General features: G+C 36.9%; 2 protein-coding genes across 7 annotated transcripts; one reads left to right on the top strand and one right to left on the bottom strand.

The window, feature by feature from the left end:
* Positions 1-26359: 26359 nt before the first annotated feature.
* LOC140887001 (transmembrane 9 superfamily member 1-like) lies at positions 26360-55649 on the top strand. Of its 6 annotated transcripts, none has more exons than XR_012151745.1 (15): positions 26360-26476; positions 27108-27300; positions 27392-27496; positions 27929-27946; positions 28033-28127; positions 28202-28354; positions 28679-28810; positions 28890-29056; positions 29323-29417; positions 29554-29927; positions 30633-30906; positions 31067-31156; positions 54359-54449; positions 54852-54942; positions 55045-55649. XR_012151745.1 is itself a non-coding variant. In XM_073293984.1 (13 exons), the coding sequence occupies exons 1-12, from the start codon at positions 26402-26404 to the stop codon at positions 31132-31134; spliced, it is 1749 nt and encodes a 582-aa protein (XP_073150085.1). In that variant the 5' UTR covers positions 26360-26401; the 3' UTR covers positions 31135-31156; positions 54359-54817. The 6 variants fall into 6 exon arrangements, 3 of the variants coding, with proteins under 3 accessions (XP_073150085.1, XP_073150084.1, XP_073150086.1); XR_012151744.1 differs by having other exon boundaries at positions 54839-54942; XR_012151743.1 differs by having other exon boundaries at positions 54849-54942; positions 55045-55648.
* LOC140889155 (uncharacterized) lies at positions 50269-53267 on the bottom strand. The gene is made up of 2 exons (XM_073296863.1): positions 51450-53267; positions 50269-50859 (listed from the first exon to the last, which is right to left on the bottom strand). Exons 1-2 carry the CDS (start codon positions 53265-53267, stop codon positions 50269-50271), a joined length of 2409 nt encoding a protein of 802 aa, XP_073152964.1.
* Positions 55650-72089: the final 16440 nt, after the last annotated feature.

The raw sequence follows: 72089 nt of genomic DNA, 5'->3' as shown, positions 1-72089 counted from the left end.
TAGTCAAAATATTTCTATTTTAATTGAGTAATAAGATCAAACATGTACAAATGATTACTATAAAACAACTCGTCTAACAGTTTAGAGCTAACAATATCGATCAAATTGTTTAGAAATTTTTTTATCAATTAATAGCATAACCAATTCATTCAATCTTTTCATATAACATGTTTTATTGAGGAAATGTTTTGAAAAGCTTTAAATTTTAGAAATTTTGTTTTTCACTTACAACTATAAAAAGTATAGTCAACAAGATTTTATAAGCAATATGAGTATTTGAGAATTATACATCAAATTTTTTTCAAGTAATTCACTACATCCATTGTCGATTTTGTTTCTATTGGTAATGAGAACTTCAAGAATGTCAACTCCAAAAATAAATCGTGCTCATTAATATCAAAACAACCCTTATGAGTCAAAAAATATGTTTTTATATTGGTCCAATTACACTAATATATAATAAATTTAGGGAATAAAATTTTTTTTGTTTATATTGGGCACGAGAAAAATAATTTATATTTGAAAAAAATTATCAAGAGACATAGGAATAATAAACTTCATAAATAAATTTATCAAAAAGCCCAGAAATAATAATAAAAAAAGTTTATATTAGGCAGTAGGCAAAAAAAAAAATTTCCTGAGATATAAATGAAAAAAACCCAAGAATAATTAATTTATATTAGATCAATTTACACTTTATATAATAAATTTTAAAAAAAAATTATGGGCCCCGAAAAAAAATTGGCCCGAGTCGGACGACTCTTCGGCCTCCAAATAGGAACGGCCCTGCACAAACCGAAACCTCCATCGATCGTTAGCAGATAAACTTCTACCATGTGTTTCTGCAGAAAACACAAAACCCATAAGCAATAGACCCGAAAACTGATACATATAAACATTCACGCACTATATCACTAATACTGGTCTACAAGTCATAACTAAGCTAATAATAGATACTATCTAATACTAATAGGGATCTGGACTATCCTGCATCCGTCGTCAGCTCAATGATGTCGAAGGTCCAGACTTTGGCACAGCGCTCCTCTACAAGCCCCGTACGTAGCACCTTTGTTACGCCTTAAACGCATACAAATCTCGTGTTATGAGATTAATGTTTTTAATGCATTAACAAATCTCATATTATTATGTTTTGATGATTACAAAACTCGGTTAATTGTTACTAACCATTTAAAGTGAGACTTTGCAGATTAGATCATATTAACAATCAAATTCTTGGAAGTTACTTTGAAGTTGTAAAAGAAATGGACAAGGACAAGCCAATATTATAAAGCAGAAACTTGCAAAATTCACCGGGCACTTTCCGGTCATCCAAATCAGATCTCCAACAATGTAAATCAAGATCAGGATGTTCTCAAGCTTCTCTCCAAATTTCATAGCAATCCAACGGCTGGAGATGGAGATATGAGTTTTTTTAACAAAGCTGCACAGTACTTACTTCTGCAAGGAATGAACTATGAAGACTCAACTTCAGAAAATAACTGGGAATGCTTCGGTTATTAAAATCCGATCTCCACCGATCACATGGATTTCTATGATGTTTTAAAGTTTGTATCCAAATTTCAAATCAATCCAACGGCTGGATATGGAGTTATGATTTTTGCAAATATGTTGAACAGTAGCTATTTCTGCAAGGAGCTAACTGCTGAAGTATCGGATTCAGAAGACTACTGGAATCGATGGAGGCATTCAAATCCAATCTCCACCAATCACGACAATATCAGGATGTTACAAAGATTGTGTGTTAATTTCAGGCCAATCCAACGGATGGATTGTGAGATTCAAATTTTTGAAAAGTAATGCTCAGAACAAAAGCGAGAACGTGGTTTTGCGACTTCCGAGATTTACTGGAAATGTTTGACTCGTTAGAATCAAATCTCCACCGTTCAGATTGAAGATCCAGATGTTTGAAAGCTTCAGTTTAAATTTCAGATCAATCCAACGGTTAGATTGGAAGATATGATTTTTCCACAAAAGCTGCTCAGTGCTGGAAAAAGAAGGCAGCGGCGCCTACACTTTGTCTCTACTCCTTGGCTTCCCAATAAACGCTCCAAGCACACAAATTCAAATTCAAATCTTTGCCAACTATAAATAGAGGCTTGCCAAGACCATTTAGAGACATCCCAACTCATCTCTTCTCTCCTTTGCAAGAAATTTCTCACTATCAAAGTGTTTGTGTGATATATTTGAGAGTGTTTGTAAAAATAGTTTGTGAGTTGGTTGTGCTATTGTTGTAAACACTTGAGTGTGAAGCCAAGTGTGTTGTGCTATCGTTGTAAGCACTTGAGTGTGAAGCCAAGTGTTGTATTGAGGCTATCCTTGGAGCCCTTAAGGCCAAGAGTGTTGAGTTGTATCGGCGCGGTGATCGTGTCAAGTTGTAAGGCTATCCTTGGAGCCATCAAGGCCAAGACGTTCGAAGTGCTAGTGGATCCTTGGTTAATCGACTTAACCAAGAAGGGGAGACGTAGACGATTTATCGTCGAACTTCCATAAACATCTCTTATCCCTTTTACTGCTTTATTTACATTACGTATTTATTTACCGCACTTATTTATTTGATTGCTTAAGTCTTCCGCTTGCGTACTTGCATAATCACTTTAAATTGCTAAAGTTGCCAATAGAACCTAAATCCCCCCCCCCCAATTAGGTTCTAACAAGTGGTATCAGAGCCATTTGAAAATACTTTTCAAATCCTTTTTATGGCAAACCTAGCGAGTGATTATGCTCAAGGGCAATCTACTAATCGTCCTCCTCTTTTTAATGGCATAAACTACGGGTATTGGAAAAATCGTATGTCCCTATATATCCAATCCGTAGACTATGACCTATGGAAAGTGACGGTGAAAGGTCCCTATACACCTATGAAAATAGTTGATGGGGTTGAAATTCCTAAGGGAATGGATGACTTTTCAAAAGAGGACATGAAATTAATTTCGCAAAATGCTAAAGCTATGAATATCTTGCATTGTTCCTTAGATATGAACGAGTACAACCGGATATCGATGTGCTCATCTGCTAAAGAGATATGGGACAAGCTAGAGATATGTCACGAAGGCACCAACCAAGTGAAAGAAACAAAGATCGACTTACTCCAACTCAAATACGAAACATTTGAGATGGAATCCAACGAAGATGTTGACACCATGTTCCGAAGGCTTACTCAAATCATCAATGAGTTAGCACAATTGGGAGAACAATATCCTACCAAGCAAGTTTGGAGGAGAGCTCTTCGTGCCCTACCAAAAGAATGGGATGGAAAGAGAACCGCCATCATCGAATCCAACAAAGGGGACACTGCCGCCTATGATCTTGATCAACTACATGGGACCCTAAAAACCCATGAGTTAGAAGTGTCCACAAGAAAAGAATCAAAGAAAGAAGATGTCAAGCACAAAGGGATAGCCTTGACTACACAAGTCGAAGAAGATGACGATGATGACATGGCTCTCTTCGCAAGAAAATTCAAGAAATTCATGCGAGGAAACAAATTCAAAAAGGACAAGAAACCTGAGAAAGAAGTGACCTGCTACAACTGTCAACAACAAGGTCACTACGCCAATGAATGCCCACTCAAGAAGAAAGTGGACAAAGAAAAGAAGAAAGCCCTACTAGCTACCTGGAGTGATAGCGACGACGACGACGAGGAAGCAAACTTCTGCTTAATGGCTAAAAGTGATGACATCGTCTCTGACGACGATGACGAGGTACCTACTTACGATGAACTCTTACATGCTTATAAAGATATGTTTGATATGGTTAAGGTTCTTAGAAAAGAGAATAGAAATCTTAAAAAGGAATTAGAAACTAAGGAGCATGATAACCTTAGACTTAAGGATGACTTAGATCACTTAGAAAAATCTTTCGATAAATTCAATGTGAGTAGCAATAAATTGAACAACCTACTTAGCATGCAGAAATGTAGCTTTGATAAGGGAGGAATAGGCTATGGTAAAAAGTCTATAGACTTTTCTAGTCTAATAGCTAAAGCTAAAATGAGATCAACCCCTACTTGTTCTTATTGTTGCAAATCTGGTCATGTTAGACATAAATGCAGATCATTGAAATATCAATATGTTCAAAAGAGCTATATGAAATGGAGGCCTAAGAGTACTTAACAACTCATTAGTCGGCATTATGAGATCAAAATCTAAGGGAGTTCAATATAGACCGGCTTAAAAATGCCTTGACTTGCGGCTGGTCTCCCTGTTGAACGTTGCTCTGTCCAAGGAAATAGGTTTTTAAAGTGGCCATATGCCCTACCTACTACTGGGAGCACTCTTGGAAAGTGGCGATGATGTTGCTATGAGAGACTGAACTCTTAGAAGTCTACTTTGTATCTCTCTTTTCTAACATTGTGGACCCAAAAGAACTAAAGGGTACCAAAATCAATTATTTTCAGGGAAACAAGAAAAATGCTCTCCCTAGCATATGGTATCTAGACAGTGGATGTTCTAGACATATGACGGGGAACAAGGATCTTCTTCAATCAATCAAACCAAAGGAGAAGGGGACTGTCACCTTTGGAGACAACAGCAAAGGAGTAATTGAAGGCATCGGCTCAATAGGTATATCTAATTCTTGTCTAATTGATGATGTACTCCTAGTGAAAGGACTTAAGCATAATCTACTAAGCATAAGTCAATTGTGCGATAGAGGTTATGAAGTCAAATTCACTCCCCAACACTGCACTGTATCATTTATTAGTGACAAATCCATAAATTTCAAAGGATATAGAAGTGAGAACGTTTACAAGGTCTCTTTAAATAATTTATCTTTATCAAATATAAAAAGCCTTGTATCCGTGAATGTTGATGACAACATTCTTTGGCATAGACGATTGGGTCATGTTGGTCCTAGTACCATCGAAAAACTTGTAAAACTTGACTTAGTCGTTGGTATGCCAAAACTTGATTTGAAACTTGATTCTGTTTGTGATGCGTGTCAATTTGGCAAACATACAAGGGAATCTTTTAAAAGCAAAAATTTTGTATCCACTTCTATGCCCCTTGAACTTCTCCACCTAGATCTATGTGGTCCCTCGAGGAACGCTAGTTTAGGAGGAAAGCTTTATGCGTTTGTCATTGTAGATGATTTTTCACGTTACACGTGGACATTGTTTTTAGCTCACAAAAATGATGCCTTTGAGTATTTTAAAACTTTTGCTAAAAGAGTTGAGAATGAGAAAAATCTTTCAATAAAACAGATCCGTAGTGACCACGGAACTGAATTTCAAAATGAGAATTTTTCAAACTTTTGTATAGAAAAAGGCATCGGTCACAATTTTTCTTGTCCTAGGACTCCTCAACAAAACGGGGTCGTTGAGAGGAAAAATAGGACACTAGTAGAGATTGCAAGGACCATGTTATGTGAGCATTCTCTACCAAAATATTTTTGGGCTGAAGCAATGAACACTGCCTGTTACATCATCAATCGCGTATCAATAAGGCCAATTCTCAAGAAAACTCCATACGAGTTATGGAGGGAGAGAAAGCCTAACATTTCATTCTTTCGGGCTTTTGGTTCTAAGTGCTTCATTCACAACAATGGTAAGGACAACCTTGGCAAATTTGATGCCAAATCCGATAAAGGTATTTTTCTTGGGTATTCTACTACAAGTAAGGCTTATAGAGTATTCAATAAGCGCACCTTACTTGTTGAAGAATCAATGCATGTTATATTTGATGAATCTTTGTTAAATATTTCTCGCACTAACAATGATGATATAGAAATACTTGAAGAAGAGATGGTTTCCTCAAGCTTAAATGATATAGATGCTACAGTTGAGGAAACACCACTTCCTAAGGAATGGACACATCACAAAGATCATCCTAAAGATCTGATAATTGGAAGTCCATCAAAGGGAGTATCTACTCGCTCTTCTCTCAATAATATTTCTAATCATCTTGCTTTTGTTTCTCATGTTGAGCCAAAATGTGTTGATGATGCTTTACTTGATGATTCCTGGATTATTGCTATGCAAGATGAGTTAAATGAATTTAAACGCAATAATGTTTGGGATCTTGTTTCTAGGCCGCATGATAGACCTGTGATAGGTACTAAATGGGTGTTTAGAAATAAACTTGATGAGCATGGCACCATCACTAGAAACAAGGCTAGGCTCGTAGCTAAAGGATATAGTCAAGAAGAAGGCATTGATTATGATGAGACTTATGCTCCTGTTGCCCGTCTTGAATCCATTCGTATGTTACTTGCTTTTGCATGCTCTAGAAATTTTAAATTATTTCAGATGGATGTTAAAAGTGCTTTCTTGAATGGTGATTTGAAAGAAGAGGTCTATATTGAACAACCTGATGGCTTTGTTGATAATTTGTTATCTGATCACGTATATAGACTCAACAAAGCTTTGTATGGATTGAAACAAGCTCCTCGAGCTTGGTATGAAAAACTCTCTTCTTTCCTTATTACCAATGGCTTTACTAGAGGAATTGTTGATATTACTTTGTTTACCAAACATGACAAAGATGATTTATTAATTGTGCAAATTTATGTTGATGACATAATTTTTGGTTCTACTAATGAAACTCTTTGTCAAGAATTCTCTAAGTTGATGCAGGAACACTTCGAGATGAGTATGATGGGGGAACTTAACTATTTCCTCGGATTACAAATCAAACAGTGCAAGGATGGGTTCTTTGTGAACCAAAGCAAATACATCAAGGAGATTCTAAAGAAGTTTGGAATGGAGAACACAAAATCATCATCCACACCGATGAGCACAGCAATCAGACTCGACAAGGATGAAAATGGTAAAACTGTAGATCAATCTTCCTTTCGTAGTATGATTGGCTCCTTATTATATGCTACTGCTAGTAGACCGGACATTATGTTTAGTGTTTGCTTGTGTGCACGATTTCAATCATGTCCAAAGGAATCACATTTGTTCGCCTTAAAACGCATTTTCAAATATCTTTCAAATACTCCAAATCTCGGCTTGTGGTATTCGAAAAATTCTTTCTTTGATTTAAAATCTTATTGCGATGCCGACTTTGGTGGATATAAGGTGGACCGGAAATGTAACACCCGGTATTTTTAATTACATAAATCCGCCTGCATAATTAGGATTTTTAATTATTTAAATTTATGATTTATGGGTTAAATAATTATGTGAATTATTTATGCATGATTTAATTTATTTTTAAGCATTTAACCCATAATTAGTGATTTATATGATTTTTTAGTATTTTTATTATTTAATCGCGTAGACGGGACCGTGGACGGACGAGATGACAACTTTCTAGCCAAATTATTTTATGAGCCTTTTTGGAGCCTTAAAATATTATTTTGAGTTTTATTATCCCAAAATTTTAAGTATTTAATTTTATTTAATTTTAGGGAGTCATTTTTATCCAAAATTAGTCAAAATATTGACTTTTTAATATTTTTAAAATTCCCCTAAATTAATATTTCGAGATTTTATTTATGTTATCAGTTTTTTTAAAAGTTTAATTAGGAGTTAAGTTATATTTTTAATATTTAAGACCTTTTTATATTTAATTATTTAACCTATATTCTAATTAACCTAAAAATAAAACCTATTCTACCTAAAACAACTAGCCGATCTCTTCTTCCTCCCATCAGCCGTCACCTCCATCTCCTTATTCACCAAACCAACCTCCAAGAACACCATAGCCATTATTTCGAAGGTTCCAAGCAGGCTAAGGCATCCCGTCGTCGCCCCGTCGTCCCGAAGCCCGTCGTACACGCTTCTAGCTCTATAAATCGGTGTTAAGGCATGTTTTTCTCCACTTTTCAAACCTATATCAGTATATGTATGCGTGTGGGTGTGTAACATCAGAATCGATATATTTGACAACAAGCTTTTCGATTTTTCCTCCTAAATTGCTCTTGGTTTGGACTTTGGTGTTTGCATGCTCACGTTTTCATGTCCATGGCTAGGTGGGCTGCTGGTCCACGGTTAGAGGGGTCCCTTGAGGTCCCTTGGGTCGAGTCAGGTCGGGGCTGGAGGCTAAGGAAGAAGGGAAACGAAGCCTTTCCTTTCTGAAGCTTCTGTCGAGCAGTTTAGGGTTCTGGGGAAGAAGGCTGAGATCTTTTTCCTCAGGCCACTATTTAGGGTAAGGTCGGTTGGGTTAGAACCCCATTTGAGTTTTCTAAGTTTTTGCAGAAGGTTGCATGGGCTTTCGTGGTCGGAGCTTCGAGGACGAAGGGTTTTCCCGCAGCTGCTCGGGTCTGCGCGACAGTGCAGAAGGGCCGGGTTGCAGGGCTTCGTTCTCACTCCATAGTCGACGGTTTGGGCTGATTCTTGGCTTGTTAGAAAGGTCTAGATGTGGGCTAGGTCCTAGGGGTGGTTCTCCGGCCGGTGGGTGGCCGGAGCATGGCGGCCGCCGGCGTTCTTTGCAACTGCTCGTGGCCGCAGCAGTGCAGGGAAGAGGGTGATCGAGTTGGGGCTTTGGGGGCTGATCCGGGTCGGGTCAAGGGCCTGGGTCGGGTTTAGGAAGTAGTGGGTCAAGTCGGGTGGGTTCGGGTCCGGGTTTGGTGGGCCGGGCTCGAGTCTTTTTATTTTTAAAATATTTTATGAATTAATGGGTTTTTGAGGCAATTTAATTGAAATAAAATTATTTGGACTCCAAAATAATTTTATTTGGACTTTTAAAATTTTAATTAAGTTAGTCCATAAATTTTATGGGCTTTTGGGCCCATGAAAGTTATTGGGCCAGTCTTTGGGTTTTTGGGCCCAATGGGCCAGTTTAAGAGTTATTGGGCTTAGTGTAATTTTAATGGGTTTAATTAATTTAATTGGGCTTAGATTAATTAATTGGGCTTAAAGTTTAAGATATTGGGCTTAAGTATGTTAATGAGCCAGATTTAAGTTAATGGGCTTGAGTGTAGGGCCAGCAGTCCAGGACCATCCATGAGAAAATTGCATGTGTCCTGATTATATATTAATTATTTTTATGCATTTAAGTTATTTTAATATTTATATGTTAGTAAGAAAATTAAATTAAATATATATGAAGGACACACAATTTATTTAAGTACATGCATTCATGAAATCAATTTTTATGCTATGATTTAATTTCTATGGTTGAGCAAATAAAATATTTTAGGTGGAAATTGAAGTAGTGTGGCCATTTATGTATGGGCAGTTTCTGCCATTTATGTATGGGCAGTTTTCTGCCATTTATGTATGGGTGGTTCGCCACCAGCCTCGTACGATGGTTCTTAGACTGATCAGTCGCACTATGGGTCACACTTACGGATAGGACCATTCGATGTTTAGAAAATAAATGCTCAACAACTTATGTATGTATGATATTATGTATGTTATGTATGTTTATTTATGTAATTTATGTTATTAATTTTTAAGCATGCTCATTCATGTATATGTATGTATTAGTATTAAATTGATTTAAATTATTTTAAACCCTTGTTAGTATGCATGTTGGGCCTCTAGGCTCACTACACTGATATGGTGCAGGTGAGTACGTAGAGGAACAGGTTACTCCTACCGGTGGTGAGGATGTATGAGCCGTGCTGCAGTAGCCCCGTGACCGTGACAGCTTCTGAGTCACCGTGCTGATTTCTTATGATACATTTTATTATTTTATTTGGGTTGAGGTGTTTGAAATATTTTATTAAATATTTTAGTGCATGCACATTTTTATTTATTTTATTTATGCAGTATATTTTTAATTCTAGGGTTGATTCAGTTGTTTAATTATTTTTAAGAATGCATTTTATTTAAGTATTCAAATTGTTTATTTATTTAGTCATGAATTTATTTTTAGTATTTTTATTTGGTGCATATATGTATGGGCATATATGTACTTATATTTATTTAGTAGTATAAAAAAAAAAAAAATTTCCGCATATTTATTTATTAGAGAGTTAGGGTCGTTTCAGTTGGTATCAAAGCACGGTCCTTGGAGGGGTCACTACTGCTATGCGAGCTCAGAAATCCACGCTACCGGTCTGTAAGTTTTAATGTTTATAGTATGATTTAAATTTCTAGAATTTAAGTTAGCATTAATTTTAAACTACTTAGTTATGCATGGCGATTTACGTAAAGAAATATGGGGTGATGCAATATGCCTCGGAGACGAGTAGTCCTTAGGGGTGAAATTGGGTAAATTAAGATTTTGGTGCAGCTACTTGGAAATATTTTCTGCGTGCAGGGAGAATTCTAGTAGGAGGAAATTCCACGTGTGCGTTGCTGGATTCAGGAGCCACGCATTCGTTTATCTCCCGGGATTTTATCAGACGGATAGGCATTTCACCGGAGGTTGTAGACAGTGGTTACGATGTTACCATGCCATCCGGACAGATTATCACTACCACTAGTGTCATCAGGATCTGGAATTGGAGTTGCAGGGACACTCCATTCGAGCAGATCTAGTGGTTCTTCCATTGATTGGGTTTGACTTGATTTTGGGTATGGACTGGCTATCAGTTAATGGAGCTTCGATTGATTTCCGACGTAGGACAGTGTCAGTGAAGCCAACAGGAGGTGAGATGTTTACTTTCTTTGCATCTCAGTCTAGCAGTATTCCTCAGATGATATCACTGGTTCGTGCGAGGAAACTGTTGCGCCATGGATGTCAGGGTTTTCTTGCTAGTGTGGTCACTACCTCAGATATTTCTAGCAGATCTTTATCAGATATAGAGGTGGTACGTGACTATCCAGATGTTTTTCCTGACGATGTTGCAGGAGTTCCACCCGTGAGAGAGGTGGAGTTCAGTATTGAGTTGTTGCCGGATACTGTGCCTATCTCTAAGGCACCGTATCGACTTGCTCCTACAGAGATGAGAGAGTTGAAGGAGCAGATTCAGGAGCTGTTGGAGAAGGGCTTTGTTCGCCCTAGCTTTTCTCCATGGGGAGCTCCAGTGTTGTTTGTGAAGAAGAAGGACGGCAGCATGAGATTGTGCATTGACTACCGAGAGCTCAACAGAGTCACAGTGAAGAATAAGTATCCACTACCGAGGATAGAGGATTTATTCGATCAGTTGCAGGGAGCTTCGGTATTCTCCGAGATCGATCTGCGATCTGGTTACCATCAGCTGAGAGTCAGAGGTTCAGACGTGTCTAAGACTGCCTTTAGGACACGATATGGACACTATGAGTTCTTGGTGATGCCCTTTGGGTTGACCAATGCTCCAGCAGTTTTTATGGATCTCATGCATCGTGTCTTCCAGCCGTATCTAGATCAGTTTGTCATTGTATTCATTGATGACATATTGATCTACTCGAGGAGCATTGAGGAGCATACACAGCATTTGCATACAGCCTTGCAGACTTTGAGGGAGCATCGACTGTTTGCAAAGTTCAGTAAGTGTGAGTTTTGGTTGGAGCAGGTGGCGTTTCTAGGCCACATTATTTCTAGAGATGGGATTGCAGTGGATCAGTCCAAGGTGCAGGCAGTGAGGGATTGGGGGATTCCAAAGAATGCTTCGGAGATTCGTAGCTTCTTGGGTTTAGCAGGATACTATAGGAAGTTCATCAAGGGTTTTTCCTCTATTGCAGTACCCTTGACTTCCTTAACCAAGAAGAACGCGAAGTATAGTTGGAGTCCAGATTGTCAGAGGAGCTTTGATCAGCTGAAGGATGCACTTACTACAGCACCTGTGTTAGCTATGACAGTGCCACATGAGGAGTTAGTGGTGTACACCGACGCGTCCAAACTTGGGTTGGGCGCAGTACTTATGCAGTGTGGCAGAGTTATCGCATATGCGTCGCGACAGTTGAAGATTCATGAGCAGAACTATCCGACGCATGATTTGGAGCTTGCAGCAGTGGTATTTGCGTTGAAAATCTGGAGGCACTATCTTTACGGCGAGAAGTGCAAGATTTTCACCGACCACAAGAGCCTCAAATACTTCTTCACCCAGAAGGAGTTGAGCATGAGGCAGCGCAGATGGCTTGAGCTTGTTAAGGACTACGACTGTGACATTAGCTACCATCCGGGTAAGGCTAATGTAGTGGCAGATGCTTTGAGTCGAAAGTCGTCAGTGGTATCATGTTTGACTGCACAGTTACCACTACAGACCGAGATTCAGAGATTTGGTTTGGAGTGCTATCCGAGGGGCCATGCACCGAGTTTGTCAGTGTTGACGGTGCAGCCAGTGTTGAGAGATCGGATTAGAGAGGGACAGTCCACTGATGAGGAGCTACAGCGATGGAGACAGAGAGATGAGGCCAGAGGTAATCTCTTGTATACAGTGGAGGATGGCATCGTTCAGTACCGTGGGAGGATGTGGGTACCGAACGTTGATCAGTTGAGAGCCGAGATTCTAGCAGAGGCTCATGCATCTCCGTACTCCATTCACCCCGGAAGTACGAAGATGTACCGAGGCTTACAGTTATCGTATTGGTGGCCCGGGATGAAGAGTGACATCGGGAGAGTGGTGTCAGAGTGCTTGACTTGTCAGCAAGTCAAAGCAGAGCATCAGCGTCCAGCAGGACTTCTTAGACCTCTCCCTATTCCGGAATGGAAGTGGGAGAATATTACGATGGACTTTGTGGTTGGCTTACCGAGGAGTACCAGAGGGTGTACAGCGATTTGGGTGATTGTGGATAGACTCACCAAGTCAGCTCATTTCTTGCCGGTAAGGACTACTTACACTTTGACACAGTATGCAGAGCTTTACATCAGAGAGATTGTTAGACTGCATGGCATACCAGTGTCTATCGTGTCAGACAGAGATCCGAGGTTCACCTCAACGTTTTGGAAGAGTCTGCACACAGCTTTGGGGACTAGACTCTTGTTCAGTACAGCTTTTCATCCCCAGACAGATGGACAGTCCGAGAGAGTGATCCAGGTTCTCGAGGATCTTCTGAGAGCTTGTGTCATCGATTTTCGAGGATCTTGGGAGACTAGACTGCCATTAGTGGAGTTTACCTATAACAACAGCTTTCAGTCGTCTATAGGTATGGCTCCATATGCAGCACTTTATGGGAGGAGATGCAGATCTCCGGTGCATTGGGATGAGGTTGGTGAGCGGATTTTGTTGGGTCCGGAGATTGTGCAGCAGACAGCTGACATTGTGACGCAGATTCGAGATAGGATGAGGACTGCGCAGAGTCGGCAGAAAAGTTATGCAGATGCCAGACGACGCGATTTGGAGTTCGCGGTAGGTGATCACGTATTCTTGAAGGTGTCACCTATGAAGGGAGTAGCGCGTTTTGGGCGGAAAGGCAAGCTTAATCCGAGATACATAGGGCCATTCGAGATCTTGGAGCGAGTTGGCACGTTGGCCTATCGTTTAGCTCTACCTCCAGGGCTAGCGGCAGTGCACAACGTTTTCCATGTATCCATGCTTCGGAGATATGTCTCCAATCCGTCGCATGTATTGGATTTCGAGCCCTTACAGTTGCCACCAGATCTTGTATACGAGGAGAGACCAGTGCGGATCTTGGCTAGAGAGGAGCGGAGGCTTAGGACGCGGGTCATACCGATGGTCAGAGTCCAGTGGCTGAATCACTCGGAGGAGGAAGCTACTTGGGAGACCGAGGAGGATATGAGGACTCGCTACCCGGAGTTGTTCGGGTAAGTACTTTAATTTCGAGGACGAAATTCAATTTAAGGGGGGAGAATTGTAACACCCGGTATTTTTAATTACATAAATCCGCCTGCATAATTAGGATTTTTAATTATTTAAATTTATGATTTATGGGTTAAATAATTATGTGAATTATTTATGCATGATTTAATTTATTTTTAAGCATTTAACCCATAATTAGTGATTTATATGATTTTTTAGTATTTTTATTATTTAATCGCGTAGACGGGACCGTGGACGGACGAGATGACAACTTTCTAGCCAAATTATTTTATGAGCCTTTTTGGAGCCTTAAAATATTATTTTGAGTTTTATTATCCCAAAATTTTAAGTATTTAATTTTATTTAATTTTAGGGAGTCATTTTTATCCAAAATTAGTCAAAATATTGACTTTTTAATATTTTTAAAATTCCCCTAAATTAATATTTCGAGATTTTATTTATGTTATCAGTTTTTTTAAAAGTTTAATTAGGAGTTAAGTTATATTTTTAATATTTAAGACCTTTTTATATTTAATTATTTAACCTATATTCTAATTAACCTAAAAATAAAACCTATTCTACCTAAAACAACTAGCCGATCTCTTCTTCCTCCCATCAGCCGTCACCTCCATCTCCTTATTCACCAAACCAACCTCCAAGAACACCATAGCCATTATTTCGAAGGTTCCAAGCAGGCTAAGGCATCCCGTCGTCGCCCCGTCGTCCCGAAGCCCGTCGTACACGCTTCTAGCTCTATAAATCGGTGTTAAGGCATGTTTTTCTCCACTTTTCAAACCTATATCAGTATATGTATGTGTGTGGGTGTGTAACATCAGAATCGATATATTTGACAACAAGCTTTTCGATTTTTCCTCCTAAATTGCTCTTGGTTTGGACTTTGGTGTTTGCATGCTCACGTTTTCATGTCCATGGCTAGGTGGGCTGCTGGTCCACGGTTAGAGGGGTCCCTTGAGGTCCCTTGGGTCGAGTCAGGTCGGGGCTGGAGGCTAAGGAAGAAGGGAAACGAAGCCTTTCCTTTCTGAAGCTTCTGTCGAGCAGTTTAGGGTTCTGGGGAAGAAGGCTGAGATCTTTTTCCTCAGGCCACTATTTAGGGTAAGGTCGGTTGGGTTAGAACCCCATTTGAGTTTTCTAAGTTTTTGCAGAAGGTTGCATGGGCTTTCGTGGTCGGAGCTTCGAGGACGAAGGGTTTTCCCGCAGCTGCTCGGGTCTGCGCGACAGTGCAGAAGGGCCGGGTTGCAGGGCTTCGTTCTCACTCCATAGTCGACGGTTTGGGCTGATTCTTGGCTTGTTAGAAAGGTCTAGATGTGGGCTAGGTCCTAGGGGTGGTTCTCCGGCCGGTGGGTGGCCGGAGCATGGCGGCCGCCGGCGTTCTTTGCAACTGCTCGTGGCCGCAGCAGTGCAGGGAAGAGGGTGATCGAGTTGGGGCTTTGGGGGCTGATCCGGGTCGGGTCAAAGGGCCTGGGTCGGGTTTAGGAAGTAGTGGGTCAAGTCGGGTGGGTTCGGGTCCGGGTTTGGTGGGCCGGGCTCGAGTCTTTTTATTTTTAAAATATTTTATGAATTAATGGGTTTTTGAGGCAATTTAATTGAAATAAAATTATTTGGACTCCCAAATAATTTTATTTGGACTTTTAAAATTTTAATTAAGTTAGTCCATAAATTTTATGGGCTTTTGGGCCCATGAAAGTTATTGGGCCAGTCTTTGGGTTTTTGGGCCCAATGGGCCAGTTTAAGAGTTATTGGGCTTAGTGTAATTTTAATGGGTTTAATTAATTTAATTGGGCTTATATTAATTAATTGGGCTTAAAGTTTAAGATATTGGGCTTAAGTATGTTAATGAGCCAGATTTAAGTTAATGGGCTTGAGTGTAGGGCCAGCAGTCCAGGACCATCCATGAGAAAATTGCATGTGTCCTGATTATATATTTAATTATTTTTATGCATTTAAGTTATTTTAATATTTATATGTTAGTAAGAAAATTAAATTAAATATATATGAAGGACACACAATTTATTTAAGTACATGCATTCATGAAATCAATTTTTATGCTATGATTTAATTTCTATGGTTGAGCAAATAAAATATTTTAGGTGGAAATTGAAGTAGTGTGGCCATTTATGTATGGGCAGTTTCTGTCATTTATGTATGGGCAGTTTTCTGCCATTTATGTATGGGTGGTTCGCCACCAGCCTCGTACGATGGTTCTTAGACTGATCAGTCGCACTATGGGTCACACTTACGGATAGGACCATTCGATGTTTAGAAAATAAATGCTCAACAACTTATGTATGTATGATATTATGTATGTTATGTATGTTTATTTATGTAATTTATGTTATTAATTTTTAAGCATGCTCATTCATGTATATGTATGTATTAGTATTAAATTGATTTAAATTATTTTAAACCCTTGTTAGTATGCATGTTGGGCCTCTAGGCTCACTACACTGATATGGTGCAGGTGAGTACGTAGAGGAACAGGTTACTCCTACCGGTGGTGAGGATGTATGAGCCGTGCTGCAGTAGCCCCGTGACCGTGACAGCTTCTGAGTCACCGTGCTGATGTCTTATGATACATTTTATTATTTTATTTGGGTTGAGGTGTTTGAAATATTTTATTAAATATTTTAGTGCATGCACATTTTTATTTATTTTATTTATGCAGTATATTTTTAATTCTAGGGTTGATTCAGTTGTTTAATTATTTTTAAGAATGCATTTTATTTAAGTATTCAAATTGTTTATTTATTTAGTCATGAATTTATTTTTAGTATTTTTATTTGGTGCATATATGTATGGGCATATATGTACTTATATTTATTTAGTAGTATAAAAAAAAAAAAAATTTCCGCATATTTATTTATTAGAGAGTTAGGGTCGTTTCAGGAAAAGCACTAGTGGAACCTGTTTCTTTTTAGGAAACTGTTTGGTTTCTTGGTTTTCCAAAAAGCAAAACTGTGTTGCGTTATCAACGACCGAAGCCGAATATGTGGCTGCCGGTAGTTGTTGTGCGCAAATTCTTTGGATGAAGCATCAATTGCTCGACTATGGCGTCTCTTTTTCAAAAATCCCGATTTTCTGTGACAACACTAGCGCCATATGTCTTACAAAGAATCCGATTCAACATTCGCGCACCAAACATATTGACATTCGTCATCATTTTATTCGTGACCACATCGAACGAAATGAAGTTGAACTTCAATATGTTGACACTAAAAATCAAATTGCCGATATTTTTACAAAACCACTAGATGAAAATACTTTTATTCGTTTGCGTGGTGAACTTGGCATGATTGAGTTGTAATCACTTGTGGACATAAATAAATTTAATGTCATATTAAGGGGGAGCTTAATATAAAATTTGAGCAACTTAATTTTGGATAATACAAATTAATTGTATTTATTCAAAGTTATAAAGCTCACATTTTATGTGAAATTTATGTGTTGCTTTTTAGAAATCATATTTAATTATCATGTTTTGTATTTATTTTTCCAGTCTTTTTGATTATCACAAAAAGGAGAAGAATTAGTTTGGTTAAATACTTTAACTAAGGGGGAGAGTTAGTTTGCTTAAATGCATAGAGAATAAAAAAATTGGTTATTTGATAAACAAACTCTTCTTAACTAATTGTTTAATTTAGGAGGAGTTTTATTCATGCAATTATATTGTGCAAATTTAAATTATTTATTTAATATTGTACATTTATTTCTCCTATTTAACCAAGTTTTGTGATCATCAAAAAGGGGGAGATTGTTACGCCTTAAACGCATACAAATCTCGTGTTATGAGATTAATGTTTTTAATGCATTAACAAATCTCATATTATTATGTTTTGATGATTATAAAACTCGGTTAATTGTTACTAACCATTTAAAGTGAGACTTTGCAGATTAGATCATATTAACAATCAAATTCTTGGAAGTTACTTTGAAGTTGTAAAAGAAATGGACAAGGACAAGCCAATATTATAAAGCAGAAACTTGCAAAATTCACCGGGCACTTTCCGGTCATCCAAATCAGATCTCCAACAATGAAAATCAAGATCAGGATGTTCTCAAGCTTCTCTCCAAATTTCATAGCAATCCAACGGCTGGATATGGAGATATGAGTTTTTTTAACAAAGCTGCACAGTACTTACTTCTGCAAGGAATGAACTATGAAGACTCAACTTCAGAAAATAACTGGGAATGCTTCGGTTATTAAAATCCGATCTCCACCGATCACATGGATTTCTATGATGTTTTAAAGTTTGTATCCAAATTTCAAATCAATCCAACGGCTGGATATGGAGTTATGATTTTTGCAAATATGTTGAACAGTAGCTATTTCTGCAAGGAGCTAACTGCTGAAGTATCGGATTCAGAAGACTACTGGAATCGATGGAGGCATCTAAATCCAATCTCCACCAATCACGATCAATATCAGGATGTTACAAAGATTGTGTGTTAATTTCAGGCCAATCCAACGGATGGATTGTGAGATTCGAATTTTTGAAAAGTAATGGTCAGAACAAAAGCGAGAACGTGATTTTGCGACTTCCGAGATTTACTGGAAATGTTTGACTCGTTAGAATCAAATCTTCACCGTTCATATTGAAGATCCAGATGTTTGAAAGCTTCAGTTTAAATTTCAGATCAATCCAACGGTTAGATTGGAAGATATGATTTTTCCACAAAAGCTGCTCAGTGCTGGAAAAAGAAGGCAGCGGCGCCTACACTTTGTCTCTACTCCTTGGCTTCCCAATAAACGCTCCAAGCACACAAATTCAAATTCAAATCTTTGCCAACTATAAATAGAGGCTTGCCAAGACCATTTAGAGACATCCCAACTCATATCTTCTCTCCTTTGCAAGCTATTTCTCACTATCAAAGTGTTTGTGTGATATATTTGAGAGTGTTTGTAAAAATAGTTTGTGAGTTGGTTGTGCTATTGTTGTAAACACTTGAGTGTGAAGCCAAGTGTGTTGTGCTATCGTTGTAAGCACTTGAGTGTGAAGCCAAGTGTTGTATTGAGGCTATCATTGGAGCCCTTAAGGCCAAGAGTGTTGAGTTGTATCGGCGCGGTGATCGTGTCAAGTTGTAAGGCTATCCTTGGAGCCATCAAGGCCAAGACGTTCGAAGTGCTAGTGGATCCTTGGTTAATCGACTTAACCAAGAAGGGGAGACGTAGACGATTTATCGTCGAACTTCCATAAACATCTCTTATCCCTTTTACTGCTTTATTTACATTACGTATTTATTTACCGCACTTATTTATTTGATTGCTTAAGTCTTCCGCTTGCGTACTTGCATAATCACTTTAAATTGCTAAAGTTGCCAATAGAACCTAAATCCCCCCCCCCCCCATTAGGTTCTAACAACCTTGTTATCGCCCGTCCCTCGAGTAAAAGGCTAAAACCCTAAGAATATATGATTTGATGCACAATCAAGCACATCCAAACACACACTACTTGTGAGTATTTTGGCCCATATTTATAGACCTCGATCAGAAGCTCAGATCCCCAGTTCGGAAGCTCCGATCTATCCATGCATGCCACATTCCGAACCGTCCAGATCGGAAGCTCCGATCTCACCTTTGTACATTCCGATCTCATGATGCATGCGATTTCATGTCAAAACATTGGCGACACGTCACTAGTGCGCATGACCTAACCTTTGAAATCTCCGATCTACCATTCGGTAGTTCCGATCTACACCCTCAACTTCTGAACTGCATCGGTTGATCCGAACTCTTAAGACCTTCCGATCTTCCTTTGGTCCATGTTTGGACCTTCTGAACTGCCCCAGTTAATTTTGTGTCTTGGACCATTTTCGGACATCTTGGAGTCGATTTCTTGGAATTCGATTGATCATATTAAAATCTCTAAATCATGTTTTACTAAACCAAATATGATTAACCAACTTAATCACGTAAAAAGGATATTGGGTTACTACATTTATATATATTTCATCTAGGATAACCACCAAGTCTTCAAGTAACTTGATCTCGAGGATGCTCTAACTTCCTTTGTGTGTCTTTGGCTCTAATTAACAACGGTGTTCTCCATATCCACATTTTCTGTCTACAGAATATAGCAAGAAAATTTTAGTCAAGAAATTAGAGTAGCGTATGTCATTAAGAATAAAAGAACAAATAGTTCATGTCCCATTTATCAGTTATCACTATGAACTTATATATGAATTATGATGTCGTGATTTCTTGGCTTATATATTCTTTAGAGACGAGATTTCTATGATGTCCACGCAGGGGCGGCTCCATTAAAGGGCAAGGTTGATTTTCTTTATTAATACTTTTACATGTAAATAAATTTATAATTTATGAGTATAGATTATGAACCAAATACGAAAATACAAGAGAGGGGAAAAAAAACCTTAGTTATTTTTCATTATTTAATGTGTGCAAAGTGATTCGAAAATTTGTGGCTCATAATTTTTAAAAAATTAAAACCCAAACACTAAGTTTTTAAACCTAAACACAAATGAGTTTAAGTTTTTTTAAACCTAAAAAAAAAAATTGTTGAAGCAAAAATTGTTAGCTTACAAGCTTGTGAGTTTGAATTTGATTTTAACAATCGTAACAACCGCAATGAAGAAAAAAAAATTTGCTGTGAAAATTAACGCGAATATTATATATACTGAAAAATATATATTCTGTAGTTTTTCGATTGAAGTTATTAATAATTTTCAAAAAATTTCAAGTTGTAGAAGTTTATTGTAAGTTAAATTTGAAATCTAATAATATTATTTACATTATTGGAGTACTATATTTAAATTTTGTTATGTGTAATATATATTTGTGATCTTTGATCTTTGGTTATCTATCTGCCATCTCTTGGTAATATTCTTGGATCCGCCTCTGTGTCCACGTAAGAGTTTTCCTAATGATATTTAAATGTACCTCTAGTAAAGTTATTTTGTATTGTAATACTTTTAATATTATTTTTATCATTTTCTCTTGGATTTTTTTATTGGAATATTGGCTTCAATTTGTTGGTTTTTAATATTTGTTATAATTCCTTGTAACGGAGGATGATTTGAATATATTTTACGAGCATTAGAAATAGTTTTTCATTATGTTATTTTAGTAAGAGGATTTATATTTTTAGAAAAGAGATAATTTAAGGAATTTTGAGAAGCATATATTTCAAACCAATCAAAGAAAAGGATGTGTATTTTGTTGGAATTAAAAAATTCATAGAATTGCTCTTGGATAATTTTTTTAGAGACTAATAATTTTTAAAAAACCATAATCTTTAATTTTTATGTTATGTTTAGCATAAAAATCATCATGTAAATTTTTTGTGTTTAATTCAAAATATTTTTTTAACATTTAATTCATTAAACATATTTTCTGTGATCGCACAAAATATTTTTTTAACATTTAATTCATTAAACATATTTTCTGTGATCGAGGAGAAGGTAGGATCGGTTGGTTTCTTAGTCTTGATTATTAAATTGGGCCGAAGAGCTTTCTATCCTAGTGTTGTTATAAACCGGTCTCGGAATTTTTGAAGTATAATCAACATTTCTTAAAATTAAACTTGGTATATCTGAAGTGGAAAATCTAGGTTGGTTTTTACGATGAGTATTTATAACTAAAGTAATTTGTGAAATTCTTCCTAACTAGATCTATAGTATCTGAGGTAGAGAAATCATCGGATTTACTACAACTATTTTTTCTGTCAAATGAAAGTTTTACTCTTCCATCTAAATATTGAGTTATATCTCTTTTATTTGAGTATTTGGTTCAAGATCCTCTATATGTTCTGGTTTAAGAACTTCTTCTAAAACTCACTCTTCTGGTAGCTAGAGTTATATCTCTCCATTGAATTGGTTTAGGAATCACAGTATTAGATCTAGTTAAATATGTTTGTAATAAAAGATTTTCACCTTTTTACTATGATATTTTTACTTTTGTCGCAAAAGCAGAAATCATTATTTTGTAATGAATTCTAAAAATTATTGATCCTTTAAGAATGTTGTAGTTATGAGTTTTTATTTGTAAAAATAAATATTTTAAAATATTTTTATCACTTAAAGATACTATTGTTTATTTACGTTATTTAGGCTTTGAATTTAAAGTTTTACTAAGAAATCATGTAAAAAGATAACATATTATATTTTAAAATATATTTATAATATTAATTAAAATAATAGTATCAAAACCGAAATATCCGAACCGTTTTAGTAGAAAACCACGAACCGTATCGAATGAAAACGATTCGCATATAGGATTATATATTTTTAAAACCAAAAACAGAAATAATAGTAATAAAAAATCGAAAATCGAAACGAACCGGCTGATGAATACCTTTAGAACTTATTAATGAATCTTCGAAATTTGTAAATCTGGCATCTCTTAGAATAGCAAGAAACGAAGTATTCAACCTTTCTTCAAGGGTGTAGCCAGAAAATTTACCAACCTTGGACTGATTAATAATAAATTAAATATTTAAAAGTTAAAATATAATAAAATATTAGTTTATAATCAAAGAGCACTTACTCATTTAATTTTAACTACAAAATATAACATAATATCACCGAACAAGATAAAACTATTGAAGATGTGCCCTTACGATTTTTCATGGAATAAAACTCATCAAGTATTGAATCAGTGTCGATTTTTACAGTAAATTCTCTTTTAATGTAGATAATAGTAGAATCTGTCAAAAACTTTTCTTCCATCGTATTTCGAAGAAGTTTCATAGCTAATATTACAAAAACCCAAATAAATACAAAAAAAAAAAATACATAATCCCAATAAAGTCCAAGAATTAAAAAATATATATATCACCACAAATAAAGTATTGAATTGATTTACTCAAACAAATAATTAAACATAAATGTACACTTTACTAGCACAAACATTTTGAATATTCCTTCTCCGTCTCTCCAAATAATATGGCATGAAAGACATATACAAAATTGATCCATTTTAATTTCCATAATACATTGTAATTTTTTCTACTGTCTCAATTTTTAAATTCAGGATCAAGAAGATTGATGTGTATAGAGAATATGAATTAACGTTTAATTTAAAGGATGTGTTCGGTCATGGGTTTGTCAGAAACTTTAATAACTTGGAAAAATCGATACAAATTAACCTTGAAAAATTCGATACAAATTAAAAGAATCAATACAAATTAAAATTATTAGATGCATGGATACAAATTAACACAAATCGGCATAAACAATAAATACCTTGGAAAAATCGAAAAACAACTCGGGTAAAAATAGTCAAATAGAGACGCGAGCTTATCGATCGTTTGTATTTTATTGGGCTAAAAATCAAATGGGCTAAAAAACAATTGGCCCAAAACTAAATTTATGTAGAGCTAAAGCCCAATTCTTTTTTTTTTTTAAAAAAAACACCCATATATATTAACATACTCTTACCTTGTAAACTAAAAACAAGCTCTGGCCAGAGCCCACCCCATTTTTTGGGGTGGATCCATCCCTGCATTCTTTAGTTAAAGGTTTTATACTCACTTGAACTAATCCTATGTGAATATATTAATAATTTTTATCTTTATGTTTTTGTAAGGAATCTTGATATAACAAATTTATTGTTTCAAAAGTTTTTTAAGTTGTAAATCTCTTTCTTCGGTTTTGATTGTAAAATCAGTTTTAAAAAAAACTTAGAAAACCAAACAACAAACCATACAAGTGTTTTTTTTTTCAAATTAGAAAAGTTAGTTACTGAAAATAATGATTTATTGTTAATTATGGGCAAAATCTCGGTTCAATCCTAAATATTTGGACACATTCTCGGTTCAGTCCTAAATATTTTTACATTCTTGATTTCATCCCAAATATTTCCCAAAAGTTTTCGGTTCAGTTCTAAATGTTTTTACGTTCTCGATTTCATCCCAAATATTTCCCAAAAGTTCCCGGTTTAGTACTAAATATTTTTACGTTCCAAGTTTCGTCCCAAATGTTTCCAGTTTGATCCTTTCGTCTACTTGTGAGTTAAAACTAGCATAATACATCACGTGTAATTCACAAGTTTAAAAGCTTAAAAACCCCAGATTGAAGTCCCCCACTTTCGTTTCACTTGTTCCATAAATTGTTTATTTCTCAAAGAAGTCAAAAAATCCTCGGTTACTGATGGCATTTGGCATTCCGTCAAGCGTCATGTTGTACCTCGGAGACAACATTCAAGGACTGCGAGATGAAATTCGTTATTTGGAGAGGGAAAGACACGATATTGGATCAAAGGCTTGAAGAGGCTCGGCTTCGTGCGGAGAGAGCTACGAATGTTGTCGTCAATTGGTCAAATGAAGGAACTCAAAAGCTCGAGGAGGCCACGAGGATCTTGCAAGTGTACAATAATCTTAAGGTTTGGAGTATAATTGTGTGGTACTTGGTGGGCAAGAATGCCAAGAGGATTGCACAAGACATTGAAAAACTTCGAAAAGATGGGAATTACATCGTTTATGCTTGTCCCGCCCCTCCACCATCCATGGTGTCCATCTATGAAAACCATAGCACAGAGAATTGTGAACAGGGTGAGAAACAAAACTATGGAACAAGTGAAACGAAATTAAGGGAATTCAATGTGGGGTTTTGAGGCTTTTACAACGTGTGAATGACATGTGATGTATTATGTTAGTTTTTTAACCCACGAGTAGATGGAAGGACAAAACTGAAAACTTTTGGGAAACATAAACCAAAAACATTTGGGAAACATTTGGGTTGAAACTGAAAACGTAAAAACATTTAGGACTGAACCGAAAACTTGTGAAAAACATTTGAGATGAAACCGAGAACATAAACATATTTAGGACTGAACCGAGAATGTGTCCAAATATTTAGGACTAAACCGGGATTTTCCCCGTTAATTGTGGTAGAAAATGTGAGAACCCAAAATTTCAGTGGGCTGAACTAAGGTAGATTGAAGTTAAGAAGACTGGAACTGAAACTGATCATGCAAATTCAGTTATGTTTTCAGTTGCCGGTCCAAAAAAGTAACTGACAATCCAGTTCAGTTGGACAATGCAGTTCAGTTGGAGCGTCTAGCTGCATATCCATAATAGACAACATAAAATCTGGGATTTTGTAACCGAAGTAATCACTCCAAATCAAGCCAAATCAAAGGAAATATTCGGGGATCCTAATAGTCAGATTTCTTCCTATAAATAACGCTCAGATTTTTGAGTAAAAGTTACACAACATTCTGAGCAAAATCACAAGCAAAATTGAGTGTGAGCGTTCAGTTGAGCAGTTCAGTCGAGAACCCGGTCGAGGGTCAGTTGAGCAGTCAAGAACAACCGAAAATTCTTTTTAGCAATCTACGGTAAGTGGGTTTACCATTTTAAAATATATATTAATCTTTAAACGATTCCAGCATATATGCTTTGCATTTAAAGTATTAATTTTGAAATACGATCTCTGATGGATTGATTCTTGTGAACTAGTAGTAAAAATATATATTCTGATTACTATGTTATGATTTTGTTCTGATTTTTTACCCTTTAGAGGATAAACATATAAGAGACTTATATCAGTTAGCCACGAAAATCATGAGTAAACTGGTGCATAATTTGATTCTGTAGTTATGTGAATATACATATGGTTTCAGTTCTGATATGATATTGTATATGCATAAGATTTTTGTTAAAAATTGATGTTAAAAGCTGAGATATTTCTCCCATTTATTGAGTGACACCCTTATCAGTCATCCACCCAAAACCATGAGATTGAAGAAGATGAGCAAATTCAGTTTTGGGGCTGATGAAAAAGAAGACGACTGATTAGATTCATTTTCTGTCCTTTGCTTTAAGACTCTGTTATTGATCAGTCATGTATCGAAAGTATGTTATTCGTTTATGCATTGTAAAAATATTATAAATTCAGTTTATGAATGACAATACATATCAGTTTCATGAATGAATATACTGGAATTTGAGTTTCTGAAAGCTGAGGCTTGTTGTTTAATGTGACAACGTTAAATAATGTCGATGTCAACTAGACCCAGTTTTGGGGCATGACAAAAAATGTGAGAAAATCGAGTGATTTTTCATAAAAACCAAGGGAAAAAATGGAAGAAGACCCCAAGCTTGGCTCAAATAAATAAAACAATCATATCCCAATTAAAAAACATGTAAATATCGAAGAGAGTAATCAACATTAAATCCAATAATGACAAAAAACATGGAAATTAGAGCTGATGATAAGATTGGTGAATTTAATTGAAAATAAAGCAGAAAAATAAAAATAAAGTTAAAAAACATTGAATGATTCGAAAATCAAACAAGAAAATTATTGAAGAAACCATGGTTGTTTAAAATGATAGATAAACTGCGGAATAATATTTGATATGGAATAAGTGGTGAAAAAAATTGCGTACCAACTTCATTTGCGAAATTTTAGGACAATTAATTCAAGTTTGATACCCACGTGCAACACACGTACTTGCTTCTAAGTACTAACGTATAGAAATGGATAACTTCGAGGTTGCTCACGATGATAAATTTATTGATCGATATATGTAATATCAAGCATGTAACTAGAGTTAAAAGATTGAAGGTTATAAAAATCAAGTGAATATATTTTTTTATTATTTTCCTTCAACTCTTCTCCAACTCCCGAAAAAAAAAAACTCTTCTCCAACTCTCAAAAAAAAAATTATTTCTTTTCTTTTCTTTTCTTTTATTTTCTTCATGCTCCCAAACTAATTTTTTTTTTTTCACTTCTAAAATATTGAAAATATTTTTAAAATTTCGTCCAAGTGAGCTTTGAACTTTTGGGTAGTATTAATTTTCCAGCAACTTGAAAGAAACTTCCTTAATTCAATTCACTTAGACTCGGTCATCTCATATTCTCAACGAACCTCAAGAATTCAACGATGCAGTCCTCTTCTTTTCTAGCGGCCATCCTCTTCTTCATATCTGCGGCGTTCGCCTCCGACTCTGTTCACAAGGTACACTTTGCATTTCTCCATTCTCACTTGACCCGCCAAGCACGGTTTTTCAGCTTCATTTTCATCTTTACATTCATAGTGAATATTAAACTTGAGCTAGGTAAGTTACTGGTTTACTTTGCCAATTAACGATTTGGATGCATTTCTGGACATATAATGGTTTATTGTTGTAAATTTGTACTTAACAATTAGTTGGTTTCATAATATGTATTGATAATTTTATTTTCCATTGAAAAATACATATCAGGAGTTTATGGGTTCGTTTTGGGGGTATTGTGGAGCCCCTTATTCATAATAATCACTGGATCATTGGTCAGCATGAGTGTCCTGTAGTTTCCAACCAATAATTTGAGGAAAGTACATTGAGAACGACTGTACAGTATTCATAATTTTTGGGTTTCCACAGTGCACTCTAGTTCCTCCTATAACCAATTCTGCATATTCACAATTTGTCCATTGATTGACATTTTCACAGCATCATAATGTCATTGCTTATGTAATACATACTACTAAAAACATAACGTAATTTGTGTGCTGCCATCAGTTTTTAGCTATGCCGTTTGAGCAAATGGACCGGTTTAAGTACTTTGTGGACTGCATGTGTTTTCTCTAACTCCTTTTTTTCTTGCAGTATCAACCAGATGACGCCGTAGATCTTTGGGTAAATAAAGTAGGTCCATTCAGGAATCCTCAAGAAACATATAATTATTACAGCCTTCCATTTTGTCACCCATCAGGCGATGCTGCACACAAACGTCGTGGGCTTGGAGAAGTATTGGGTGGAAATGAGCTTATTGATAGCCAGATTGATATAAAGTTTCAAAGTATGTATGTCGATATCCTGAATCCATCGCAAATTCGGGTATTCAGATGTTGTTTAGATGGGCAATGAAGTTTTTTATTTTCATTTGGCAGAGCCTGTGGGTAAGACTACTATTTGTGAAATTGAACTTGATGAAGCACAAGTCATGCAATTCAAGGAAGCTATTGACAGGGATTACTTGTTTGAATTTTTCATGGGTAATTTGCTATCACTCATACTAGTGGCATCTTCAAGTGATTGGTGGTACTTGGATGATTTACAGATAATGTAGACTATGTAGTTGTGGCATGCTTTGAAACTTCTCTGCTTTCTGGTTGTCGATCAAAATGAATTGAAACTTTAACTTAGTACCAACACTGAACTAATCTCAGATGGACTCACGCTGTTTATGAAACATGGCCTGTGATTGACATTCCTTTTGGCTTGAGTACCTTCTCAGTTGCTCAGTGTTTTTAAGCTGTTATTGTCCCAAGTTGTGGATTGTGTTATGATGCGGTTAATGTGCGATGGGGTGTTCTTGGGCCATAATGCCCCTAACATAAGTGTGTGTTTTCTAACAAGAGTTCAATACCAACTGTTTAATCCCTTCTTGTATTCTGTTTTGGCTGATGTGCTGACCACAAGTTCAGATGATTTGCCTTTATGGGGTAAGATTTCAGTAGACTCTGTGCTCAATAAATTGTTTTCTGAACCATGCTAGTCCAATATTTCATCAACTCTTTTTATTTTACAGGATATGTCGGTGATTTCCATTCCAAAAGAAAAGGTGATAATCAGCACATGCTCTTCACGCATAAGAGCATAACTGTGAAGTACAACAAAAATCATGTCTGTGGCTGCTTAAAATTTGTCTTGATCATTAGCATATGTTTAGTGCTTCTCTAATTTTCTTTATCTTGTAGATTATTGAAGTCAGACTTACTCAGCAGAACCCAAAACCTTTGGAAGTGGGAAGGAAATTGGATATGACATATTCTGTGCGATGGATTCCAACGAATATCACTTTTGCTCGGCGTTTTGATGTCTACCTGGATTATCCCTTTTTTGAGAGTCAGGTAGCATTGACATTCTGACTTGAATATTATCTGAAATAAATAATTTAGTGGACATTCATTTGCAAGAAAAAATGTAAATGCTCTGATCTAGGTAGTATTGACATTATAACTTAATATTATTTTCAGTTTATGATTTAGAGGCCATTTTATTTGGAAAATAATGTAAATTGTGGTTTGTTAACTTGTAGAATTTGCCACTTTTGGTAGTTCAGCCCATTCGTTTTTTCTATGTTCTTCAAATCTAAACTATTTAGGTCCTAAAGGTTACACCACAAGTATTAGGCTATTAGCATTTTCTTTTAATATCGACAAATTTTCTCGCAGATACATTGGTTCTCCATCTACAACTCCTTAATGATGATGTTTCTTGCTGGTCTAGTATCAACGATATTGATGCGAACTTTGCGAAATGATTATGCTAAATATGCCCGTGAGGATGATGATTTAGAAACTCTGGTAATAATCTTAGTGCTTCATCCCATTTATTTCTTCATTTTTATGGGACTGTTGATGTCCTAGAACTCAACATCTTCAGGAAAGAGATGCCAGTGAAGAATCTGGTTGGAAACTTGTTCATGGAGATGTTTTTCGTACCCCTTTCAGTATAGCTTTACTGTCCGCTCTTGTTGGCACTGGTGCACAACTAGCAATGCTTATTTTACTTGTCATCTTATTTGCTCCTGTGGGAATGCTATACATTGGGTATGTGTCAATATTTCCATTCTTGAATCTTACTCTGTCCCCTTCTCAAAAAAGTTGATTTTAATTGATAAAGTAATGTAGTTTACTTGTTTCTGGTTCCTCAATTTTATACAAGAACCTCTCTCCTGAAAGTTCTGATGAACTCAGGACTGATGTTTCAGTCGGCAGCCTAAATACTTTATTGATTCTTTGTTTCTCACTATGTGGAAACTTATGTCAGCATTTGATTGTTTTCTTTGACATTTCTTTTTGTATGCTTCGTTCAGGAGAGGAGCTATTGTGACTACTTTTATAGTATGTTATGCTTTCACATCATTCATTTCAGGCTATGTCAGCGGTGGAATGTACTCACAGCATGGTGGTATTTACAGCTTCCCCTTTTCTTTTGACTTTTTTTTCACTTTCATGCTCTTTTTTGTCTTATTTTTTTTGTTTTCAGAATGTTGTTTCCTAGTATGACTCGTTAATGTATACTTATTTCTCTTCTAATATTGCAGGTAAAAACTGGATCAAATCAATGATTCTTACAGCTTCACTTTTCCCTTTCATGTGCTTTGGGATAGGTTTCATTTTGAACACTGTTGCCATATTTTATGGGTCCCTAGCGGCCATTCCCTTTGGCACAATGGTTGTTGTCTTTGTCATATGGGCTTTTGTTTCTTTTCCCTTGGCACTTCTGGGTTCAGTTGTAGGAAGAAACTGGAGTGGTGCTCCTAACAATCCCTGCCGCATAAAGACCATTCCCCGACCAATTCCAGAGAAAAATTGGTATCTGAAACCTTCTGTAGTATCTATAGTGGGAGGATTGCTTCCTTTTGGTAGCGTTTCCATCGAGATGTATTTTGTTTTCACTTCCTTTTGGAATTACAGGGTAATACGAGTCATTCTTATTTTTAATTGAAACTTTTATGTTTACTCCTTTGACTCTATCGCGATCAGCTGAAGAATATTGTGTTGTAAAACAATCACACTGGGTGATCTCTATTAGATGTGAAGCTATAAAGAATTGGCATTTCTTAGATGTTTCTTGCACCTCATGGTTTAATATCTTCCATGACTTGCACCTATAGTTTTCATTGGCTTCTAGGCCTCATTTGTTGGTGTGCATTCTACTTCTCTACTACTCTGGGCTGGTAGAGTAGGCAGTCTGGAATAAATCTTAGCAAAATTGATTAGCTGTCTCCATCCAACCACTAAGATGCTATGGAGTTCTAAATCTTGTAAACCAAATCTGTGCAAGAGTGATATCTATTTCTATCCGCTGTTCAGATTATTGAAGTGGCAGTCATCCTTTTGAGCAAAGGGATTTGGTATCGAAGGATTGAAAAAATATATATATTCACGCGTGAAGTTAAGGGGAACGGAAGAAAAACACTTGGATCAACTCAAGTAAATTAGATAGTGACGTGATTCTTGCCTGCTGTGTTGTAAAAATACTGATAGTTCGTCTAATTTTCAGAGGTTCATTATCACAAACTTTATCATTAGTAGTTAATATTTCTCATGCTTATTGCAATCTGTCATATTACACTATTCCTTCCTACTGAATTATCTCCCTGTTGCTTCTTGTTCACAGGTGTACTATACCTACGGTTTTATGCTTCTGATTTTCCTGATTCTCTTGATTGTAACTGTCTGTGTGACTATTATTGGAACGTATTTCCTGCTAAATGTCGAAAATTATCATTGGCAATGGACCTCCTTCTGCTCCGCAGCTTCAACATCAGTTTATGTGTTCTTGTACTCTATATATTACTACTGCATGAAGACAACGATGTCTGGGTTCTTCCAGACGAGTTTCTATTTTGGCCACACACTGATGTTTTGCCTTGGCTTGGGAATTCTTTGCGGTAAGTTATGAGCATTCAACATTCATATATCATATTTCCGTTCTTAACTCCTCTCCACTTTCCAGTTCAGTTCATAAATTCATATGCATTTGGAGCTTATGTACATTTGATTCCTTTGCTTTATATTTAATCATCATGGGTGTCAATTACGCACTTGCAGGCGCCACCGGTTATTTAGGCTCAAACTTGTTTGTGAGGAGGATTTACCGAAACATCAAATGTGACTAGGAAAGATCCTTGTGCTTCTCGGGTTAGTTTCTTGGCAAATGATTGAATTGCGTGTACAATGAGTTCATGCCAATTTTAAGAGGGATTTTGGTTGTTTTTCCTTCTCCTCCATCATCCAAGCTCCATTCGGATTCGGGTATAGTTTTTGCGTTCTACTAAGATAATGTTTGGGAAGGCTTCTAGAAAGCACTTCTCAGCTTTTAGTTAACAAAACTAAAAATTTTGTTAACGAAAAGCTGAAAAATGCTTCTAAGAAGCTCTCTCAAACACTACGTAAGTAAATGAGTCAATGATTTTCATATAGTAGTGCTTGGAATGCAAGGAAGGGGGGGTAAGAACTTCAGACAATGAAGTGCAGCCATGAAGTGCAGCCGTACATTGCGGATAAAACCAAGCAGCTAAACTAAATAGCTAATATTTTAAAGGGAAAATAAGTTTTTTGGTCTAATAGCTTTACCTACTTTGGGTTTTGGTCCCTTAACTTTTTCAATGTGTGTTTTGGTACACTAACTTTACATTTTAAGTGTTTTTTTGTCCAACTGCATACGTGTCACCTTTTGATTGGTCCACGTCATCATTTTGGACCAATAAAAAATTGACACGTATGCAGTTGGACCAAAAAACACTAAAAATGCAAAGTTAGTATACCAAAATCCATATCGAAAGAGTTAATGGATCAAAACCAAAACCAAAACATGGACAAGGTAATAAATCAAAAAACTTATTTCCCTATTTAAATGTAAGATTGAATAATCGATTTCGACTAAGGGTGCATACAAGTCGAGTCGTATCATACTACATGAGCTCAACTCGATTTTAATTTTATAGGTTCGAGCTCGAATTGTACTCAATCGAGTATTATATTTCAAACTCTACTCGTGGAAATACATGTCACTCGAGCTCTACAGGAAATTTGTGAGCGACCACTAAAATCCGGTATCGGGTTATAGTGGTTTTTTTTTTAATTTTTTTGCATAACTAAAACCCGGTTTAGTAGTCGTTAACAGATTCCCTGCACTCTAGGGTGCAGAGAATCAAAATTATATATATATATATATATATAACTACTAAAACTCACCATTGAGTTTTAATTGTCGGGCATTAAATAAGAAAACATTCTTTGACAGCTGAAAATTTAATATATATATATATATATATATATATATATATATATATATATATATTACAGTATAAACAATTAAAACTCGACTTGCTGAAGAATCGAGCTACTTGAGCTCTGTCAAAGCATATGCTCAAGTTGAGTTTCGGCCATGTAGTTCACAAGCTATTCTCATGTGTAGTTTTACTCACCACCATTCTAGACAAAATTGGGGGATCATATTGTGAAATTTATTTTACTTTGAATTTTAAATGTTGGATTGAACCATCAATTTAGAAACAATTTCTTTCGGTTAATATCTAATTCAAATAGTTTACATTATTTACATGTATACGAGATGTGTCATATTTGATGCATGAATTTTGTATATGAATAGATATAGATATAATCATTGTCATTCATATACAAAATTCATGTATATATATATATAAAGCTCACTTTCATTGTAAATTACATTTTCACCTCACTTTATTTTAATTTTCATAATTTATTTTTTTGTTTTTGAGGTTAAATCCGTAATTTTATAGTTCTTCATGGCTACCATAAATAAATTCTGACGTGTATTCCTATGTCGACCTTAATTAATTGCATTGTTGGAATTTGAATTTATTTAACCTCATTAGTACTTCAATTAATAATTAATACTTTTGTCATTTTCAAGATTTTTTAAAGTTTTTATGTCATTTTATAGATTAATCAAAAATAATTAATGTGTCCATTTGTTTATTCAAGATAGAGTAATTGTTAAATTTAATTTTTGTCCTAAAGTAAAAAAAAAAGTTACAATTGAAAGCTATCTTAATATTTGGTATTTTTGTCATTTTCAAGATATTTTAAGGTTTTTCATGTAGATTTATGTATTAATAAAAAAATAATTAATTTGTGTCTATTTACTTATTTAAGATAGAGTAATTGTTAAATTTAATTTATGTCCTAAAGTAAAAAATATATATTATTAATTAAAAGCTACCTTAATTTTTGGTCTATGTATTTAAAAAAATTATTAATTTTTTAGACTTATTTCAACTTTATCGTTATAGTTAAACTTTTAGTTTACTAAACTTTTTAATGTAGATTATTGAACTTTCAACAATTTTTTTTTTTTTTTTTTAAATTGAACCATTAAATTTCATCATGTGATTGAAGGCAAGTGAAATCATGTCATAATTTGAGCTTTTATTTCACTTATATAGGAAATGTATTCCCATCCTTTATTAAATCATTTTCATTGTGAATTTACATTTTCACCTCACTTTATTTTAATTTTCATAATTTATTTCTTTGTTTTTGAGGTTAAATCCGTAATTTTATAGTTCTTCATGGCTGCCATAAATAAATTCCGACATGTATTCCTATGTTGACCTTAATTAATTGCAATGTTGGAATTTGAATTTATTTAACCTCATTAGTATTTCAATTAATAATTAATATTTTTATCATTTTCAAGATTTTTTAAAGATTTTTCATGTCATTTTATATATTAATAAAAAATAATTAATTTGTGTCCATTTGTTTATTCAAGATAGAGTAATTATTAAATTAAAAAAAATACTAATTGAAAGCTACCTTAATATTTGGTATTTTGTCATTTTCAAGATTTTTTAAGGTTTTTCATGTAATTTTATATATTAATAAAAAATAATTAATTTGTGTCTAATTACTTATTCAAGATAGAATAATTGTTAAATTTAATTTGTGTCCTAAATTAAAAAAAATATTATTAATTGAAAGCTATCTTAATTTTTGGTCTATAAATTTAAAAAAAAATATTAATTTTATAGACTTATTTCAATTTTATCTTTATAGTTAAACTTTTAGTTTACTAAACTTTTTAATGTAGATTATTAAACTTTCAACAAAAACAAAAAATTAAATCGAACCATTAAATTTCACCATCTGATTCAAGACAAGTGAAATCATGTCATAATTTGAGCTTTTATTTCACTTATATAGGAAATGTATTCTCCTCCTTTATTAAATCAATTTCATTGTGAATTTATATTTTCATCTCACTTTATTTTAATTTTCATAATTTATATTTCTTTGTTTTTGAGGTTAAATCCGTAATTTTATAGTTCTTCATGGCTGCCATAAATAAATTCCGACATGTATTCCTATGTTGAGCTTAATTAATTGCATTGTTGAAATTTGAATTTATTTAACCTCATTAATATTTCAATTAATAATTAATATTTTTGTCATTTTCAAGATTTTTTAAAGGTTTTTCATGTCATTTTATATATTAATAAAAAATAATTAATTTGTGTCCATTTATTTATTCAAGATAGAATAATTGTTAAATTGTATTTTATTTATGTCCTAAAAAAAAACTAATTGAAAGCAACCTTAATATTTGGTATTTTTGTCATTTCCAAGATTTTTTAAGGTTTTTCATGTAATTTTATTTATTAATAAAAAAATAATTAATTTGTGTTCATTTACTTATTCAAGATAGAGTAATTGTTAAATTTAATTTATGTCCTAAAGTAAAAAAAATATTATTAATTAAAAGCTACCTTAATTTTTGGTCTATACATTTAAAAAAATATTAATTTTTTAGACTTATTTCAACTTTATCGTTATAGTTAAATTTTTAGTTTACTAAACTTTTTAATGTAATATTTTGATTTTTAAACTTTCAACAAAAACAAAAAATTAAGAAGAACCATTAAATTTCACCATCTGATTCAAGACAAGTGAAATCAAGTCATAATTTGAGCTTTTATTTCACTTATATAGGAAATGTATTCTGTTGAATCCTAACTTTAGTTGATAACAAAACAATACTTCATTGTTTTAGTTTGACTGATGTTTACATGTAAAAAAAGGTGTTCAAGAGAAGTCTACCGATTCCAGTATATCAGCTGACCAAGATATATCGACTGAAATGAACAGTATCAGCTGATCTTAGCACGTCAACCGTTATCTGTCAACCGAGCTAAGAATATCAACCGACGTATGCTCAACTGATCTGGACCATCAAAGCAAGAATATCTACTGAACTCATAAGTTGACAAGATATCTGTCGTATTCAAGAAGTCACGAATTCTCAGTTTTCAGAAAGTTGACAAGACAACTTAAATGCAAAGGACGAAGCATTTAAGGAGTCGTCTGTTTAAGTATAAAAAACCATAAATAACATTTAATGTGAAGACATATTGAATAGACAATTTTAGGCGCTCTTAGTACAGATATCCAGAAGATATTATCACATCTCACAGATCAAGGACTGATATCTAACATAAAAAACGTTTCATACCGTTGACAGAAGGAAAAAGACGTTGGAGAAGCTGATATAAATATCAGAGTGCATACTTGAGCACTTGAAATCACTTCTCGAATACTCGACTGCTCACTCAACCCTTCGCTCAAAAGCATATTCGATCTATAAAGAGATTTTTTCAAGGGTTACTCAAATCCAGCTGTTGTTTAAAGAACACTATCTGCTACAAGGATTTGAGATTCTAAGCCTTCAAGAAGCTTAGAGATTTATCATCATCAATTGAAGAAAGTTTGATAAGAACTTGAAATCTTATCAGAGTGAATCTAGGAGTTCCATCTTGGGCATTTGATAAGTCCTAAATTGGATCGGGTGTATTGCAAGACGTTGTAATAACCAAAGTCTTCTAGTGTATCCTTCCCGTGAGAAAGAAGGGGTGACGTAAGAGATTGAGCTCCGAACATCCATAAACATATATGTGCTTATTTACACTACTGCATTACACTATTTCTTCATTATCATCTAGTTTAGTAAGAGCTTTTTTGGCACTACTCTAAGTAGCTCTTATATATCTAGAAATTTAAAAAAAAATGGTTGAGTGAACTAACATTTACTCAACTATATTGCATTAAAGTTAAAGATTTTATTAGTGTGTATTCAACCCCCCCTACACACACATTCGATCCCCAACAAGTGGTATCAGAGAGGGTTTTTCTTTTAGCTGTTGATATTCATCATGACTTCGCTAAATAAAATCCCTATGTTCTCTAAAGAAGATTATGATGACTGAAAAATTCGTATGCAGACACATCTTTCTGCTCGAGATGTTTATATGTGGTACGTCATCACTGACAGACCCATGAAGATTCTCAAATTCAACACTGTTGTAGCCATATTAGGAGGCGAACCACAGATGGTTGAGAAACCCAGAGCAGAATGGAGTAATGAGGACAAGAATAAAGTAAATCTTGACAACGTAGCTAAAGATATACTGTACAAAACGCTGGACAAAAACATGTTTAGCAAGATCAAGATGTGCTCAACTGCCAAATAAATTTGGGAGAAACTTACTCAACTGTGCGAAGGAAACGATCAAACTAAAGAAAACAAATTCACCGTAGCCATTCCAATGTTTGACAATGCCAAGATGAAACCAGGAGAAACTATGACTGAGTTTGATGAAAGATTTAGCAATATTATTTGTGAATTGATTGTTGTCGGAAAAATATACATTAATCGTAAAATTTCTTTGAAGATTATGCGAGCATTGCCTAGATAATGGGATGTCAAGACTATAACTATGAGATAATCAAAGGATCTGAACTAACTAGAGCTTCATGACTTATTTTCAGATCGCAAGGCATAAGAGTTTGAACTAGGAATCAGAACAGAGGAAGATCCAACTATCTCGAACCCCACCAAGGCACTAACATCAACTATCTCACCTCAACCGACTGAGGAAACATCAACAAAGAAGACAGCTGAGCAGATAAGTGGAGAAGCAATGTCCCTTTTCATTAAAAGGTTTGGTAAATTCATGCGTAAGAATAAAAAAAAGTTTAACAAACCTTATTATAAACAAGACCACACAGAGGATGGTCTTGTATGTTTTAACTGTGGCAAGCAAAGCCACTTCATTGCAGATTGCACTAGGCCTAAGAATGATGAGATAAAGCAGCATATTGAGAAAAATAAAGGCAAAAAAAGGAAGAAGAACATTTCGAAAAAAGAAGGAACAAAGATTGCTAGTTGCAGACGAAGAAAAAAACAAATGGGCAGAAACAAAATCCGAGTCATCCGATACAGATAGCTCATCCGAAGAAAGTGAGGAAGAGCAAGTTCAATGTCTTATGGCTAACTCAGAGTGAAGAAGATGATACTGATGTATTTAACTTTAACTCGTCTGAATTTACACAAGAAGAACTTGTTCAAGCACTTAATGATATGGTCACCAAGTATCAGAAGCTTTCTACATCATTTGAGGAAGTAAAAACAGAAAAGACATGTATTATTGATAAGTCAAGGGAATCTAGTTGTTAACAACAAAAAGAAATTGACGGTCTAAGGACTAAGCTAAATCTGTTGGCAACAGAGAATGATGATATGAAACGAGTATTCCAATCCACTTTATATGAAAATCAAAAGTTGCTTAATACAATCAACTCTTGGAATAAGACTTCTATCTCGTTGGATAAGATACATGAGAAGAAACAAGCAGGTGATAAAACCGGTCTTGGATATGTCTCAAATGAAAGTATTCTTACGAAGGAAAATACTTCGTATTTTAGTGGGAACGATCCTAATGTAATAAGATTTGTTCGATCTAGTACGATATATGAACATGCTGAACCCAAGATCTATATGGACAATCAAGTCGCTATGAGAACAAAGGTAAGCATAAAGGACTGAGATATGTGGAGCCTCAGAATCCAAGGAAAAGAGATACATGGAAGATTTTCTTGGATCGGAGTTTGAAATGATCGTTAATGGTGTGAGCTCCCTTGATTCTCTCCTCTCGGTGGTTACTGAGTGAAGGAGACAATAAAAGCATGCATCCCCACTTAATAATTACTCAATTATTAAGTATTTTAGCATTTTAAAATTTAGTCCCTGAACTTTTCCAATATTGCAATTCAGTCCCCGATCATTTGTAAACTTCAATTTCAGTCCTTCAATTTTTGAAACTTAGAAATTTAATTCCAATTCTCATAAATTATTTAATTGAATATTTTTCGGGGCATTACAACTGGCGGCTCAATCCTATTCGAGACACAGGTTGGAATTTTCCCCGTACGCATAGATCTAGAGTTTATTATATGAAGTCATTATTTATTGTAATTCTTCAATTGTCTGAGTTCATCCAGGAAATGGGGCATTATATATTTTATATGTCTTTAAACAAAGAAATTAGAGCAAAATTATATCATGAGAAGTGTTTATATTTATTCATTCACCATAATTAAATCCAATATCATATATGGTAATCATATTCTTCATCATTGGAAGAAAGAAAATGGATCAATGGTTCCAAGTTTCTTCAGACAAACAAACACACAATGAATAAGGATTTCAATACAGGTAGAATTTAAAATAAACGCTGATTAATTATATATCTACATATAAATCATGTAACAAGAACTATGAGTTTAATATTTTGTTTTATTGTCCCAAGCTAGCCATGCAACGCTAAAGAATTCTTCATGTTTCTTTCTGCACTTTCGTGATCTCTAACAAGTGAAACTTCGAAAAACAAGGAATCAAACTAAGAGTTGAATGTTAGGGATGTCAAAAAATTCAAGATACTAAAGAAATAATTGGATAACAGAAGTTTTTCCACTAAAGGAAACTGGGAATAAAATGCATTGTACAATATGTCATCAAGATGGAAATGTTGTTCTTGTTTTCAAGATGGATTTTGAATCATCACTTGGTGTTTGAATGAGTGGACTGACATTTTATCTCCGAATTTGGCCACTACCATGTGTGTATTTACACTAGAAAATTGATTTGTTTTTTAGTAGAAGAGAATGGCATGGTTCGTGAATTTTATTTAATCAATCAATCTTATGAGAGTTAGTTATATGTTTTGCAGGAAAATTAAAACTATAGACTGCTTTAATTTATTTTAAGCTATTGTATGTATAGTTCTAATATTTTTTATATTCAAGATTACCCTTTCTCTCCAAACCCTTCTCGTCGCCGTCCTCCTCCATCGATCCCCCATCTTCTTCCATCGATCCACTGCCATGTACGCCGGAGAACCATCTGATGAAGCTGGAAAGGTGATATTTGTCCAAAATCATCCAACCAGATTACCCCTCTCTTGGAGAACGCGGCGATCAGATCAATCAGGATTGATACCCGGTGCAGCGGAAGTTTAAAAATTTATATGGAACGATTCCATAATGGGTATCAAAACCTTACGATTAAATTGTGTGTGTAAAAATTAAATAACGATTATAAATTTTTACCTCCAATCTCGAAGCGAGATTATGGACACCAACAGATTGCTATGCTCTTGTTGTATATCCCTGGAACTGATGGACGAACTGTTCTTCAATCAGGTCCACGAACGGATATTTAATCCCTCTGATAGATTGCACTAGAAAATCTATCAGAAGTTTCTACGAAGAGATTAACGAATTTGATCCGTTAAACCAGACTGCAATTCAAAATTCACAGACTGGATTTTCCGAGCAGAGGGGAGAAAGGGGGCGGCCACTACTGAGAGAAAAATAGGGTTTTTTCGAAAATTGTGACCTGTTGTGTGTAATTTCTGTACTGCAATAACTTATTTATAATGTAGACCACTAACAGCTTAGGGCCCATTAGTCATAAGTTCAAGCCCGACAAGCAAAGCCCGCATGTTCAGAAATTAATATAAAATTCATCATGACTCCGATTGATAAAACGATTTCACCAATGTGCACAGAAACCATTTCTGCACCTTTTAAAGTCAAGATAAATTTTTCTGAATCCGAATTCAGTGATTTCCAAAAATGTCCATCCCTATGTCATTTTAGGAAATCTTACTCCTCTACTCATAATTAAGAAGTCCAACTTCTTTGTTCATTAAATTTAACTCTTTAAATTTAACTATCTCAACGGGGATTAAAAATCCATTACTCTATGTGACCCTCAATGGTTCAGGGATACAGCTAGCCGTGGGCTCACAACTCCTTGTGACTCGGAACAACAATTTTCGACTTGCCCATCGAATCATGGTATGAGCGCCTAGCAACATCGCCCCATGATTCCCTAGGTATCACTGATAGTTCCTGCAAGAACCAATAGATTTTGGTTAGCGTACAGTACGGTCCCTTCATCCAAATATCCCGATCGAATCAACAACCATTGGTATATCGAGAGTCGTTCGAGATTCGATAACTATGCAATACATCTTGAAGATCAAATAGTGACATCGCATGTGCTACTAAGAAACCATTTCTTAAATCACATCATGTACTCTGGCCAGAGATTCGTCACACTAATATCTCCTCAGATCGCATAGGATATCCACACTCGCAAGTATGTGGTGAATCCTTGACAACAAAGCATCGACTCCTATATGTGTTGTAACTGTACCCAATGCCGACACCTGATGACCCCAATAGAGTCGGTAAACGAGTCAAAGCATAGTACTAGCATATAGAGTCTCAATGATGTTTCAAGTAGTAAGGACTAATGGTGTACAACCAAAACCGCGGACTTTATCCACTCGATAAGTGATAACCACTTGGAAAGTCCGGATAGGATAGTTCGATCATTCATCGTATGAATATCCATTTGCATGCTTCGAACATCTCTATGTTCCTTACCAATGAAACGTGGTACTCTGCATCGCAAATGCTAGTCTCAAACTCGAGCGATCCTTATCCTTATTATCGGACGGCTCAATCGACTAGGAACAGTTTAGAATATACAGTGACTATAAGATGTGTTTCATGATAGACATCTCCATGTTCTACCACATCTTACATACACTATAGTATATTCAAGGTCTTTATCAAAACAACAATAGTATATCACAATATAACAATATGAAGAAAGATAAAGTCATTGCCATTAATAAAAGTGTAAATTATATTAAACAAAAGATTGTTTATACAAAGAGTCATCAAAGCCCTTAGCCACAAGTTGGCTCACCGGGCACCCACTCTTTCAATCTCCCACTTGCCCTAAAGCCAACTAGTCATACTACGTAGACCCATTGCTTCGCGATGTTTGTCAAATAATGGTCCTGGCAAGGGCTTAGTAAGTGGATCAGCGATATTGTCTGCAGAGGCCACTCTTTCGACAGTGATGTCTCCTCTTTCCACAATCTCCCGGATGATGTGGTATTTCCTCAGTACGTGTTTGGATCTTTGATGAGACCTTGGTTCCTTTGCCTGAGCAACGGCACCCGTGTTGTCACAGTACACCGGGACTGGACCAACAACTTCAGGAATGACGCCCAACTCTTGGACGAAATTCCTCATCCAAACGGCCTTTTTAGCAGCAACTGATGCTGCAATGTATTCTGCCTCAGTGGTGGAATCCGCTGTGGTGTCCTGCTTGGAACTCTTCCAAGAGACAGCACCGCCATTGAGCATGAACACAAATCCAGAGGTTGACTTCGAGTCATCCACGTCACTTTGGAAGCTAGAGTCGGTATAGCCTTCCAATTTTAGTTCTCTCCCTCCATATACCATGAACATATTCTTAGTCCTTCGTAAGTACTTAAGAATGTCCTTCACGGCTTTCCAATGCATTTGACTGGGATTAGCTTGATATCTGCTCGTGACACTCAGAGCAAATGCTACATCCGGTCTGGTAGATATCATCCCATACATGATACTACCTATGGCTGACGCATATGGTACATGTGTCATTTTCTCTATCTCTTCATCCGTCTTGGGACACATAGACTTGGATAGAGAAAATCCATGACACATGGGTAGATGTCCTCTCTTGGACCCATCCATTGAAAACCGTTTCAATATGGTGTCGATGTAGGTTGATTGAGTGAGTCCTATCATTCTCTTAGATCTATCTCTATAGATCTGTATCCCTAGAATATAGGATGACTCACCCAAATCCTTCATCGAGAATCTACCTGATAACCATATCTTTGTTGACTGCAACATCCCTACGTCATTCCCAATGAGTAGGATGTCATCAACATAAAGTACTAAGAATGTCACAGCATCTTTAACTACTTTCTTGTACACGCATGGTTCCTCCGGGTTCTTGATGAAACCAAAATCCTTTATTGTTTCATCAAATTTCTGGTTCCAACTTCTTGATGCTTGTTTTAGACCATAAATTGATCTCTGAAGCTTGCATACCTTATGCTCGCTTCCCATGGATGTGTATCCCTCAGGCTGCGTCATATAGATTTCTTCCTTAATGTCTCCATTAAGAAAAACAGTCTTCACATCCATTTGCCATATCTCATAGTCATACCAAGCAGCTATGGCAATAAGGATTCTTATGGACTTGAACATTGCAACTGGTGAAAAGGTTTCATCATAGTCAACTCCTTGTCTTTGAGTATAACCTTTCGCCACCAATCACGCCTTGTAGGTCAATACCTTACCATCAGGCCCAAGCTTTCTCTTGTAGATCCATTTACACCCTATTGGAACAATTCCATCGGGAGGATCTACTAAAGACCAAACTTGGTTTGTATGCATCGAATCTATTTCCGACTGCATAGCTTCAAGCCATAAATTTGAATCCGCATCAGAAATTGCTTCCTTGAAGTTTCTTGGATCACATCCAACATCGGGTTCATCTTGATCCCCTTCAAGAAGAAGACCATATCGAATAGGAGGTCTAGAAGTCCTCTCGGATCTTCTAGGTACAGGCGTGTCTATCAATGGTTCCTGAGGTGTAGGATCGTTATTTTGTATTTCGGGTTCTTCTCGAATTTCTTCGAGTTCCATCATCTCGCCTTTCTTATCCAATAAGAACTCCTTCTCCAAGAAGGTGGCATTCCTTGAAACAAACACCTTTGTTTTATCAGGATAATAGAAATAATATCCGATTAAATTCTTCGGATACCCTACAAAATAACATAAGCTGGATCGACTATCCAATTTATCTCCCACTGTCCGCTTCACGTAAGCAGGACATCCCCAAATCCTCAAGTACGAATACTTAGGAGCTTTGCCATTCCATAACTCGTATGGTGTTTTGTCCACTGCTTTAGTGTGGACGTTGTTCAACAACAATACCGCCGTTTCAAGCGCATAGCCCCAAAACAAAGGTGGAAGCTCAGTGAAGCTCATCATGGATCGAACCATGTCCAACAAAGTTCGATTACGATGCTCCGATACACCATTAAGCTGTGGTGTCATAGGAGGAGTCCACTGAGAGAGAATCCCATTCTCTTTTAGATAGTCCAAAAACTCGGTACTTAAGTATTCTCCACCTCGATCCGATCGAAGTGCTTTAATATTTTTACCTAGCTTGTTTTCTACTTCAGCCTTGAATTCTTTGAACTTTTCAAATGCTTCAGACTTATATTTCATTAAATATAAATACCCATACCTAGAATAATCATCAGTAAAGGTAATGAAGTAGGTGTGGCCATATTGAGTACCAACTCTAAATGGACCACAAACATCTGTATGGATCAAATCCAACAGATTTTGACTACGCTCAGGTTTCCCCTTAAACGGAGATTTAGTCATTTTTCCTTTCAGGCAGGATTCACAAGTAGGTAGAGAGTTAATATCAGACATATCAAACATGCCCTCTCCCACTAGCTTGTTCATCCTCCTTGAGAAAATATGACCTAGCCTAGCATGCCAAAGGTTTGCCGGGTTTTGGCTATCGATTTTCCTTTTGTTTGTTGTTGCCGGTTTATCAACATAATTTATTGGAACGTCTTTTAGTTTTAAGTTGTATAGATCGTTTTCAAGTTGTCCATTTCCAATCAAACATTCATTCTTGTAAATATTGCAAATCCCATTCACAAAATTGCAAGAATAACCATCTCTATCAAGCATAGAAACAGAAATAATGTTTTTAATCAAATCCGGAACAAATAAAACATCTCTCAAAAGTAACTTAAAACCGTTCTGCAAAAATAAATAAACATCTCCCACAGCTTTAGCTTCAACTCTGGAACCATTTCCGAGCCTCAGCTGGGTCTCACCCATTCTAAGCCTGCGACTTCTTGTCATCACCTGCAAATCATTGCAAATGTGAGATCCACATCCGGTATCCAATACCCAAGAAGTAGTATTAAGTGAAACATTTATTTCAATATAGAACATACCCTTCGCAGTTCGCAACTGCTCTAGATATTCCTTGCAGTTACGCTTCCAATGACCGGGCTTCTTGCAGTAATGGCAAACATCCTTGGACTTTTCCATGTTTGAAGCCTTTGTCTTGTACTTCTTCTCTGGTTCGATTTTCTTGGGTGGGGCAGAACGTTTCTTACCCTTTGTACTTGGCCCCTTCTTAGCAGAAGAAGAGGAGCCCACCAAGAAAGCCGGTTTATCCTTCTTTAATGTGGATTCATATGTCACAAGCATATTGACCATCTCTTCAAGGGAGGCCTCTATCTTGTTCATATTGAAATTCACCACAAATCCGTCAAACAAAGAAGGAAGAGACAGAAGTAGTAAGTCCACGTTGAGTTCATGCTCCAACACCAAATCAAGGGTTACCAACTTCTGTATGAGCCAAATCACTCGTACCCCATGATCACGGACCGAAGTCCCTTCACGCATGCGACACGTCATTAGCTCCTTTACAGTAGCGAACCTTTCAGCCCTCGATTGAGCCCCAAAAGTTCCTTGAGTTGTACGTGAATGTCAGCAGCATTCACGGTGTCCTCAAATCGCCTCTGGAGTTCATCAGACATCGAGGCTTGCATATAGCATTTGGCCTTGATATCATGTTCCCACCATGTATCAAGTTTGGCTAACTCTTCCGGACTTATGTCAGCTGGTGCTTCCTTCGGAGGAGATTTTTCTAACACGTAGAGCATCTTCTCCGAAGTCAAGACAATCTTCAACTTACGGAACCATTCCGTATAGTTTGCGCCAGTCAACTTATTTTGTTCGAGGATCGAGAAAAGTGGATTACGCGAATTCATCTTTATGAAATACTGAAAAGAAACAGACAAATATCAATGATTGTTTAAGCAATTTACTAAGACATAAAATAGGCGAAATTTATTTTATGAATCTCACTCTCACTATTTTAACGATTTCACTACCCTCTAGTGAAAACGGGAAACTGTTTTCCTTATTGAGAACATGGAGTCCAATTGACAAACTATGGTCCCGAATAATATCAGCCAACCATAATTTTCAAAAGGTAGAGCCCAATTGCTTCCAAAGCAACCTCCACGTTTTTACCTCATGTCCAATAAGGGCCCAATAATATGACGCCGTTTATTGTGACATGTCAAGATGACCCATCAATATTAAGTTGTGATGGACGGTCGCCATGTGGATCCCCCAATAATATGAGCCGATCCCATGGGAGTTCCACCCAACTTACAACATGCGTCGATCCAATGTACAGCTTTCCGACGAACGGGCCCCCCCAATAATATGAGCCGGACCGTATCCGCGGGTAGCATCTCATACATTGATCGTTGATGGAAGGTAGGAACATTTAAACAAATTTAAATTTCCTTTATTTATCTTGATATCAATTTTAAATCATATTTAAAATGAGGGATTTTAATTTTGAAAATTTGTCTCATCATTTTTAAAATTTTGTATGCTTGTCGGATTCACACAATTTTGTCTAAAACATGCATACAACTATAATATCACATATTATATAGGATGATCGATTCCATTTCTAATCGACCTGTGGTTGCCAATCACGAGTCTTAGTCCAATCCTAGGTAATATGCAGTATGCAATGCAATCCTATTACATTTTGCTTCCAATTTACATTTCTTCTGTCTTTATTGACTGCTGGGCCCACCACCGTCTTCAAATCTTCATCTCCCACTAAATCTAATGTATTTACAATAAATAACAATGACAAGTAGGGGATACATTTTTAAGGGGTGGGAACGGGCCATAAACCAAGCCCACTTTTATTACATATGACAATTCATATTGGGCCATAAACCAGGCCCATTAATAAATCCAACAACAATAAAAACAAATGTAAATTCCTAACATACACCTACAAAATTGGTCATGGCAATCGATCATCCTTATCCAATAACATTTAATTCAAAATTAATTTATTGGATAACATGCAATGACAATTTAAATTTAAAAGGATAAAATCATATTTCATATATAAAATCTTATTTTACATACAAAATCATATTTTATCTTTTTATCAAATAAAATCATATTTTATCTATAAAATCCAATTTTATTCATAAAATCATATTTTACTCAATATTTCCATAAGATCATATCTTATCATCAATTGTACCAAAAATAATTAATTTCAAAATTCAATTTAACGGATAAAATATTTAAATTTTCCAAAAATTCAAATTTATCCAAAAATCAATTTTAAAATTTTCGGACTCGAACAATTCGATCCGACGCCTCGTGGACCAATCAAAAACAATTTTCGATCGGACCAAAAATAGAATTTTAACATATTAAAATTTAATTTAAAATTAAAAAAAAATAATTTTCCGCGGGCCGCCCGAGACATTCCCGGGCAGCCCGCGCCCTAATGGGGTCGGGCCGGGCAGCCCGGCTGCCCCTAGGGCAGCGACGATCGCTGCCCCCCCCCCCCGGCAGCGATCCAATCGCTGCCCGGGTTTTTGCCCGAATTTTTTTTTTATTTTTAAAATATTTATTTTGTTTCAAAAACCGAGGCTTAAAAATTTTTGTACAATCGATTAATTTAATCGCTTGATCTGAGCAACCTGACTCTGATACCACTGTTGGAGAACGCGGCGATCAGATCAATCAGGATTGATACCCGGTGCAGCGAAAGTTTAAAAATTTATATGGAACGATTCCATAATGGGTATCAAAACCTTACGATTAAATTGTGTGTGTAAAAATTAAATAACGATTATAAATTTTTACCTCCAATCTCGAAGCGAGATTATGGACACCAACAGATTGCTCTGCTCTTGTTGAATATCCCTGGAACTGATGGACGAACTGTTCTTCAATCAGGTCCACGAACGGATATTTAATCCCTCTGATAGATTGCACTAGAAAATCTATCAGAAGTTTCTACGAAGAGATTAACGAATTTGATCCGTTAAACCAGACTGCAATTCAAAATTCACAGACTGGATTTTCCGAGCAGAAGGGAGAAAGGGGGCGGCCACTACTGAGAGAAAAATAGGGTTTTTTCGAAAATTGTGACCTGTTGTGTGTAATTTCTGTACTGCAATAACTTATTTATAATGTAGGCCACTAACAGCTTAGGGCCCATTAGTCATAAGTTCAAGCCCGACAAGCAAAGCCCGTATGTTCAGAAATTAATATAAAATTCATCATGACTCCGATTGATAAAACGATTTCACCAATGTGCACAGAAACCATTTCTGCACCTTTTAAAGTCAAGATAAATTTTTCTGAATCCGAATTCAGTGATTTCCAAAAATGTCCATCCCTATGTCATTTTAGGAAATCTTACTCCTCTACTCATAATTAAGAAGTCCAACTTTTTTGTTCATTAAATTTAACTCTTTAAATTTAACTATCTCAACGGGGATTAAAAATCCATTACTCTGTGTGACCCTCAATGGTTCAGGGATACAGCTAGCCGTGGGCTCACAACTCCTTGTGACTCGGAACAACAATTTCCGACTTGCCCATCGAATCATGGTATGAGCGCCTAGCAACATCGCCCCATGATTCCCTAGGTATCACTGATAGTGCCTGCAAGAACCAATAGATTTTGGTTAGCGTACAGTACGGTCCCTTCATCCAAATATCCCGATCGAATCAACAACCATTGGTATATCGAGAGTCGTTCGAGATTCGATAACTATGCAATACATCTTGAAGATCAAATAGTGACATCGCATGTGCTACTAAGAAACCATTTCTTAAATCACATCATGTACTCTGGCCAGAGATTCGTCACACTAATATCTCCTCAGATCGCATAGGATATCCACACTCGCAAGTATGTGGTGAATCCTTGACAACAAAGCATCGACTCCTATATGTGTTGTAACTGTACCCAATGCCGACACCTGATGACCCCAATAGAGTCGGTAAACGAGTCAAAGCATAGTACTAGCATATAGAGTCTCAATGATGTTTCAAGTAGTAAGGACTAATGGTGTACAACCAAAACCGCGGACTTTATCCACTCGATAAGTGATAACCACTTGGAAAGTCCGGATAGGGTAGTTCGATCATTCATCGTATGAATATCCATTTGCATGCTTCGAACATCTCTATGTTTCTTACCAATGAAACGTGGTACTCTGCATCGCAAATGCTAGTCTCAAACTCGAGCGATCCTTATCCTTATTATCGGACGGCTCAATCGACTAGGAACAGTTTAGAATATACAGTGACTATAAGATGTGTTTCATGATAGACATCTCCATGTTCTACCACATCTTACATATACTATAGTATATTCAAGGTCTTTATCAAAACAACAGTAGTATATCACAATATAACAATATGAAAAAAGATAAAGTCATTGCCATTAATAAAAGTGTAAATTATATTAAACAAAAGATTGTTTATACAAAGAGTCATCAAAGCCCTTAGCCACAAGTTGGCTCACCGGGCACCCACTCTTTCACCCTCTTCTCCCTTCGAGTTTCTCGCCATTATCGTGCGTCATCGAAGAAGGATATCGTCATCCGGCGAAGGTTGATTAGTGCTTGGAGATCTCGATTATAGTTGGAATTGCAAGTGTTAAAACTGAAGAAAGAGGAACAAGTAATTGGCGATGAAAATATTCATCATTTTCTGTTGGAAGGAAAAATTAAATTGTTCTGTACAATGCAAAGCTCCTGTCCTATTTATATGTACAAAGAAACGCTAAAACTCAAACACGCTTTAGTTATTTATATATTTCCCAAACTCAACACTCCCCCTCAAGCTTGGAATAAGTGACATATCCCAAGCTTGGACAATAAATATAAATGCTGCTGCTTGCCCAAGGCTTTAGTAAACAGATCAGTTGGTTGTTCTTTCGTAGTAATGTGCGAAGTTTTGATTAACTTTTCACGAATCTTCTCTCGAACCAAGTAACAATCAATTTCTATATGTTTCGTTCTTTCGTGAAACATCGGATTTGCAGCAATGTGCATCGCAGCTGTACTATCACAATACAAATCCACAGGTTGTGCTAACTGAATTCCCATGTCACGCAGAACTCCAACTATCCACACTACTTCACATGTTACATTGGTCATCGCCCTGTATTCTGCCTCCGCAGACGATCTTGAGACTGTCGTTTGCTTCTTTGTTTTCCAGGATACCAAAGACTCTCCAAGTTTAATGCAATAACCTGTAATTGATCTTCTAGTCATAGGACATGTTCCCCAATCAGAATCACAAAATGCCGATAATTCAAGTTTACTGGCTGCTGATAATAAAATCCCTTGGCCTGGTGTTGATTTTAAGTATCTCAACACCTTTGTTGCTGCATCCATATGAGAAGCCTTTGGGCTCTTCAGAAATTGACTCAAGGTTTGCACCGCAAAACAAATATCTGGTCTAGTAACCGTGAGATATATAAGACGACCAACCAATCTTCTATAAGAACTTGGATCATCCAACAAAGGATCAACCGTATCTTCTTGACCAGAGCTATCATCAAACTCCTTAGATGTAAATCTGACATTTTGCTCCATGGGAGTATCACTAACCTTTGAACCCAATAGCCCTGCATCTGTTATAAGTTCTAAGGCATATTTTCGTTGGTTCAAACAGATTCCATGCTTTGATCTAGCCACTTCGATACCTAGAAAATATTTCAAAGTTCCCAAATCCTTAATCTTGATATTGGAATGTAAATGCTTCTTCAGAGTAATGATTGAATCCTCATGATTTCCTGTTATGACTATGTCATCAACATTGACCAACAACAGTGTGATGAATGTGACATTTTTCTTAACAAACAAGGAATGATCATGAGAAGACTGCTGAAAACCAGCTTCTGTCACAATAGAAGCAAATTTGATATTCCACTGTCGTGATGCTTGCCTAAAACCATATAAGGATTTCACCAACTTACACACTTTGGGCTTCGCAAACTCCCCCTCACTTCGAATTCCCTTATGAGACTCCCCCTGAATTCGAAGACCAGGAGGTAAGACCATATATATCTCCTCATCAAGATCACCTTGAAGAAAGGCATTGGTGACATCCCTTTAATATAAAGGCCAACAAAAGATTGTAGCCACACTAAGCAAGCAACGGACAGTGGTAAGCTTAGCAACCGGGGAAAAAGTATCATGAAAATCAACACCAAAAAGCTGCGTATAACCCTTAGCCACAAGCCGGGCTTTAAATCTATCCACACGACCATCAGCATGATACTTAATTTTGTAAACCCATTTATTTCCAATAGGGATCTTACCAGGTGGCAAATCAACTATCTCCCAAGTATGATTATTAGTCAAAGCGAGCAACTCATGATCCATAGCTTGTATCCAATGAGGATCAAGCAATGCTTCTTGGTAGGTGGAAGGTTCTTTGTTAGCAGAAATGGACGTGAGAAAAGCTTTATAAGAAGGAGAAATATGAGAGTAAGAAAGATAATTGGAAATAGAATGGGGCAAAGTAGAACAAATGAAATCCTGAGTCCAAAGAGGCGGCTTAGGAACTCGGGTGGAACGGCGAGGGGAAAGTGGAGGCAAAGTGGAGGGAGGAACAGAAGGAATAGGTAGGGATGCAGAGGGCTGGACATGGTCAAGCAAAACAGGAGCATCCTCAGGAAATATGGGAGAAGAAGGAGCAGACTGTGCAAAAGGAAAAATAGTCTAAAAAAAATGAACATCTCTGGAAACAAAGAATTTGTGTGTGCTAAGATTCTGTAGCTTATATCCCTTTTGAGTGGGAGAATACCCAAGAAAGACGCAAGCAGCAGCTCGAGGAGAAAATTTGTCACCTCGAGGAAGAGTAGAAGCATAACACAAACAGCCGAAGACCCTAAGTTGAGAATAAGAAGGTGAATGACCAGTTAAGACTTCAAATGGAGTCTTATTCGATAAAAGAGGTGTTGGAGTACGATTGATAAGATAGACAAAAGTGAGAACACAATCTCCCCAATATTTATGTGGAAGAGAAACTTGAAACTTCAAAGAACGAGCAATATTGAGAATATGACGATGTTTGCGTTCAACAAGCCCATTTTGTTGAGGTGTATATGGGCAAGAACTTTGGTGAATTATCCCCAAGGACAAGAATAGCTTTTACATTCTCTTTGAAAAAATTCGTTGGCATTATCAGTTCGAATATTGTTGATAGTGGTAGAAAATTGATTACGAATGAGAGCCAGAAAGCCTTTTATTTTAGAAAGCATATCTAACTTGGAATGCATGAGGTATACCCGAGTGCTTCTCGTGTAATCATCCACTATAGTAAGAAAATATCTCTCCCCATTATATGTTGGATTATGAAAAGGACCCCATACATCCATGTGAACTAGCTGGAAAATATGACTAGAATCACTGGATCGTTTGGAAGGAAATGAAACACGAGTTTGTTTGGAAATAGGACAAACAGAACAATGTTGCAAATCAAAATGAGATGACATAAATGGCAATAAACGCATTCGAGTTACAGATATATGGCCAAGTCTTTGATGCCAAAGAGTGTCTTTATTGACATCATTACAAATTGTATTATTTACTGCAGATAGTAAAGAAGTACAAGGTGGAAGAACTAAGTATTTTGATGAAGAACTAAGATTGCCAGCAGAAGGTTGGAAACTCAAACAATTGAGGAAGTATAGACCATTTTTCTCTCTACCAATCCCCAGGATCCTCCCACTTGATAGGGCCTGAAATACACACAAATGGGGATAGAATGTGACAAAGCAGTGATGAGCTTTAGTGAACTTAGAAACAGAAAGTAGATTATATTGAAACTCAGGGACAAACAGGACATTGGATAGGGATATGGATTCATTTAAAACAACAGTGCCTATACGAGTGACCTTGGTGGAACTACCATTTGGCAATTGAATTGACCCTGTTGTATCAGCATAGGATCTAGAGTTGCATAGCAAACTTTGTTGGCCAACCATATGATCATTTGCACCTGTGTCAATAATCCATTGAGAATCTAAACTGTTGGCACAAGAGGAATGATTACCTGCCATATTTGCAGAGACAATGTTCTCATGATTCTCCATATGATCCTTTTCCAGAAGCTTCAATATAGCAGCATATTGATCAGCAGTAAAAAATGTGCCTGCCAATTGGGAGGAGCTAGGTGGTTTTTCTTCCTCAGATTTAGCCACAGAAACATTAGCTTTCCCAAACTGCCTACCACGTTCCATTCCATCCTTACCAGGTCTTGAATTATGTCCTTTACCTGATCCTTTATGCAATCTGTGTCCAAGAGGATATCCTATCAATCTGTAGCAATTCTCCTTATTATGTCCAGGCCAATTGCAATGTTCACAGCGAACATTGCTCTTTCTTTTATCTTGAGCAGAGTAAAAGACAGATATCGGGAGGTCAGGAGATACACTAGATAGATTGCGATGCGACTCTTCTTGTGAGATAATTGCAAATGCATGACTGACAGTTGGAAGTGGATTCATCATCAAAACATGACTACGAATCAAAGCATAACTCTCATTCAGTCCCATAAGGAATTGAAGTAACTTGTGTTGCTGCTCATACTCAAAAAATTTCATTGCAGATTCACACTTACACGACGGCAATGTCACCATAGAAGAATACTCATCCCACAGTTGTCTAAGTTTCGAGTAATAGACTGAAATCGTACTATTACCTTGAACCAGACGTCCAATATCTCGATGAAGTGTGAAGATCCTCGATCCGTTTACTTTGTCAAATCTTTCCCGTAGATCTTCCCATACTATCAGCGCCTCTGTTGAATACACAATTCCAGCAAATATCTCCTTAGAAACAGAGTTCATAATCCATGATAGAACGATCGCATTACACCTTTCCCACTGCAATAAGGTGTCCGATTCAGGATCTGGCTTCTTACAACTTCCATTGATGAATGCGATCTTATTTTTAGCGCGAAGCGCAATTAACATTGCACGACTCCAGATTCCGTAATTCTCAGTCCCGATCAAGTGTTCATTGATCAAATTGAGTCCTGGTGTATCAGATGGATTTATGTAGAGCGGATCCGCAGCATCAAAACCTCCTTGCTCTGATACCATGTTAAAACTGAAGAAAGAGGAACAAGTAATTGGTGATGAAAATATTCATCATTTTCTGTTGGAAGGAAAAATTAAATTGTTCTGTACAATGCAAAGCTCCTGTCCTATTTATATGTACAAAGAAACGCTAAAACTCAAACACGCTTTAGTTATTTATATATGTGTTGGACGGCCCATAGTTGGCCTCACCCGTCCCATAATTGGGCCACCCATTTAATTTGATCTCCATGTTTCAGTCAATTCATTTCTGGACGTGCGAGGGGTGTGTTGGTGTGTTTAGTTTGTCCCACATCGGTTGGATGAATTGCCTGGGAGTTTAATATATAGGCTTGGACAAACCTCCCCTCTTGAGCTAGCTTTTGAGGTGAGTTAGATTCAAGTTTCATTTCTAACAGCAAGGCTTCAGCTCGGTGTGGCACGACCAAACTTCTCGATTTCCCAGTCACGATACTCTTTAAATTTCCACTCGAATCTTGTTTAGTTTTTCATTTTTACCTTGTAAAAGTAGTGTAACCTCTTGCAAGGTATGGTTAATTTTTTTGAATTTATTTGGAATTAAATTTGAAAGTTGCCTTGTAAAAATAAAATAAAATTTGAAAGTTCAGATTTATTTAATTAGGATTTACGAATTTTAGTTTTAAATAAATGGATATTTGGATGTTTGGATATTACTGAATTTTCACTTTCTCTTCCTTTTGTTGCTAGTGATAACTTTTTCTATAAATTTTTTGTCTTCAACAGTTTGCTCAAGTTCTTCACCTTCTTTCATTTGTACACTATTATTTGGCATTAAATTTTTCACAAAGCTCTTGGAAAGAACGAATTACCTTTTTCTTTTCATGTTTAGATACATTGTTTTTTAGGGTTTATTTGTGGAATTTTGTTGTTTTGTGGTGGTTGATTAATTGCTCTAGTTTTTTTGTGATGGTATTAACCCAAATATTGTTTAATGTGTTGTTCAACATTTGCAAAACTGCTTCCAAGGCTAGAGTGGAAGTAATGGGTTTTATCTATTATTTTATTTGTCAGCCTCTAAGCAAGATGCACAAAATTTTTCAATAACATCTGTCACTGACTCTCCTATGTTGCAGTATGATGGACGAGGTTCTATTTTTGCTTGGTTTCCATCAAGCCTACGATTTTCAGCCACCAACTCTCCTGATCGTGGATGCCCATTCTCAGGTCTACAATATTTTTTGAAAATTTTAATCTATAGTACTTTGAGATAGAGATGCGTAATTAGTTTATTTTTTTATCAGCTAGATAAATATATGTTATCTTTTCTGCACAATCTATTTCATTTTCCTCGAAATCTCGCTGGTCACCGCCGCATTAGGTCCACAAAATAGGCAACATGCCTTCTCTCCTTTGTGATGTTAATTAAAAAAATAAGACAATGTGAAGAAAGTCGAGAGCAAATCCATTTTTCATATTTTTTTGTTATGTAGTATTGTTGTGTTTCCTTAATCTTTTGTTAAATACCGATTCAAAACCATTTAGCCATTGCTTTGAAATTGATTAGAATTGTGTTTATGGTATTTGAATATTCTGAAACAGTTCCTGCTTTTTAGTTGATTTCAGCAGTGTTTGGAAATATTCCCGCAAGCGACCACCGCCAACCGTCATCAACAACTACAAGTTTAGATCCAGCTTGGTTGCTGCCCATTTTTGTGAGGTGCTGGATACCATAAAATGATTATCAAATGCTTTGAATTTAATTAATTTTCAACTCATTTATGATACTATATTGATGTATTAATGTTTTTTTATGTTGTAGGTTATACCGTCGGTCGACTTCAAGGTATTTTTTGACGATATTATAATTTCAAGTTTTCGGTACATCCTTACATTTTAAGTTTTGTCTTCACCTTTACATTTCTGAAAGCTTAACCTTTACATTTCTTTTTTTTAAACTGACTCTGGTATCCACCCTTATATCGAAGTTCCTAAATTTTTGCATCCATCTGAATTATGATAGAACATCAGCAACTCTCTTTTTTCGGTAGGTGATAAGGTTTCTATATAATTTAATCATTCGACTTGAAGCACATTGCATGTTTTCTGCATTTTAGTGGATGATATTGGAGCTTATTTTGTCTTGTTTTGTTTGTCTAGTTATCATGATCATTTACCTTCCATATTGAGATTAATTGTGGTGGATTTGTTTAATTCAATGGCGTATTTATTTAGTATGGTTTCATAAAAAAAATTGTAATGTCCCTGATATTTATTTGGATTTGGACTCTTTGTTTGTGCATTTGATCTTCCGTGGTGGATTTGTTTAATTCATTACTTTTTATGCATTTGATCTTTCGTGGCTAATTTAGATTAGCCACGATTATTTTCATTTTCGTGGCTAATTTATCTACGGTTTTGGCCGTCGCTAAATCCAAAATTCTTTGTAGTGTGTGTTTGTTTATGATAAATTAATGCATTGTGTTTATTTTAGATATGTTTTTTTAAATCTAATTGACGGGAACATTATTTCAATTTTCTTGTGTTATGATTAATAGAATTTGTTGCTTGATAACCATAACAAAATCTTCAAGGTTTAGTTGACGTAGATGATGTGAGAATCAATTATATAATTCACTTTGTTAATTAGAGTCAAAAAGTAAAATTATTTGTTTTATTTTATGTTTTGGTTGTAGCCGAAAAATCTATTAATCATAGAAATCAAAGTATATGATGCAAGTCAATGAGATACTTTAAATAGAAAAGAATCAACTTTCTCTTCAAAATGTGGTTGGAACCGACAAAATCAGTGTAAATGGACGAGTATTATCATCGTGTTAACATCTTGCCACGATTTCCACCAACTACAATCAATACCAATCGGGTTTTGTGGGTTTTATAATCGTGAACATATCTATTTGAGTAGGCTTTGTGTTGTGTTTTTTGTTTATTTTGTTGTTTATTGTTTGCATTCTTAGAATATTCACACTGCATTTACTTGAATTAATGAATGATGCACGCTTTTCCTTTTATTGTGTTGTAAAGAAATTCAAAAAAAAATTGTGATTAGAACTGAATACATTTAACTTCAGCAAATTGTTCATCATTTTTATTTCCATTGAAGGATTTTCATATAGAAGAAAGTACTTTATTTAGGTACATCTAAATCTCATGAAAAACTATAATTATATTCTACATTCATCACGTTCACATATCATTTCATTGATTTCTCTTATGGAGACAGAAAAGCATAAGACCCTCTAACAATCACGATATTGAAGTGGTAAGAAACATCATTTATACAACACTAAATCTTTTAATATCAAATTCCACTTTACAATAGATCATCATAAAACAATTGAGGTTGTATTTGCAGTTCTATAACCACTACAAATCAACGGAGACAACAACATCCCATACCATCACGTAAGGTAACGTTAGTTGAATGCTTAAATTAATGTAGTTAATATATTTATAATACCAAGTTGCGTTATTTCAATACATGTCAAACTGACTTTTTTGTGAATTTTTCATCACTTATTATATATTTCAGTATGTATGTTTGGAAAATTTTTAAAAAACCATAAGTTACTTCATTCAAATAAATAATATCTCTTGCATTTTACTGAAAAAAGTAAAACATTTTATTTTAAATATTGCAAACTGAAATAATTGTTTGTTTACTTATTCTTAAAACAATTGGGAAATTTATGATGCATTTTCTACATTTACAGCAAGTGGATATAGCTTCAGATTATTTGATTTTGTGGAAATTCGCATGGGCGAGGAATGCAAGGTTCCGGTTTTACTGATACAATTTACATTTTCTTCCTACCTAAGGAGATTGACACATAATCGTTCTTTAGTGAGATGATGATTATAAAAATTTAAAGATGTCTTCTAAACAATCTACTATTATTGTAAATTTAAGTTTTTCATCCTTGTAGATCGAAGGACTTTTTAGTATGTTAGTTGTTGATAGTGATTGAAAAAAAAAAACAAAAAATCTTCAACAATCGTGTTTGAGAAGACGTTTATCACTCATATCCCATTTCATACGTATGCTACTATATATATGTTCGTCTACATTGGATACTAATTTACTAAAGGTGTTGTATTGATAGCGAATTTTTGTGTTCATTATTGCTGGATATTCACCTGTTTAAGAAATTTAGGTATGTTGATTTGTACTAGATACAGAACTTACGTCATGAGTGATCCTTATGTGCGTTCAACATTATTACGACTGTTAATATCCCAACCATATTAGTTTATATTTCCAATCTCAGTATAATTTTATATCATATCACACTTATTATTACACATGTTATGCTTAATATTTATGTACAAACGTCGCACACACATTGCGTGAGTTTCGGTCGCTAGTAAATTATTAATTTTTGATAAAATTTATTTTGTATAACTTTTTAAGTCAAAAATATTAGTTTTAATGTTAAATTTATTATTTTATCTGTTAAATTTATTAAATCTAGTGTATGTTATTTTGACATACAAATTATTATTTCTTAGGTCAAATTGAAATATTAGTTTATTGTTCTAATAATTTTTTCTGTCAAAAATATTATTTTGTTATGTATATTAATTTAGCATTAAAATATTAAGCTTCTTTGGTGAAAAATTGTTTATTTTTTCAAAATTATTAGTTTTTTTTTTTTTTACAGCTAGGGTATCGAAAAATATACAACCAAAGCATCCCTAGAAAATAAGTATAAACAAATAACATCAAAGATAGCTAACTAAGTCAACGTCAGCAGTCATCCTGAGCAGCAAAAGCTAGAAGAGAACCACAGCTCGGCCCAACAAAATCAAAAACGGACACTGAGGCGCGAAGAGTGGCTGGTATCAACCTGTGCAGTAAAACCTAGAGGAGATTCACAACTCCAGGCCAGCAAAATCAAATCCGACACTAAAGCGCGAAAAGAGGCTGGCACCATCCAGAGCTGAACAACAGATCAAATTTATGCAAGAAATATGTCCAAAAGTCATGATCAGCTGGGAAGTCACTATACATAGGCCACGAGGAAAAAGAGGAGCGATCGCAAACCAGCAGACCCAGAGCAAAAAAGCAGGAGAATGGCGAAGGGAACTCAAGCCATAACCTAACTCCCAAGAAGACTGGAAATTCAAAAAGCGAGGGGCACGAGAGACCACCCACAAAACATCCAAACAACAGCAAGAACCAGGCAAGGAGAAGCACAGAGAACGCCTGGTGATCCATCACCCTGAAGAAGCAAAGCAAGCGACAGGGGAACAGACTAACTCCAAAAACTCCGGAAAAGGGCCGGAGAGCTGTACCTGCAAAGAAAAATAAATAGCTACATATATCTAAATCTAGGATGACCTAGACCAAAAAGAAGAGCAAACAAAGAAAAAAAAAGCCCAAGAGAAACGGCTATAAGCGAGCGTGAGGCTCTAAGAAAACCTAGATCTAAGGTAAGGAAGCCCGGAAGAGTCAGAACGGGCCAACACAGCGATGGGAGTGGTTAAAGGAACACCAATCTCCAACAAACACTGCCTATGATCATGAGCCTGCCGCGCCAACACATCCGCAACCGAATTCCCTTCTCGATAGATATGCGAGAAATGAACCGGCCTATTCTGCACCAAAACACGCGTCCTCGAAACAATATGGTCCAAATCCCAATGGCACCTCCGAGATCTAAGAATCTGAATAGCAATCTGGGAATCAGTCTCAATCCAAAGGGGAAAAAGGCTAAGGTCAGAACAGAGAAGAATACCCCTCCAAATCGCCCAGAGTTCTGCACGGACATTGGATCCCAAACCAATGAACTCACTAAAAAACGCCAAGACCCTACTAGAAGAATCCCGGAAAACCCCCCCCCCCCCCCCCCACAGACGACTCACCCGGGTTACCTCTCGAGCTCCCATCCACATTGAGCTTGAAGGACCCAGGTGGAGGCCTCAACCAACGGACGATCGCAGTCTTGTGAATCCGTTGGAGGCCGACCGAAATGCCCATCTTCCTCGCAGCCTGCAAAGCCCCCAGCCAAAGACAGGGCTTGATAACAGTTGCGGAATGAGCAAGTCTAAAATAAGACAAAATTTGGAACTTAACCTTCTCCGCAGAGTAGGGTAAGTGACGGTGCTTAGTATCATTGCGTGCAGTCCAGAGGAACCAAAGCACGACAAAAGGAATGAATTCCCTCACATTACCACCAAGAGACCACTCGCGACCCCTTTTCCAAGCACTGAGAAACAGACTAAAGTTCTCAGTGGCAGGGATGCGAACTCTAAAGATAGCCCCAAAGAAATATTTTTTTTATGTTGAAAACTATTTTTGTAAAAAAATATTACTTTGTAATGCATGATAATTTGGACATAACATTATTATTTCTTTGGTTTAAAGCATTATTTTTTTGGTTAAAAGACTTTTTACCCACCATATTTCTGGATATTTGATATTTATGCCTTCGAACTTATACCTAGAGTCGTCAAAATGGGTCGAGCCCATTGAGCTAGCCTGCCCCGTCATGAAAAATTGGGTGGTTGGGTTGGGGTTTTACTGCCCCATCTGGGAGCGGGCCAAAACGGGCAACCCAAACGGCTGCGGGTTGAGGCGGGGCGGGGCATGCCGACCCGACAGTTTTTTTTTAAAAAAAAATTTTAAATTTTTTTTTAAATTATGGGCATAAAAATATTTATTTTTAAATATTATGGTTTTAAAATTTTAAAACTAGTATTTGTAATATTTTTAATATCTTAAATTATTATTTTTTATGGTTAAACATCTATTTATATTATTCATATTATTTGGAAATACGATTTTTTATCCAAAATAAATTAGTTAACATCAAAATTGTAGTGACCCTTACCTGGATCACCTACTAAACAGAACTTAGGCATGCAATTAACTTAATTAAACGGATATCAGAATAAAACTGCGGAAACCAAAAACATTATACAATTTCAAGGCAAGGAATCTGTAAATAACCAAATAATATACAACCAGATCGAACAACTGTATCAATCCAAATAACAACAAAACCTAGGCGAAGCTCCAGCTGACCAACCACTGCCTAGCCCCTCTTGGATCCACCCGCCTCATCCAATCGCAAACCTGCCCCATGGAATAGGGTGTCCAGAAACACAGAGTACGAGACGTGAGCATAAAACGCTCAGTACGAGAGTATGAGTATACATGCATGCAAAGTAAACTCCCTAAAAACTCGAGGTCAAGGATCAGATAACAGAGACAGACTGGGCCCTGGTATGTAGCACGCTGTGCCGTCGCTTCAGAAGGTGGCTCCCATACCATAATACTAGTGGATATGCCGAACCCAAATTGATGGAAGTCCAACCACTAACAGGATAGGGAAAACCCTACTAATAGACATCTCGAAGGAGATAACTCAGTATGCAAATGAATGCAGCATAAAGCAATGAAATATAAATCATGCAATCACATAATACATGCATACTCAGTCAGGATATCTCGAACAGTACTTTCGTACCTCAAATCAGTGCAAGCTCTACCAAATCTAGGTCCACGCCTATAGTCTGCTCTACACTGTCAGATGATACTACTATCATTATAGTGCTCTAAAAGCCTTAACTAAGCTATTGCATACTCCTAAATATTTATAGGAAGCAAAAGCTATACCTTCGTCCGTCGTTAGCCCTTTGATGTCGATGCCACCAGAACTTAAGCACAACTCTGCTATGACTTCCGAACGCCTCAACGACTCCCGGGTCAAGCCTAGGAAGGCTAGAATAACTCGAATACGACTAGAGTAGAGAGGAAATCCGGAATTGGCAATTGAAAGTGAATTCTCGGCCTTCTATTTATAGACAACGATCGGAGCCTCCGATCCTCGATCGGAACTTCCGAACCTCGATCGGAACGTCCGATCGTGCCATCGGAGCTTCCGAAGATCCTGATCTGCCACGTGTAAAAATATCACTTGTTGACTTCGGATAGGGGCGATTGGAGCTTCCGATCCTGATCGGAGCTTTCGATCCTGCCACACGTCATGCCTGACGTAATACCATCGGAGCTTCCGATCGCTCCTTCGGAGCTTCCGAACCCTTCTCAAGAAATTATGATTAATTCCTTAATCACTGATTTTGGTTACGGGCTACTACATTCTCCCCCACTTAAGATATTTCTTCCTCGAAATCAGATCTTAAGTACTGAATGTAATACAGAAATCAGAAACATTCTTTATTCAAATCAAACGTTTACAGAATTTGCAACTGAATACAACTTAAGAATGAAATCAAAACAACTCAGGATGGTCTTCACGCATCCTGTCCTCAAGCTCCCAAGTAGCTTCCTCAGTGCCTCGGCGCTGCCACTGAACTAAAACCAAAGGAATGACTTTGTTCCGCAAAACCTTATCCTTATAATCCAGGATACGAATAGGTTTCTCAACATAGGTCAAATCCTTGCTCACCTGAACCTCAGACTGCTGAAAAATATGAGACTCATCCGCCACTTACCATCGCAACAGAGATACGTGGAACACGTCGTGAATACTGGAAAGATGCGGTGGCAAAGCTAGTCGATAAGCCAAATCGCCAATGCTCTCCAAGATCTCAAACGGACCGATAAATCTGGGAGACAATTTGTCCTTAAGGCCAAATTTGAGAATTTTGCAAAAAGGTGACACTCTCAGAAACACTTTCTCTCCGACATCAAACTGCAAAGGCCTACGCTTGGTGTTAGCATAGCTGGCCTGACGATCCTGTGCATTCTTAATCCGTTTCTTGATCTGATCAACAATGTCTATCGCCTGTTGGATAAACTCCGGTCCCTCAGCCTGTGTCTCCCCCACTTCTTCCTAGAAGAGTGGAGTACGACAACGTCGCCCGTACAACGCCTCAAAAGGTGCCATCCCAATACTAGTATGATAGCTGTTGTTGTACGCGAACTCGATCAATGACAAATGATCCTGCCAGGCTGAACCAAAATCCATGACGCACGCTCTAAGCATATCCTCCAAAGCACGGATAGTGTGCTCTGACTGACCATCAGTCTCCGGGTGATAGGCAGTACTCAAACTGAGAGTAGTACCCATCGCACGCTGAACACTCCCCCAGAATCTAGAAGTAAACCTGGGGTCCCGATCGCTGACAATGCTCACGGGCACTCCATGAAGTCGAACGATCTCCTGAATCTAAAACCGAGCCATACGATCCACATTGTACTCCCGGCTATAGGCAATGAAATGCGCTGACTTGGTGAGTCGGTCCACCACAACCCAGATAGCATCACAGTTCCTCGGGGATACCGGCAAATGGGTCACAAAGTTCATTGTAATAAACTCCCATTTCCATTCAGGAATAGGCAGACTATGAAGCAATCCTCCAAGTCATCGGTGCTCTGCCTTGACCTGTTGACACACCAAACATCTCGAAACAAACTGATAAACACTGCGTTTCATTCCCTTCCACCAGAAACGAGTACGTAGATCCTTGTACATCTTGTTGCTCCCAGGATGAATACTCAACTTATTGCGATGCGCCTGAGACAAAATCTCCTCTCGCAACTCTACATCCTGCGGAATCACAAGCCTACCGGACAAACACAGAAAGCCATCTGACTGATAGTGAAATCCAGATGAGCTACCCTCGTTAGCTAGGCGAGCTAAACGTTGGGTCTTCGAATCAGACATTTGAGCATCTCGAATCCACGAATACAACGCTGACTCAGATAATATCGCAAACATCTGGATACCCTGCATACCTTTCTTATGCTTGAAAGTATATCCTGAGGTACAACAGTCACTGATCGCACTAGACATCGAACAAGTCTGAAGTGCGGATAGTCGCACCTTGCGACTCAAAGCATCAGCGGTGAGATTAGCAGCTCCCGGATGGTACTTAATCTCGCAATCATAATCCTTAAGCAAGTCCATCCAACGTCTCTGCCTCATGTTAAATTCCGCCTGAGTGAACAAATATTTGAGACTCTTGTGGTCGGTGAAGATCTCAAATTTCTCGCCATACAGATAATGACACCAGATCTTCAAAGCGAACACAATGGCTGCCAATTCCAAATCATGGACTGGGTAGTTGTCCTCGTGAAGTTTCAGCTGTCTAGAAGCGTATGCGATCACATGCCCATTCTGAGTCAGGACACAACCTAACCCCTGCATAGAAGCATCAGTGTACACCACATACCCTCCAGATCCTGATGGTAATGCCAACACTGGCGCAGAAGTCAACTGCCGTCGAAGCTCCCAGAAATTCTCCTCACACTCGGAGGACCACTCAAAATCCACACCCTTGCGGGTAAGCTGCGTCAAAGGTCGAGCTAACTGAGAGAAGTTCAGAATGAAGCGACGATAATATCCTGCTAGACCCAGAAAGCTACGGATCTCAGCAACCGTCGTCGGACGCGACCAATTAAGCACCGCCTCAATCTTGCTCGGATCGACAGAAATCCCTTCCCTGGATATGATATGGCCAAGAAAGACCACTCGATCCATCCAGAATTCGCACTTACTCAACTTGGCGTACAACTGCTCGTCCTGAAGAGTCTGCAGTACCACCCGTAAGTGAGAAACATGATCGTCCTCATTACGTGAATACACCAGAATGTCGTCAATGAAGACCACGACAAACTTATCCAAGTACTCCCTGAAGACACGGTTCATCAGATCCATAAATATAGCCGGCGCATTAGTCAAACCAAATGGCATCACTAGAAACTCGTAATGCCCATAGCAAGTACGGAATGCTGTCTTGGCTACGTCCTGATCTCGGACTTTCATCTGATGATATCCAGATCTCAAGTCAATCTTGGAGTAAACTGAAGTGCCCTGCAGCTGGTCAAACAAGTCATCAATACGAGGCAAATGATACTTGTTCTTCACAGTAACTCGATTCAGCTGCCGATAGTCAATACACAACCGCATAGACCCATCCTTCTTCTTTTCAAAAAGAACAGGAGCTCCCCAAGGAGATACACTAGGACGAATGTACCCCTTGTCCAAAAGATCCTGTAGCTGATTCTTCAACTCACGCATCTTTGACGGAGCCAGACGATACGGTGCTCGATAAATAGGCGAAGTACCTGGTATCAACTCTATGCCAAACTCGACTTTCCTAACAGGAGGAAAACCCGGAATCTCATCGGGAAATACATCTGGAAATTCATCCACAACAGGAATACTCTCTATCCCAATACTCTCAGCGGACAAATCAACTGCATAGATAAGGTAGCCTTCCCCGCCAGACTCTAGAGCTCGATAGGCTCTCAAAGCTGATACCAAAGGCATCGGGGGTCGCGCTCCCTCTCCATAGAAAAACCAGCTCTCACTCCCTTTCGGATGAAAGCGTACTAATCTCTGGTAGCAGTCCACTAAATCTCGATAGGTAGTCAACATATCTATTCCCAGAATGCAATCAAAGTCATCCATCGCAAGAACCATGAGATTCGCTAACACAATGTTTCCCTCGAACTCTAAAGGGCAACCCATCACTAGACGCTTAGCCAAAGCAGATTGGCCCGTCGGAGTAGAAACAGACATCACTACATCTAGTGCAATGCATGGTAACTTATGCCTCTTAACAAAACGTGCAGAAATGAAGGAATGAGATGCACCAGTGTCAATAAGTACAAGAGCAGGTATACCATAAAGCAGAAATGTACCTGCGATGACTTTCTCATTCTCCTCCACTGCCTGATCATGCCTCAAGGCAAACACCTGGCCAAAATCTCGTGGCCTCAAATGAGAACTCCCAGCAGGATGTCCATGCGACCTCTGCCGAACAGTGGCCTGAGAACCAGATCCTGAACCTGAACCAGAACCGCCTCCCCCAGATAGTGGACAATCCCTCCGGATATGACCCACTTCGCCGCAACGAAAACAAGCTCCAGAAGCTCTACGACACTTGTCGGATGGATGGTTCTTCCCACAGTGATCACACTTGTCCTTCTTTCCAAAATGGACAACACGTCCAGAACCAGAGGAAGAAGTAGATCCAGAATTCTTAAAAGATTGGGCACGGGGACCCAAAGAACTAGCAGGTCTCGACTGAGAGAAAGACCTGTTCCGTCGAATGCTGTCCTCCGCCTGGTGACAATGGCTCACCAAACCCTCGTAGGACATGTCGTCACCAACCGCCACACGGTCATGAATCTCAGGGTTAAGGCCCTGAAGAAACAGATTATACTTCATCTCGGAGCTGTCGGCAATCTCAGGGCAATAGGATAGCAGATCAAAGAACTTCTGCAGATACTCATCAATAAACATGGCTCCCTATCGCAGACTCAGTAGCTCGCCCACCTTCGACTGACGGAGTGCAGGAGAAAAATACAGCTTCTAAAAAGCTGTGCGGAACTCGGCCCAGGTGGCCACTCCTCTCGCCGCAACAAAAGGTGCAGAAGTAAACCTCCACCACCTGCGCGCATGTCCATCCTGAAGATAACCAAGGGTCTCCATCTTCTACTCCTCGGTGCATTGGAAAGTCAGAAAATTCATCTCCATGCGGTCTAACCAGTTCTCCGCATCCTCCGGAGACTCACCTCCAACCAAGGGCTTAGGCCCCATCTACAAGAATTGACGTACAATGAAACGGTCCTCATCTCGATAATGATGGCGGCATTCCCGACGAGGCTCCCGGTCGGCATCACCCCAATGCCCACCAATACTGCCATGAGAACTCTGGTCGTCACGATCTGCCATCTACAAAATTAACCTAACGGTTATCTATATGTAGAATCTAAATCCCAAGAATAATTTGCATGCTCTGATACCATAAATGTAGTGACCCTTACCTGGATCACCTACTAAACAGAACTTAGGCATGCAATTAACTTAATTAAATAGATATCAGAATAAAACTACGGAAACCAAAAACATTATATAATCCCAAGGCAAGGAATCTATAAATAACCAAATAATATACAACCAGATCGAAAAACTGTATCAATTCAAATAACAAAAAAACCTAGGCGAAGATCCAGCTGACCAACCACTGCCTAGCCCCTCTTGGATCCACCCGCCTCATCCAATCGCAAACCTGCCCCATGGAATAGGGTGTCCAGAAACACAGAGTACAAGACGTGAGCATAAAATGCTCAGTACGAGAGTATGAGTATACATGCATGCAAAGTGAACTCCCTAAAAACTCGAGGTCAAGGATCAGATAACAGAGACAGACCGGGCCCCTAGTATGTAGCACGCTGTGCCGTCGCTTCAGGAGGTGGCTCCCATACCATAATACAAGTGGATATGGCGGACCCAAATCGATGGAAGTCCAACCACTAACAGGATAGGGAAAACCCTACTAACAGATATCTCGAAGGAGATAACTCAGTATGCAAATGAATGCAGCATAAATCAATGACATATAAATAATGCCGTCACATAATACATGCATACTCAGTCAGGATATCTCGAACAGTACTTTCGTACCTCAAATCAGTGCAAGATCTACCAAATCTAGGTCCATGCCTATAGTCTGCTCTACACTGTCAGATGATACTACTATCATTATAGTGCTCTAAAAGCCTTAACTAAGCTATTGCATACTCCTAAATATTTATAGGAAGCAAAAGCTATACCTTCGTCCGTCGTTAGCCCTTTGATGTCGATGCCACCAGAACTTGGGCACAACTCTGCTATGACTTCCGAACGCCTCGACGACTCCCGGGTCAAGTATAGGAAGGCTAGAATAACTCGAATACGACTAGAGTAGAGAGGAAATCCGGAATTGGCAATTGAAAGTGAATTCTCGGGCTTCTATTTATAGACAACGATCGTAGCCTCCGATCCTCGATCGGAACTTCCGAACCTCGATCGGAACGTCCGATCCTGCCATCGGAGCTTCCGAAGATCCTGATCTGCCACGTGTCAAAATATCACTTGTTGACTTTGGATAGGGGCGATCGGAGCTTCCGATCCTGATCGGAGCTTCCGATCCTGCCACACGTCATTTCTGACGTAATACCATTGGAGCTTCCGATCGCTCCTTCGGAGCTTCCGATCCTGTTCGGAACTTCCGAACTCACCTTCGGAGCTTTCGAACCCTTTTCAAGCAATTATGATTAATTCCTTAATCACTGATTTTGGTTACGGGCTACTACAAAAATTTTATATGATTTGTTTGATTCTGAATTTTTTTTATATTTTTTATTTTTTAAAATTTTGGCGGGTTGGCCTGCCTAACCCGCAACCCGCAGCGAGGCAGACTGGGGTTTTTGTGGCTCTTTTGGAGACGGTCCCAAATTGGCCAACCCTGCAAACAGGCCACGGGTCATGGCGAGTTGGGCCAGACCGGCCCGTCTGACAGCTCTACTTATACCTTATGTGAGTTCTCGGGAAAAAATCTGGTTCAGTCCTAAACGTTTGGTCATTTCTTGGTTTGGTCCCAAATGTTTCGACATTCCCGGTTTAGTCTTAAATGTTTACAGATTTTTACCGAATTGGTTCTTCCGTCTAATTAACCGTTAAACCTAACGGTATAAATGATACGTAACGGGAAAAACCCCGATTTACTCCTAGATGTTTGGCTTATTTCCCAGTTTGGTCACAAATAATTTGTCGTTGTCAATTTAGTCATAATAGTTTACAAATTTTTCTCGAGTTGGCCCTTTTGTCAGTCTAACGGTAAAAAATAACTGTAAACATAGCATATGACAATCATACCACTAAAATCTCTAAAACCTATATCAGATGCGCTAATTTCTAATCCAATTCGAGCAGGGGAAAAATTTTTCTTTCTCATTGCTACAACACTTAGTAATTTGGCTCACCTTTAAGAACGAAATTGACACTGTTTCACATCATTTATCTTTATTTGTTAACTCCAACTTTCTATTTCACGGGCTAACCACAATTTGTTATTTTCGGATTCAAAAATTTCTATAGAACTTTTAATTTATAGTTTTATTAAATAAATAAAATTAAAAATCACTTTTTCTGGATATGTGTCGTTATTTAGTTGAATTTCCTATTCTTGTTAATCAATTATGTTTATTTTTATTGCCATGAAATTTTTCAGAATTAAGATTTTGATAGGACCGAGCGCTTGTCGTTTTACCAAAATCTATAATTTGGATTAATGGTGAAACTCAAATCTTTTAAAACGCACAACAGTTCAAGTATCATGGTTCGATCGCTCTACCCAGTAGAAACAACTATTGCACACCAGTAGAAATAATTATTGCACACCAACAATTTTTTTCACAATAATTGTGTCCCTTGCAATCAATGAGAATCGAACTCATGACATTGACTTTGATACCAATTGTAGGACCGAGTGCTTGCCGTTTTACCAAAAACTAAAGCTAGTAGTATTGGTGCAACTCGAATCTTTTAAACCGTACAGTAGATCAAGCGTCACGGTACGAACTTTCTACCAGTAGAGGCAATTATTGCACCCTAAAATTTTCAATTTTTTCAATTATGGATTTTATATAATTTCTATTTTATGGGAAAAAAAGAGTGATAAATTAAATAAAGGTTTGTAACAGTTGATGTTGATAAATTTATCAATTTTTAATTCAGTCATTTTGAGATCAACTCGATCAAAATTGATGGAAGAATCAACTAAGTCAAAATTTACAAATATTTAGGACTAAATGGAGTGCTCTGAAACATTTGGTACCAAACCGAGAATGAAGTCAATCATTTGGGACTGAATCGGATATCTTCTCTGTTAATTTTAACCATTAAATTTACGGAATGATCAACTTTGGATAATTTTTGAAACGTTTAGGACTAAACCGAAAACATCAAAATATTTGGGACCAACCGAAAAAATTATCAAACATATGAGATTGAACAAGGAATTCCCCCTAACTTATCAAATAGACTATCTTTAAATTTTCACATAATTAAAAACTGAAATCACAAGTTAAATATGAGAATTTGACACTGAATATATATATCAATAAAAACTTCACCAACTTACAAAAGATTTTTTTTCCAGAAAGCCTTTTTGTGCTGGGTGGAGGGAGGGTGTTTGGATGACCCCTACCCGTTTATTAGATAAAAAACAAATACATGAGTGGGGGACTAGACCAAAATCACTCAAGAAATTACAAGATTAAAATCCAAGAAAACTTAAACTTCATAAAATCGAAATAAATAAACTATGAGAAAATGCGAATATAAGATAAGCCAATACAATCTAATCTGCAAATCCCCTTGAGCTTTCCATGAATGTCAGACGGCCCTAAGACAGCTGAACCCTTCAACAGTCCCAGATTAGCTAATTCATCTGCCGCTGAATTTGTTTCCCAGTAGACATGAGTCTTCCGCACAGCTAAAGAACTAAAGATCTCTTGAATTTGCGTCAAAATTGGACTAAGATCCCAACTAGAATAGTCCACATCGATAATGTTTAAAGCTGCCATAGAATCAGTTTCAAGTCATAGCAAAAACAAATTAAAAAGCTTACACATCTGCAAACCCTTGAGAATAGCACAAAGCTCAGCCCTTATATTAGTCCCACGCCCAATGGAATCATAATAAGCTAGGATCACTTTGCCAGCATGGTTGACCGCAAAAATCGATATGATAAAAATCAACTGGCAAGCGTACCAGGTCAAGTTATAATATAGTGGACAAAGGTCCAGATGTCGAACCCACAGGGACTGTATAAATATGAATACCAAAATATATTTATTCCTACTTAATCTAGACTAATCAAAAAGAGCGATTTTAGATTTTTAACTAAGAAACTAAATTGCAATTAAATTTTAACTCAATAAAAACACATAAAATTTTATACTAAAATTCAAATTGGAAAGAATTCGATCAAGGACACACGTAGGTATCAGACAATTCATGTAACAAGCAGTCAATCTAAGACATCAGACTTAATCTTAATTCACGGGAATTTTCCTAAATTGTTCAAAGGACTATTTCTAGAACAATCAAACCTATTCAAATATTGACGGATTAATCTTTCGTAATTCTAATCAAATTTGAATGCATTATGAACTGTGAAAATTCAGTAAACACCTAAACCGCACATTGAAATCAAATTCTATTTCTAGTTGATTTTACAAAATGTTTAAAATCGAAGTGATCAAAATTGAAATCTCCTCTGTCAAATTAGAAGCAATTAACATGCAAGCAAATAACTGGCCAGAAAATTCACAAGACAAATATAAATTCGATAATCAATAAAATAAAATCAAGTCTGAAAATTCTTGAATAAACCATCAAGTTTTCTACATAAATTGTCTGGCCCAATCACGTGGCCTTGATCGAAGAAAAACTACTACTCACTAATAAACATAATTAATCAAACCAAGTCTAAAATCATAAACTAGAAAATACGAGAATAGAAGAAAAACTAGAGAATTGTTCAAGCAGCCGCCTTCAGCCTTCGTGCGTAATCAAAAAGACAAAAAGTCTTCAAAAAGATCATAAAACTTCTATTTATAGGGTCCGCGCCAATTAGAATCTTCCTTGACCTAGATATTCTCGAACATAACAAATTCCCGAACACGCGCGCACGCCTGGGCTGTATCTCGCACGCGCGCAGTTCAAATAGACAGTGGCTCGTTCAACCTCTCGCGCGCATGCGAGATTGGAACTCGCCCGCGCGCGGCTTCCCCTGAACTCTCTGTAACTTCCTTCTGCGCACGCGCGAGAAGGAGTCTCGCGCGCGCGCGCCTTTACGTTGGTGTTTTTGGAACTTTACACTGCGCACGCGCGAGAAGGAGTCTCGCGCGCGCGCGAGTCTTCCGCACTTTTGGTTCCTAAAAGCTCCATTATCCTACAAAATCCAACCAGGAGAGTAAAATACATGCACATAAAATAAAATACTAACAAAAACACCCCCATACGTAAACCTTGTTCGCCCTCGAGCAAGACATGCAAAAACACAATGCAAAGACACAAGTATGAATGAATCATGTTCAAGATAGCCTCAGATGAGCTCTACTTCAATTTCCCAAAAACCAAAACAACTTTCGATTGTCCACAATACACTGTCGGTTGAACGCAAACGTGTGTGTGTGCCATGTTATTCCAGTTTCGTGCAACTTCAAAAGAATCCATCCTAAGAATGTTTAGCGACCTATGACAATTCAGTGTAAGTGTCACAATCCAGCACTCCTTCATCCCAACGATCCTAAACAAAAACATGAACTCTCTTGAGAATAATTACGTACCTCTGGATTTTACACCCGGATTTTTATGCCCCAATAATTACCCGCAAACTTAGATATAACTAAGATAGGATTCGAATTTCAATCCCCTCGTCTATAGCCCGGATGGAGCAACAATCTCATTTAGCCCGCAGACTTAGCTATGGAACAACGATTAGGATTTCAATCATTTTCCAAGCCCGGATGGAATTGTAATTTTAAAATTTCAAAAACTTGTTTTTTTTGTTTAACCCCATGGAATCCGCATACTTAGTCAAAAACAAGGGAGTAGAATTTCAATCCCTCGCTCGTAACCCGGATGGAGTCAACTTTATTTTCAACCAAAAGATTTTTCAAAAAATTGTAGGTACGCCCAAGATCATACATGTAATGTCTAAAATCAACAAGAATCCAAAGACACTATCATGATCAACAAACACCTATTGTCGTGCAATGGTCAAACAAACACGAATGTTATCAATTGCTTCGCTACACTACACTAGTCTAACATGCGTGCTTAATATGATTCACGAGACAGCCAACAGTTTCTCATGTTCAATCAAAAGCAAAAAATTTTCCAAAAAACAATTTTCTTTTTCAACTCAATCATTATTGGCTAACAAGAATCATTTGACTCGCATCGACAACACAAACAACAACAAAATGATATGCATGATTACGAACAAAACACAAAGACTAAACCTAATGAATGCAAACAGAATGAACACAAAACATGATAACTAAATACCCCCCCCCCTCCATACTTATCT

Source organism: Henckelia pumila, chromosome 3 (assembly GCF_033568475.1).
Source record: "Henckelia pumila isolate YLH828 chromosome 3, ASM3356847v2, whole genome shotgun sequence".
Lineage (NCBI taxonomy): Eukaryota > Viridiplantae > Streptophyta > Magnoliopsida > Lamiales > Gesneriaceae > Henckelia > Henckelia pumila.
Note: the sequence above shows the minus strand (reverse complement) of the source record. Positions and strands in the feature narration are given on the sequence as shown.

Coding starts and splice junctions, on each gene's coding strand:
- LOC140887001 (XM_073293984.1), top strand. CDS start 26,402: ATGCAGTCCTCTTCTTTTCTAGCGGCCATCCTCTTCTTCATATCTGCG. Junction 29,057..29,322: donor GTGGGAATGCTATACATTGG/GTATGTGTCAAT, acceptor TGCTTCGTTCAG/GAGAGGAGCTATTGTGACTA. Junction 30,907..31,066: donor TGGCTTGGGAATTCTTTGCG/GTAAGTTATGAG, acceptor ACGCACTTGCAG/GCGCCACCGGTTATTTAGGC.
- LOC140889155 (XM_073296863.1), bottom strand. CDS start 53,267: ATGGTATCAGAGCAAGGAGGTTTTGATGCTGCGGATCCGCTCTACATA. Junction 50,860..51,449: donor ATTACACGAGAAGCACTCGG/GTATACCTCATG, acceptor CCTTTTGCACAG/TCTGCTCCTTCTTCTCCCAT.